This window comes from Nicotiana sylvestris, chromosome 5, assembly GCF_000393655.2.
Source record: "Nicotiana sylvestris chromosome 5, ASM39365v2, whole genome shotgun sequence".
NCBI classification, from domain to species: Eukaryota; Viridiplantae; Streptophyta; class Magnoliopsida; order Solanales; family Solanaceae; genus Nicotiana; species Nicotiana sylvestris.
This window is the reverse complement of record NC_091061.1, coordinates 162,091,877-162,163,965: the sequence shown is the minus strand read 5'-3', so window position 1 is coordinate 162,163,965 and position 72,089 is coordinate 162,091,877. Positions and strand designations below refer to the sequence as shown.

The following is a 72,089-nucleotide window of genomic DNA, read 5'->3' as shown; positions in this document are numbered from 1 at the left end:
TAAAATAGTTTTGATTACAACCACTCATTCTACCAAATTATAAAATTAACATACTCGAAAAGGGAAATTAATAGACTGTGACTCAAAACAAGACCAACAGACTCTAACAGAAAGGTGAAAACAACAGACTCGAAAACCAACTAACAGACTCGCAAACAGACTAACAGACTCCAATGAAAATCATGAATACATTAATGCCTCAAATGCTCCTGGGGCCCACGGGACATCATGCGGTCTCCCCACGAGCCTATGTGCAAGATCCCTTTGAAGCCTCTCCAAATCACTCATTATCTGTCGGAGAAACGTCATCACTGCCGCGAAGAAAGTGGTGCGGGTCATATCGTCGCATGCTTGGCATTTCACAACAATGTAGTCGGCAATGGCTCTGACCCGCTCTCGGATTCTACCCTTTTCCTGAAGCAAATGCCCGACCTGTTGATTCCGGGATTTTAACACTTGAGTATCATGGAGATGTTGATTTTGCAATTGTTGCATTTCTTTCTCCATCCGAGCCATCAAATCATAACAGTGTTCCTTATTAGCTTTAAAGTCTTTGGCCCGCTTGGCTGCCTCATTCTCGAGAGTAACTATTTTTCTTTTCAAGCTAGTGATTGTCCCTTCATACTTTCTTTTCATTTGTTGCACAAACTGTATCCGACCTTTTGCATTTTCCACCAATTGAGCCTGGACTTTTGCTAGACTGGCCTCAAACTTTTCTAGGTCACCTTTATACTCAAGGGCTTTCTTTTTCAGGCTGCTTATAAGCCTTTCATCCGCTCGGATTCTTTTCGGGTTTCTAGCAGCTATTTTCATCTTCCGGATTTGAGCTTTGAGGGCTTCATTTTCCTGGGTTAGCTTCTTCTTCTCACCTTCATCTGCAGCGGCTTGCAACCCATTCTCAAGCTGAAGGTCCATGACTTGCTTTTCCAGCCTGCCTATGGTGGCTCGGTACTCATTTTCTTTGGTCAACCAGTCCCATTGCACCTGTGCTCCATCGGTAAATTGTTGGACATGGGGTTTCTTTGTGGGCCTTTTAGCTCATGATGAATTCAGGATCTTTTACCATACCACGCAGTGTAACCAGGATCCACCTCGCCTCTAGATAGATCTCGTACTTGAGTTCTAGGCTCTAAGAATCTGCACTGATGCCAAATCCGATGCACTCTTTCTTTTGGAAAAGCGGCCTTTGGTTCCAACTCAATAACCTGCCGACTTAAATTCTCATCGTGTGGGATGGTCTGGTATCGGCCTAACTAACGTAGAACTCGGTACAGAGCATAAGGCTGGATACTCCGAAGACCCATTAACTGTAGAAAGCATACCTCAGCCGACATATAAACTACCTCACTGAACGAGAGCCACCCGAATGTCCATTTGTTCTTATTTGCAGTCAAAGATCTCAAATGAGCATGCCATGCTTCTGTATCATCTGGGAACTCATAACCCTCTACCCGCTTTTCATGTTTTTCAATGCACTCGAGGCCATTCATTCCACAATTCAAGTATCCAGGACGATGGCAAAGGTGTTCCTCCATCCATAATTGTAGCAGCATATTGCACCCTTCAAAGAACTTTCCCCCTTCTCGACAAAGGGTCAGATATCAGTAAATTTCTGCCAAAATCATCGGCACTATGGTCCCATTTGCCTTTTTCATCACAAAGTCAGCTATCCCCACGAGTCCCAACTCTATGTTCCCGTCTTTTCTGGGGTAAATCAAAGTACCCAGGAATGCCATTATAAAAGCTAATCCTCTTTGAGCTTCCCACTTGTCTTGGTTTCCAGCGTGAATAAGACCGGTTTCTGGCGTCTTGAAGCCACAGGAATTCCCGTAATGCCAGTATAAAAAGTTGAAGGTAGAGAATCCTTTGGCCAAATTTCTATCTCGGATGTCCTGACTGATGCTTAACAAGTCCAAAGATTTGTGAGGGGTTACTGTTCTTGGTGCTACCGGGTATTAATTTCTAAGATTTCCCTCGAAACCGGCGTAGCCTGCTATCTCTTCCAGTGTAGGAGTTAATTCGAAATCAGCAAAGTGGAATACATTATGTGCTGGGTCCCAAAATGGTATCAAGGCCTCAATTATGTCCTTTCTCGGCTTAACTTTCAAGAGCCCGACAAGACCGCCCAATGCTTTTGTCACAATTTTTCTGTTGTCTTCCCCCAAATCATGCCACCACATATGTAGCTGAGAAAGGTTCATTTTGAGTTGTGCTCATCCTGCACATTTATTAGGGTGATTTTCATTAAAAGAAAATTATAACTCATTTTGACTCAAGAAAAATGATCATTTTTTCAAAATTCTCACAAAAATATTCGGCTTTGCCAATACGGCCTTTCAGCCCTTCGAAAACGAAGATTTTAAGGCTGTGTCGGCTAACCAGCCAAAACCTTTAAAAATGACTAAAGGTGGCTATTCATGCAAAAACGGCCTTTCAGCGCCCTTTTGAGGACATTCGGCTAGGTTAGACAAGAACGACATCATCTTACTTATTTGTAATAAAATTAAAAGTTTTGTTCTTTTTGGGCTATTTTTGCAAAAAGGAAGTTGGACCCGATGAGGGTTGCCTACGTATCTCACACCCTGTGAGAATCAAACTGGCGTAGTTCGGGCAAATAAAATAAAACCAACTATTTTCAAAACAAAACTGTCTTTTTTTCGTTCTCTTTTTTTCATTTTTCTCAAAGAACTTCGGTAGAGTTTTAGTACCATTTGGACATTGGTTTTCCCAAAACAGTTGATTTAACTCATTTAACTCTCACATTGCTATTCTCTTTTTTCTGACTTTTCAACCATTATTCAAAAGCCGGTTAGCATGCAAATCCAAATCGAATAAATGCACAAGTAGCAAGTAAGATGCATCATGATGGTATTTTCATTTTTGGTACACCTGTCCTAGACAGACCCAACCCCTGTGTTGAGTCTCCAAAGTCAAATGCACGTGATAGAAGCAAACGTTCCTACTAGGGATCCGACATGAGGTCATGTTATGCTAGATTTAAACCTGGGTTTATTGTTCTAGACCTGGCTTACCCGAGCGGACAGCTCGAGCCGAGGGGGGCATCTATCCGGGAATACAGAAGCTTCACCGGCTTTGCAACTTGTCCGAACCTCGTTCTAAAATTGGAATGACTCTAACAGAAGAGAAGTCACATGAAGTGCACACTCCTCCATGATTTAGAAGACTCAGAGAGAAGAAGACTTTCGTAGCAGTTTATATACAGTTCACCGAATATCAAAGCGGTAAAAACAAAACTTAACACATTAGGCCCAAACATGCAACAAAATCAGATAATTAATAAAGCCAACTATAGCAATTCATCTAAGCTCGAATTCTTGTACCCTGAACCAGAGATTCTGGGTTCGATCCCCAGTAGAGTCGCCAGAGCTGTTACACCTCCTTTTACCTACCCCTGAAAGGGTATAAGGGAGTTTTTTCGTATTAAAGGACAATCGAAACGAGATTTATTATTAAAAGATTTAGAGTTGCCACTTGGGATAATTTATGGTGTCCCAAGTCACTGGTTCAAATCCTGAATCGAGGAAAAATTTGACTCTATTTTACAATCCGCGAACCAGAAATCCGGGTAAGGAATTCTGTTAACCTAGGAGAAGGTGTTAGACACTCCCGAGTTCCGTGGTTCTAGCACGATCACTCAACTGTTGTAATTGGCCTAATTATCTGATATTAAAATAATTTTGGACCTATGTGCAGTTTAACTTTAAACCGCTTTTAATTATTTTATGGAAAATTTCAACGTCGTTCTAAAATATATTTTTGGATCGCGCCACATGAAATGCACCCGCAATCTGTAACACATTTTATTCAACATTGTTGAGATTTGGATTTGATTCACATGAAATGCACACCCGTGTTTAGGAAGGTAATATTATTAAAATAACATGCCTAAAGCAACTACGCGTTTTTCACTTTATGAGGGCCATGAAAATTTGCTAAATGGTGTGACTCGAACTTTAAGGATTGGGATTGACATAATTAAATGAGGGCCATGCATTTCCTAGATTTTATTTGGCATGGCACGCCTCAATTCTACTTTTAATAGGGATTAACTAAATTAAACTACAAGAAGAATTTCTAACCTATAATGTGCAAATTTCTAACTCAATGATAATAATCAAATGCTAACGGAACACGACACCATACTGAATATATTGAAGAAGCCCAGGTAGGTTATGACCCATCGTCCAACTACCACTTCATCACTAGGCAGAAGGACACAATTGGGCTACAACGTGAAGCTCACACTGAAGTATTCCCAACAAAGGAAATTCGGCACCACTGGACCCATGCTATAGCCCAAGCCGGTGCTTTCAACATTAATAGTTGCAGGAGAAACACATTGTCATGCTAATTCAAACTCAGATAATTAGCTATTAACACCTTGCACAAACTATTTCATCATTTAGACCATCCATTCGAATTTCTAACAAAGAGAGCAATTTTTAAAAGGACTTTGTACATATGCTGAATTCTGATTTCACAATAGCCCACTTAAACAGCCTCATAGTTTCAACTTGTTAAGATAAATATGAGAAGAATTATACTAGGTTGGGACACTCCCAACACAAAACAAAAATTGACTTCCATTTGAAATTCCTTATTGAAACAAAATCATTACACGAACAAAGGGGAAATGTTGGACAACAAACTCCTGAAGTTACTGAACTATACTTCAAACCACAAGAAAACAGGTTTTGCAAACTAAATGGAAAAGTAGAATATGAACCGATTGTGCCGGACCCCAAAAATTCGAATTGATGCCTTTGAACCATGGCCCAACCCCAACAGCTTCAACTAATCAGCTAAGAGCCTTATACCCTAATCAAATAACACATTTAAAAGTCCAAACAGTCCTGAATCATTACACTCAAGCAAGTTCAAATCCAAACCTTAAAATGAAATACAACAGTAATGATATAAATGACTACACATAATGATTAAACTGAAGAACACGTGAAGAAATTATAGTGAGATCCAGCAATCATTCGACAAAGAAACATGTAGCAATTATCAATTCTCTTCAAACATGGTTATATGACCTTCATCTTTGCATTTCATACGCTATTCAGCAGTCAATACATACCTGGAGATTGAAATAGAACAAAAGAGTAAGGAGTCAATCAAGCAGCAACAGTATAGCAGCACCAGCACCAGCAAGACCAGTTCAAACCAGAAAAAATTGATGCCAAGCAGTGAAAAAAAATAGTCTCAATAGAACAGTGACCACATCAACTTCACACCAAACTTTAGAAGACCAAATTCAATCCATTTCCACACTCAGATGACTCAAAATTGTTTCAAAAATTGAAAAGTTAAAAAGTCACTGCAGAAACTCAATGAAATAGTGAAAAATTTCAGCTGCCTGTATTTTGTGTGATTTTGTTTCTCTTCCCCCCTTGAATGGCAAGGAAAATGAGCCTTTATAGGCTAGGGAGTAGGGCAGCAATTAAGTTTGCACTTCTACCCTCTTCCAATTTTTATTTTAGCTTAAAAATCCCTAGCCTAACTGTCAGATTTCATTTAAGTCCCCACGCTAGCTTCCAAGAAGCTTCCTAATTCAGTTATTCAGAGATTCCCCTAACCAATTACCCAGAATACCCCTTTAAACCACTGCTTTTTATTTTCAAGTATCCTAACGGGTCAAATCCCCATTTACTTCAACCCCAAGATGAATGGGCTGTTCTTTTGAACATGGGTCAAAATTTAACTCAAGGCCCAAACAACAATTGATCCAGCTAAATTCTGATTTTACCAAGAGCAGAAAATAAATACTTATTTGAAACCTAATCTTGAACTACGCGACTGACTAAATACAAAAACAAGCAAAGAGTGAATTAGATTATTAAAGTGAGATGACCAAACTATATTAACTTATGAGACTAAATCAAAAGCAAAATCAAAGGTTCAAGCACGTTGTTAACAAAAATCAACAAATGGACCTTTGAGCCTTGACAAGAAAACTGAGCGAAAAAACGAACACAAAATTTAACGCCATTCGGAACCCTGCTCGAATCAGTCTACTTCAAGAAAGATTAGGGAAAAGAAAAAGAAGAGGAGTAGGACATGAATCAGGAGTGGACAAAAGGAAAGGACAAGGAAAGCTTACCGTCTACAACTCGACCCCAACGCTGGACTCCCCGATCTAATACAATCAATGTTAGTTGCTTGTTCTTTGTTAAGAACAAACAACCAACACTGCTTATGCCAAATTAGACTCGAAAATCTTGAGACTTCGGACGCTTGTGGTCATGCAAGCCACATAATCATAGACAAAGGCATTTGGCTTCTTAGGGCCTCAAACTTTGATTCGAGATTCAAATGGATTGAGAAAGATTCGATGGGAGCTGTGCAAAGATTTGGAGAGAGGAAGATGAGAGGGTTCAGGGGTGTGGTTTTAAAGCTGGTTTGAAGCGGCGTCGCTGGCGAGTGAACAGGGCGGCGGATTAGGTTTTTTGAGATGGAGGAGATGAAGTGAAGGAGCATTTTGGATGAACTGACCGGTATCTGAGGTATTTCAGACATTTTTAATTGAATTGGGGGGACATTTGAAATCGTTGGATGAGCCGGGGACTGAGGGCAGGATCATCTTAAATCAAAAGAACTCAAAACGACGTAGTATCTCGACCATACTACGTCATTTCAGGGCTCTTATTTGGACCGGGCATAGGTGGTGGTTTGGGCTTGAATTGGCCGTGTTTTGAAGAATAACTAAGTTGGGCCTGGTGGGGAGATCCAACTAAAACCCAAAAACTCTGATCTATTTCCTCTCATTTTCTTCTTTTCAAATTAATATCTTATTTTCAAACTCTTTTTAATTTCCTTTTCCCTTTTTCCAAAATTAAAAATAAAATCCTAGGTTAAATCATAAAACCAAATTAGACTTCCCCCTAAAGGATACTAATTAATTCTAAATAATAATGATCACAAATAATTAAAAACCAAATTAAAGGAGCTACTATCAAAATTCAGCATTACAACAAAAAGATGCAAAATAAACTATTCTTTGTGATTTTTTTTTTATAAAATAATTAATTACTAATTAATTCTTAAAAATGCAAAGTTAAATCCTAAATGCACATGCAACATCTTTTTTTTCTCATTAATAAAATAAACGTGCACAGACAAATGCAAACAATTGACAGAAAATGCCACAAAATCCACAAAATTGCAAACAATGGAAAAAATTATTTTGTTTTAAATTTGTGGGAGTAATTCATATAGTGCAAAAATCACGTGCTCACAGCTGCCCCTCTTTTCTCTGAAACACGGAGAGTTTTCGTGCAAAGATAAAGTGAGCGGATACGAGTGATTTTTGCCTGCTTGAATACTCCGTGTGAAGCATTTTTGAAAGATCTGACCACACCCTGCTTCTGAGGTTGCCTACATATCCTTGGCTATAAAGGAATCAGGTGAGTGTAGTTCGGAAAGTTTTGGTAGCTGGGATTACCATGAAGCTGTAATTGCGTTGTTGCTGCTACTGCTTACTAAACCCCTTATTACACCATGTCAAAATAAAAGGAAGCTAGAATAGACTGTGATCCATTCATTACAAAAATCCTATCTATATCTTCAAACTACTCTTGTGGTTCTTGTTGCCTTGTATTCTCCCGATGAAATCCCTTTGTTGCCGACTTGAATTGTAATCTAAGATGTTTTCCCTTTCTCCAGGTGGATGCCTGACTGCTGAACTTGAATTATATTCCCGTGCTCTTCAGGTGGGAGCCTGACTGCTGAACTTGAATTGTATTCCCATGCTCTCCAGGTGGGCGCCTGACTGCTGAACTTGAATTGTATTCTCGTGCTCTCCAGGTGGGCGCCTGATTGCTGAACTTGAATTGTATTCCCGTGCTCTCCAGGAGGGCGCATGATTGCTGAACTTGAATTGCTTCTCCCTATTCTCCAAGTGGTTACCCGATTTCAACAAAAATAGACATAACAAAGAAAATTTTCTGCCCCAGTTTGGTAACTGGGCACATATGTGAGTGTTACACTGAATCATATTACCAAATATTACTAAGAATTTGAAAGCTAGATCCTGTTATCCAGGAGGGTCCTGACAGCTCCTAGTTAAACGACAATTTTAAATCTAAATTATATCTCCTAAAGGTATTACTTTCACTACATCTTGTTATCTAAGCCGATCTTAAAACTACACCCCATTATCCAGGAAGGTCCTAACAACTCTTAATTAAACAACAATTTTAAATCTAAGTTATATCTTCTGAAGGTATTACTTCCGCTACATCTTGTTATCTAAGAAAGTATTAAAGCTGCATCCCATTATCCAGGAGGGTCCTGAAAGTCAAAAATCAAGTAGTATCCTAAGGGTGACAATTTTTACAGCTGAATTACACTACCCTACAACAGAGCTTACACTAAATTTTGTTATCTAATTAAAGTCTTAAAGATAAGTCCTATTATCCAGGAGGGTCCTGAAAACTTCTAATCGAATCCTATCTTAAACATGCAAACTTTGAAACCAACTTATGTTCCTTTGGGGTACATTTATGCCAGGTTTTATTACTTATGATTGTTTTGATTTTTAAACTAGGTCCCATTTTTCAAGAGGGTCCTGAAAATTTACAGTCAAACCTGTCTAGAGCTTGCCTTTCCTTATGGTGGGTTTCTCCGAAACAAACGAAATTTTTTGCCCCTGTTTTAATCCAAGAAAAATCTTGTCAGTTTAAAATGTGGTGGTTGGTTTGTGGCCTTGACTTTGAGGGCGATTTCTCCTTCACTTCCCATGATAACTGATTTCCACTTAAAGACCTTGCTTGTTTATGGGCTAACCACTTTCTCTATCGTCCTTATCACAGAAAATACCCCTCCTCCATTCAGACCCAATTCCCTCTATTTGTTGCATTGCTCATGAACTGACATTTACCAACCTTTGTGTTTCACTGAAAATATCTTTGATCCGTCCACCTAACACCCTATATCTGTTGCATCGTGCTCTTGTGTTGACATGTACTGCACCTTTGTATTTCTCATGAATTCCAAAGCACGTTAATTGCCATCCACTTAGTGTGCATGCTGTTCTTTCCTAACTTAAATCACTGGCCTTGGCCTTGAAGTCTATTGTTCCCTCACTTGTCACGATAACTTTGCTTTCTGCTTGAAAGGCCTCTCTTGTCACTGGTTAACCACTTTCTTTGTTGATCTCATCACAGAGAATACCTTTGACCGTTAACCCAACATCCTCTATCTGTTGCATTATTTACAAATTGAAATATACCAGACCTTTGTATTGCTCATGGATCCCAAAACATATTGATCGTTACCAGCTTAGTGCGCTTGTTGTTCTTTCCTGACTTATGACACTGTGACGTGTTGGCCAGATCTCGTTTTGTGCAATTGGAAAGCTGGTGGCAGATTTTGAAGTCATTTCTTACTTGTTCCGACCAAACAGACTCTTGGAGAGAAAGTAAACAAGACAAAAAGGAACAGAGTAAACGATAATGGAAAGAGATGATTCCTAACAAGAAAACTACAAAATAGAAACCTATCAGATGTGGATACCAACTCTAATGACCATGACATGCACCTGAGGCCTATTCTGTTGAGCAAGTCTGATGTTCAACTCTTGTTGTATCCTTAAACAGTGAATCTGGGCTTCAATGCTTCGATTATCCAATCTGAATCACAATCCTTATTCGACTTGTAGTGCCCGAAGGGTTTTCACCATCAAGCCTCTCTCATTTTGTTCTTTCTCAACTTACAGTCGCCTCAAGGACCCATGAAGGTTTTCACCCACAAGACTCTCTCATTTTGCATTTCCCTTGTTTGGATTGGAGTGTTGCCCCTGATATGATTCACCTATACTTGCTCGCCTTAGCATCTCTCGAAGACTGATCGGAAGGTCTTTCTTTGGACCGTAACGTGAGCTTTTGGATGGGGTTAGAAAGAAAGGGTATCAAAAGGCTCAAAACAACTCATTTGGTTTCAAGATTACAACTTTTGGAATCAAATTTCTTACAATAACCACAACTTTTGCCCCAGTTTCTTGCTTGGGGACTTTTGGATTTTTATTTTTGATGAGACCGAACTGTGAGGCTGCCTACGTATCCTTAAAAGGAATCAGGTCGAACGTAGTTCATGTCATAGGAATTACTTTGTTGTTGTGATTTTTTCTTTCCTTTTTCTTCCTCTTTCTCCTCTTTTCTTTTCTTTCTTCTTTCTCTTTTTGTTGTTCTATTATTCTGTTGTTTTTTTCTTTCTTTTTCTTCTTCTTCTTCTTCTTCTTTTTTTTTCTTCCTCTTCTTCTTTTTCTCTCTTTTTCTTCTTTTTATTTTCTCTTTTCCTTTACTTATCTTTTACGCTTGCATTTATGATCTTTGCTACTGATTCCGAAAGATGGGTATGAAAGAAAATAAATAAGGCTCAAAGGGGTAACAAAGGATAAAGTGTTTAGATAGCAGAACAAAATGCCTTCGTCATTTCGATCTCCAAAATATGCCAAATGCAAACTACATAATTAAACAAACCAAGGAAAACATTTGTAACATCTTTTGATTGTACCAGATTTGATAACCATATCCACACATTCGCCTTCTGCATCTGTTAACTACAAAGCACCCCTGGACAACACCCTCACTCTCATTGCCACGAACGGCCTCTGTCAATTTGGGCAAACTTGCCTTTAGCTTCTACCTGATGCGGCATGATGCATTTTAATAAGGTTTCTTTATGTTCTATCTGCTCCAGTTTCACACAATTCGGGCTTGAAGTGATCTCAAAATGCCTTTACTTATTTCCCTTAAATGTCCCTATCATCTTCAAAATTATTTCATTCATTGCTTCATGACTAAACTGACTTTTTAAGACCAGGCTGAGAGTTACGCATGCATGTCATGTTACTAGAGTCAACAGGAAAAGAACTATAAAAGAAAAAGGAACTAAACAAAAATGACTAAAAATAACAGAAAATAGAAAATTGCATTAGACAAATGGTGGAAAGGTTTGAACAACGTTACAAACTAACAAAATTGGGGTTACAAACCTAGAACAAACCTAGACAACACTAAATGGTCTAATATGACTAAACAAACTATGCAAAACAAAAGGATAGAATGGTTTGAGTTACAAGACAATATCCGGATTACAACCCTGAAATAACCCGGACAGCAGAAATGACAACAAAATAAACCACCAAAACTCCTCCCTTGCTAACCAAGAAAAGAGCGTCTTTCAAATCATCAAACTCAACATTTTAGCCACTGACTTCTATATCAACTATACTAGGACCTTCACAAGTCTCCATCACATTGTTCTTAACAAATTGCCTTTGGGTTCCCTTTGCCTGCTCGTTCTTAAGATCAACCTCAGATAGCGCTGAAAGTTTTGGAGCACGTGGACCTCCGAGGATCCCGGAAGAATTCTCACATTCCTTTTCAAAATAAATCATACCCACCATATGCGTCTCATTATGCACAGGCGACGGACTTTGGCTAGTGTCTGCTGCATCTGGATTTTGCACGACAATGTCGCCTACATCAATAAGCTTCTGAATCGCATTTTTCAGATTCCAACACTTCTCTATGTCATGCCCCGAGGTATCTGAGCAATATGCGCACCTTTGAGAAGAATCAAACTTCTTTGGAAGAGGGTTTGGCATCTTTATCTGGACCGGCTTCAACATGTCCAATTTTCTTAGCCTCTGGAACAGACTGGCGTATGACTCTCCCAATGGAGTGAAGGTTTTCTTCTTCCGCAACCTCTCGTTCTTAAATGCTTGATTGGGCCAGAAACCTGATCCAGGGAGTTTTCGGTAGGCTCATAGGGGTAGATAGGCATTTTGTGCAGCTGGGTACTAGGAAAGTGATGTACGACTTTGGGAATTCTGTGGAAAGAAGTAGCATTGGGGAGGGTCATTTGGTGCACAAGGATATCTACGGGGATGATATCGAGCCTGGAAGTGTTGAGCAGGAAGGCCCATCGGATCATCTTTTATGTTTCTCTTTCTTCTACCCAGGCTTACTGGGATGTTCTGAATGTCTTCCGTGGTATATTTCAATGCCGAATAACTCATGATTTTGCCCGACTTGATTTCCTCTTCTACCATCTCCCCTATTTTTAACACATCATTGAAAGGCTTACCCAAGGCCGAGATCAAATGACTAAAGTAGGTGGGCCCCTAGGCTTGTAGGAAAAGCTCAACCATTTCTTCTTCACCAATCGAGGGACTGACTCGAGCAGCTTGCTCCCTCCATCTGAGCCCAAACTCCCTAAAGCTCTCCTTCGGCTTCTTTTCCATTTTATATAGGGAGGAGCGATCTGGGGTAACGCCTAATTTGTATTGAAAGTATCGAACGAAATCTTGAGCCATGTAACCCAATGTGGGCCGCATACCGATATCTTGATGATTATGCCATTCCAAAGCTACCCCAGTCAGGCTCTCACTGAAATACGCTATCAACAAATCATCTTTCTCGCCAACACTTTTCATTTCACTATAATAATCTCTCAAATGGGCTACCAGATCTCCACAACCATCATACAAGTTAAACTTTGGAACTTTAAACCCCGCAGGCAGACAAACGTCGGGGGATATAGACAATACTTTGTAAGACATGCTACCCTGGTCTTACATTCCTTGCTTGTTCTTTAAGGACTGTTCTATGCCTTTCATCCCCTTGGGTATTCTGTCTCGCCCATTTCTTCCTGTGACTTTCTCATGTTCAGCATGAAACTCATCCCGAGGGCTCTTCTTGTATGAGTCACGAACCTTGCGGGCAACCTCTATGGGGTAGTATTGGTCATCATGAGCTTTGAGTGGATATTCATTGTTGGGAATAGTGGATATGACAGGAGGGCAGTTTTGAGAAGAGGTAATTAGAGGAAGAGTGATGGAGCTACTAGGGTGGTTGGGAAAGCTGTGATAAATGGATGGATCTGGAGAGTATGGGGAATCATCCGGCACTACGACCGGAGTTTGGGTAAAGGCAGCATCTAAGAAGCTAGGTAGTGGCGGGGGTGGTGCCTTCCCAGTCATTCAGGCCTGATACATGTCCGTCATGTGTTGTCTCAACATCCTTACCTCATCAGCGAAACTAGTGTCATGTTCAACCAACTGCTTTTGGGCACCGGTATCAACCAACCCAGTTCTATTGTTGTTCGCCATTGCCTTTTATGTTGTGAAGAGGAGTTACTACTTCGGGAACCACAAACCAACTAGCTTTCTATACCGAATTGTCAACAACAAACTTGTTATTGATTAAAGCTTAAAAGATAGGCAACCACTCATTTGGGGAATGAATGCAGCTAAGCAGTTAACCGTTTCTATTATGCATTTGATCGGTTGCTTGTGTCATCCCGACTTTTCCTTATTTCCATTTGCAACTACTCTTTTTCTCTCTCCTTTTTTCTTTTTAATTCTTGCCTTCCTTTGCTTGATTTCTCTTTGTTTTATTCTCTCATTTCCCTCTCTTTGTTTTGCCATTGTTTATTCCTCACGGTTTCTTATTTTATCTCATTTCCATTTCTTTTCGCTCTTATTTTTCCTCTCTTTTTCATTTCCTCATATTTTTATCACTCTTTTTTTTTCTTTTGGTTATGGTTGAATCCCATAGAGATTGCCTACGTATCATCATCCTGCATGAATCAGACCGAGCGTAGTTCCGGAGATAAGTGCATAATATAAATAGCAAAACATTTTGGGATTTTCAAATTTTTTCCATAAAATAAAACAGTTTTGATTACAACCACTCATTCTACCAAATTATAAAATTAACAGACTCGAAAAGGGAAATTAACAGACTCTGACTCAAAATAAGACCAACAGACTCTGACAGAAAGTTGAAAACAACAGACTCGAAAACCAACTAACAGACTCCAATAAAGAAACTACAGACTCGCAAACAGACTAACAGAATCCAATGAAAATCATGAATACATTAATGCCTCAAATACTCCTGGGGCCCGCGGGACATCATTCGGTCTCGCCACGGGCCTATGTGCAAGATCTCTTTGAAACCTCTCCAAATCACTTATTATCTGTCGGACAAACATCATCACTGCCGCGAAGAAAGTGGTGCGGGTCATATCCTCGCATTCTTGGCATTTCACAACAATATAGTCGACAATGGCTCTGACCTACTCTCAGATTCTACCCTTTTCCTGAAGAAAACGCCCGACCTGTTGATTCCGGGCTTCTAACACCTGAGTATCATGGAGATGTTTATTTTTCAACTATTGCATTTCTTCCTCTATCCGAGCCATCAAATCATAACTGTGTCCCTTATCATCTTTAAAGTCCTTGGACCGCTTGACTTCCACATTCTCGACAGTAACTATTTTTCTTTTCAGGCTAGTGATTGTCCCTTCATACTTTCTTTTCATTTGTTGCACAAACTGTGTCCAACCTTTTGCGTTTTCCACCAATTGAGCCCGGACTTTCGCTAGACCGGCCTCAGACTTTTCTAGGTCATCTTGATACTCAAGGGCTTTCTTTTTCAGACTGCTTATAAGCCTTTCATCCGCTCGGCTTCTTTCCGGGTTTCTAGCAGCTATTTTCATCTTCCGAATTTGAGCTTTGAGGCCTTCATTTTCCTGGGTTAGCTTCTTCTTCTCGCCTTCATCTGCAACGGCTTGCAACCCATTCTCAAGCTGAAGGTCCATGACTTGCTTTTCTAGCTTGCCTATAGTGGCTCGGTACTCATTTTCTTTGGTCAACCAGTCCCATTGCACCTGTGCTCCATCGGTAAATTGTTGGACATGGGGTTTCTTTGTGGGCCTTTTAGCTCATGATGAATTCAGGATCTTTTACCATACCACGCAGTGTAACCAGGATCCACCTCGCCTCTAGAGAGATCTCGTACTTGAGTTCTAGGCTCTAAGAATCTGCACTGATGCCAAATCCGATGCACTCTTTCTTTTGGAAAAGCGGCCTTTGGTTCCAACTCAATAACCTGCCGACTTAAATCCTCATCGTGTGGGATGGTCTGGTATCGGCCTAACTAACGTAGAACTCGGTACAGAGCATAAGGCTGGATACTCCGAAGACCCATTAACATCAGAAAACATACCTCAGCCGACATATAAACTACCTCACTGACCGAGAGCCATCCGAATGTCCATTCGATCTTATTTGCAGTCAAAGATCTCAAATGAGCATGCCATATTTCCCTATCATCTGGGAACTCATAACCCTCTACCCGCTTTTCATGTTTTTCAATGCACTCGAGGCCAGTCATTCCATAATTCAAGTATCTAGGATGGTGGCAAAGGTGTTCCTCCATCCATAATTGTAACAGCATATTGCACCCTTCAAAGAAATTTCCCCCTTCTCGACAAAGGGTCAGAGCTTGGTAAATTTCTGCCAAAATCATCGGTACTATGGTCCCATTTGCCTTTTTCATTATAAAGTCAGCTATCCCCACGAGTCCCAACTCTATGTTCCCGTCTTTTCTGGGGCAAGTCAAAGTACCTAGGCCATTATAAAAGCTAATCCTCTCCGAGTTTCCCACTTGTCTTGGTTTCCCACATGAGTAAGACCGGTATCTGGCGTCTCGAAGCCACGGGGATTCCCGTAACGTCGGTACAAAAAGTAGAAGGTATAGAATCCTTTGGCCAAATTTCCGTCTCGGATGTCTCGACTGATGCTTAACAAGTCCAAAAATTTGTGAGGGGTTACTGTTCTCGGTGCTATCGGGTTTTGATTTCTAATATTCCCCTCGAAACCGGCATAGCCTGCTATCTCTTCCAGTGTAGGAGTTAATTCGAAATCAGTAAAGTGGAATACATTATGTGCTGGGTCCCAAAATGGTATCAAGGCCTCAATTATGTCCTTTCTCGGCTTAACTTTCAAGAGCCCGACAAGACCGCCCAATGCTTTTGTCACAAATTTTCTGCTGTCTTCCCCCAAATCATGCCACCACATATGTAGCTGAGAAAGGTTCATTTTGAGTTGTGCTCATCTTGCAAATTTATTAGGGTGATTTTTATTAAAAAAAATTATGACTCATTTTGACTCAAGAAAAATGACCATTTTTTCAAAATTCTCACAAAAATATCCGGCTTTGCCAATACGGCCTTTCCGCACTTCGAAAACGAAGATTTTAAGGCTGTGTCGGCTAACCAACCAAAACCTTTAAAAATGACTAAAGGTGACTATTCATGCAAAAACGGCCTTTCGGCGCCCTTTTGGGGACATTCGGCTATGTTAGACAAGAACAACATCACCTTACTTATTTGTAATAAAATTAAAATTTTGTTCTTTTTGGGCTATTTTTGCAAAAAGGAAATTGGACCCGATGGAGGTTGCCTACGTATATCAAACTCTGTAAGAATCAAACTGGCGTAGTTTGGGCAAATAAAATAAAACCAACTATTTTCAAAACAAAACCATTGTTTTTCGTTCTCTTTTTTTCATTTTTCTCAAAGAAATTCGGTAGAGTTTCAGTACCATTTAGACATTGGTTTTCTAAAAACAGGTAATTTAACTCATTTAACCCTCACATTGCTATTCTCGTTTTTCCTACTTTTCTCCTATTATTCAAAAGCCGATCAGCATGCAAATCCAAATTGAATAAATGCACAAGTAGCAAGTAAGATGCATATCATGATGGTCTTTTCATTTTTGGTAGACCTGTCCTAGACAGACCCAACCCCTGTGTTGAGTCTCCAAAGTCAAATGCACGTGATGCAAGGAAACGTTCTTACTAAGGATCCGGCATGAGGTCTTGCTATGCTAGATTTAAAACCTGGGTTTATTGTTCTAGACCTGGCTTACCCGAACGGACAGATCGAGGCGAGGGGGGCAACGTACCGGGAATACAGAAGCTTCACAGGCTTTGCAACTTGTCCGAACCTTGTTCTAAAATTAGAATGACTCTAACAGAAGAGAAGTCATACGAAGTGCACACTCCTCCATGATTTAGAAGACTCAAAGAGAAGAAGGGTTTCGTAGCAGTTTATATACAGTTCCCAGAATATCAAAGCGGTAAAAGCAACATTTAGCACATTAGGCCCAAACATGCAACAAAATCAGATAATTAATAAAGCCAACTATAACAATTCATCTAAGCTCGAATTCTTGAACCCTGAACCAGAGATTTTGTGTTCGATCCCCAGCAGAGTCACCGGAGCTGTCACACTTCCTTTTACCTACCCCCGAAAGGGTATAAGTGAGTTTTTTCCAATTAAAGGACAATCAAAATGGGATTTATTATTAAAATATTCAGAGTCGCCACTTGGGATAATTTATGGAGTCCCAAGTCACCGGTTCAAATCCCGAATCGAGGAAAATATTGACTCTGTTTTACAGTCCGCGAACCAAAAATCTGGGTAAGGAATTATGTTAACCTGGGAGAAGGTGTTAGGTACTCCCGAGTTTCGTGGTTCTAGCACGGTCGTTCAACTATTGTAATTGGCCTAATTATCTGATTTAAAAATAATTTTGGACCTATGTGCATTTTAACTTTAAACCGCTTTTAATTATTTTAAGGAAAATTTCAACGTCGTTCTAAAATATGTCTTTGGATCGTGCCACATGAAATACACCCGCAATCCGTAACACATTTTATTCAACATTGTTGAGATTTGGATTTGGGTCACATGAAATGCACACCCGAGTTTAGGCAGGTAATATTATTAAAATAACGTGCCTAAAGCAACTACGCGTTTTTAACTTTGTGAGGGCCATGAAAATTTGTTAAATGGCGCGACTCGAACTCTAAGGATTGGGATTGACATAATTAAATGAGGTCCATGCATTTCCTAAATTTTATTTGGCACGACACGCCTCAATTCTACTTTTAATAAGGATTAACTAAATTAAACTACATGAAGAATTTCTAACCAATAATGTCCAAATTTCTAACTCAATGATAATAATCAAATGTTAACGGAACACGACACCATACTGAATATATTGAAGAAGCCTAGGAAGGTTATGATCCATCGTCCAACTTCCACTTCATCACTAGGCAGAAGGACACAATTGGGCTAAAACGTGAAGCCCACACTGAAGTATTCCCAACAAAGGAAATTCGGCACCACTGGACCCATGCTATAGCCCAAGCCGGTGCTTTCAACATTAATAGTTGCAGGAGAAACACATTGTCATGCTAATTCAAACTCAGATAATTAGCTATTAACACCTTGCATAAACTATTTCATCATTTAGACCATCCATTCGAATTTCTAACAAAGAGAGCAATTTTTAAAGGACTTTGTACATATGCTGAATTCTGATTTCACATTAGCCCACTTAAACAACCTCATGATTTCAACTTTGTAAGATAAATATGAGAAGAATTAGACTAGGCTGGGACACTCCCAACACAAAACCAAAATTGACTTCCATTTGAAATTCCTTATTGAAACTAAATCATTACACGAACAAAGGGGAAATGTTGGACAACAAACTCCTGAAGTTACTGAACTATACTTCAAACCACAAGAAAGTAGGTTTTGCAAACTAAATGGAAAACAGAATATGAACCGATTGTGCTGGATCCCAAAAATTCGAATTGATGCCTTTGAACCATGGCCCAACCCCAACAGCTTCAACTAATCAGCTAAGAACCTTATTCCCTAATCAAATAACACATTTAAAAGTCCAAACAGTTCTGAATCATTACACTCAAGCAAGTTCAAATCCAAACCTTAAAATGAAATACAACAGTAATGATATAAATGACTACACATAATGATTAAACAGAAGAACACGTGAAGAAATTATAGTGAGATCCAGCAATAATTCGACAAAGAAACATGTAGCAATTATCAATTCTCTTCAAACTTGGTTATATGACATTCATCTTTGCATTTCATACGCTATTCAGGAGTCAATACATACCTAGAGATTGAAATAGAACAAAAGAGTAAGGAGTCAACCAAGCAGCAACAGTATAGCAGCACCAGCACCAGCAAGACCAGTTCAAACCAGAAAAAATTGATGCCAACCAGTGAAAAAAAATAGTCTCAATAGAACAGTGACCACAACAACTTCACACCAAACTTTAGAAGAACAAATTCAATCCATTTCCACACTCAGATGAATCAAAATTGTTTTAGAAATTGAAAAGTTAAAAAGTCACTGCAGAAACTCAATGAAATAGTGAAAAATTTCAGCCGCCTGTATTTTATCTGATTTTTTTTCTCTTCCCCCCTTGAATGGCAAGGAAAATGAGCCTTTATAGGCAGGGGAGTAGGGCAGCAATTAAATTTGCACTTCTACCCTCTTCCAATTTTCATTTTATCTTAAAAATCCCTAGCCTAACTGTTAGATTTCATGTAAGTCCCCACACCAGCTTCCAAGAAGCTTCCTAATTCAGTTATTCAGAGATTTCCCTAACCAATTACCCAAAATACCCCCTTAAACCCCTGTTTTTTACTTTCAAGTATCCGAACGGGTCAAATCCCCATTTACTTCAACCCCAAAATGAATGGGCTGTTCTTTTGAACATGGGTCGAAATTGAACTCAGGGCCCAAACAACAATTGATCCAGCTAAATTCTGATTTTACCAAGAGCAGAAAATAAATACTTAATTGAAAACTAATCTTGAACTACGCGACTGACTAAATACAAAAACAAGCAAAGAGTTAATTAGATTATTAAAGTGAGACGACCAAACAATATTAACTTATGAGACTAAATCAAAAGCAAAATCAGAGGTTCAAGCACATTGTTAACAAAAAATTAGCAAATGGACCTTTGAGCCTTCACAAGAAAACTGAGCGACAAAACGAACACAAAATTTAACGCCATTCGGAACCCTGCTCGAATTAGTCTACCTCAAGAAAGTTTAGGGAAAAGAGAAAGAAGAGGAGTAGGACATGAATCAGGAGCGGGCAAAAGGAAAGGACAAGGAAAGCTTACCGACTACAACTCGACCCCAACGTTGGACTCCTCGATTTAACACAATCAGTGTTAGTCGCTTGTTCTTTGTTAAGAAAAACAACCAAGACTGCTTATGCCAAATTAGACTTGAAAGTCTTGAGACTTCGGACGCCTGTGGTCATGCAAGCCACAAAATCATAGACAAAGCGATTTGGCTTCTTAGGGCCTCGAACATTGATTCGAGATTCAAAGGGATTGAGAAAGATTCGATGGGAGCTGTGCTGAGATTTGGAGAGAGGAAGATGAGAGGGTTCAGGGGTGTGGTTTTGAAGCTGGTTTTAAGAGGCGCCGCCGATGAGTGAACAGGGTGGCAGATTAAGTTTTTTGAGATGGGGGAGATGAAGTGTAGGAGCGTTTTGGATGAACTAACCAGTATCTTAGGTATTTCGAACATTTTTAATTAAATTAGGGGGGGATGTTTGAAACCATCTGATGAGCCGGTGACTGAGGTCTATGATCAGCTTAAATCAAAAGAACTCGAAACGACGTAGCATCTCGACCATACTACATCGTTTCAGGGGTCTTATTTGGACCGGGCATAGGTGGTGGTTTGGGCTCGAATTGGCCGGGTTTTGAGGAATAAATAACTTGGTCTTGGTGGGAGATCCAATTAAAACTCAAAAACTCTGATCTATTTCTTCTCATTTTCTTCTTTTCAAATTAATATCTTATTTTCAAACTCTTTTTAATTTCCTTTCCCTTTTTCCAAAATTAAAAATAAAATCCTAGGTTAAATCATAAAACCAACTTAGCCTCCCCCCTAAAGGATACTAATTAATTCTAAATAATAATGATCACAAATAATTAAAAACCAATTAAAGGAGCAACTATCAAAATTCAACATTACAACTAAAAGGTGCAAAATAAACTATTCTTTGTGATTTTCCTTTTTTTATAAAATAACTAATTACTAATTAATTCTTAAAAATGCAAAGTTAAATCCTAAATGCACATGCAACATCTTTTTTTTCTTATTAATAAAATAAACTTGCACAGACAAATGCAAATAATTGACAGAAAATGCCACAAAATCCACAAAATTGCAAACAATGGAAAAAATTATTTTGTTTTGAATTTATGGGAGTAATTCATAAAGGGCAAAAATCACGTGCTCACACCGCTTAATTACTCTTTCTCGCTAATATCTGTGTTGTGGTTATGTGATTACGTAAAAGAGCTGTAAATCATGCTAATTATCATGTTAAGGCTTCACGCCGATACTATTGAGACCCGAGAGGTCGTTTCTTGCTGTCATATCATTAGTTTTATTAATATTCTGTACTCAGTCTTGTGCATGCATATTATATCATGTCTCAGTCTCGATTATTGTTATTTCACACATCATGTCATTGTTTCAGGCTAGTATCATGGCATTTGAGCCCGTGTGTGTGAGACTGGAGAGTGATGACTGAGTGACGCCAAGAGCCTGATATTGAGTGACAGTATGGGCCGTATGAGCCATATACAGTACTGAGTGGATGAGTATTTGATATTGTGGGTGCATGATGCACTCAGCATGGTGCATTTCATACAGCATGTGCATTGTCATGTAGACGTAGCAGAGTTACACATCCTTACCTTGTATATACCTGCTCTGGTTTACTGTTCTAGCTATTTATTTAACTAAAAGCATGCCTATGTTTCTGTACGTTATTACGGTTATCTTTGATGAGGTCGTGTTCATCACTACCTATCAGTCCAAAGGTTAGACTTGTTACTTATTGAGTTGGTGTACTCACGTTACCCCCTGCACCTCGTGTGTAGATTCAGGCACTTGGATCCAGTGGCGGTGGTTGATCGAGGCTTTTGACTTAGGAGATTATTGAGGTATCTGCATGGTGTTCGCAAGCCTTGGCTCTCTACCTTACCTTCCAGTTGTATTTCTGTTGCTCCCTTAGACATTATAATAGACTATGTATTTTCCTTAGACGCTCATGCACTCAGTGGCACCCCGGTTTTGGGCTGGATTGTATCTATTCTTGGAATTTCTTATGTTTCAAATCGTTCTTTAATTGTTAAAATCTTCCGTAAATGTTTTCAAACTTATTATTATCGTGTTGATTATTGAGTTGAGGATGGCCTAGTTTTACGATAGGCGCTACCACGACAGGTCGGTTTTTTGGTCGTGATAAGTTGGTATTAAAGCCTAGGTTACATAGGTCTCGTCATGAGCAGGTTTAGTAGAGTCTCGTGGATCAGTATGGAGATGTCTGTACTTATCTTTGGGAGGCTGCAAAACCTTTAGAAAAACTTTACCATTCTTGAATTCTTATCGTGCGACATTGATTCACCTTGAAATGTAACTATTTGAATTCCTTCCATGCATTCGTGTATGCACATAAGCGCTCGGTCAGCTGTGCATTGGCGATTTATGATTCCCTGAACGAGAGGCAAGATATGATTTCTGTGTGTTGATGTTGGGCCACTCTAGAGGACTTGAGGCCGAGCTTTGCTTGTAGCTTGAGCACTGAGGTGTTGATTGTGTGGGCACGTTCTTTTGGAGTTATATGTTCGGTGGTGTCCTTATTAGTGGAAGTGATTGTTGGATGGCTACGTGATGAGCATGATGTGACTGTGAGATGTGTTCATATGATTTGAATGTAATGAGAAGGGTCTGCTTGAAGGTAGAAAGAACTAATTGGTGCATGATATCCATCTTGATTTGATATATAGCCCCGAGTTAGGGGTGTGTTGAAGGATCTTTTTATGTTGTTTAGTTGGGGAGTGACGTAGATTTTATGTCATGATATGAGTTTAGACTCAGGAAGATTAGGCGATTGCGTGATGTTTATAGCAGTGGAAGGGTATAAAGAGAAGTTAGTTTGAAGCGGAGCAGGAGGGTTATCTCCTACGGAGTGTTTTGAAGTTTGTGTGATCCTTATATTGTTTGTTGAAAGTCCTCTTTTACTAGTGAATTATATGTGCTGCAGTTTGAGTTTGGATTGCGTATGAGAGTTGTCTTGACTGTTGTGAGGGTGAATGCAAGATTTGCAGATGATTTGAAGTACTAGATGGTTTGTGTTATGTGAGCTTATGAAGGATTTAGTTAAACCTCACTATGGTATTATGGCAGTAATAGAGTGTGGACATTGCGAGTTTTTGTGTGTTTTGACCTATGGCTTTGAGCCAAGTGGGGGAGTCGGCTATTGATAAGTTGAATGCGCGGCTAAGTGTCGTATTAGTTTCAGTTTGTGGCATACCGACAAATCAGTCGTGGCTTACAGAGGTCAAGACCGAGGATGACTTGAGTAAAGGAAAATTTGGATAATGGTGTGTTATGTTTTATGGATACATGAGAAATCATTGGATATCACTCGGCTGCTTAGAAGGAGGGGTTATTTCCTTAGGAGTTATTGTACTAATGGAGCACAGGTCGTTCGGTTCATTTGATCAGTCTAATTGAGGTTTGAGCAGAGTGGAAGACTCCCGCGAATGGTTCTAATGGATTCGAGATGTATATGTAACAATTGGGGGATTGTCAAGATGTGCATTTGGATAGAAACTGAGGTTTACATTGGAGGGTGTCAAGACTTGTGGCATTTCTATAACATTATGGATTCTACATATCAGTATCAGGAAGGTGAAGGTAATAGCTTTAGATTCGCATGAAGTCTCTTCAGGGTAAGTATTTTGAATGCGGTACTTTTGGGAATATTAAAGAGAGTATTCAGCGGCTTATGAGCCTTAGATGGTGCGGTTTCATGCTTGCATCTCGTGTGGTGAGTCTGGGTTGAGGATTGCGATATTATGGCAAGGGGAAATATCAATTTGAAGGAAATTTAGAAGTAACTTGGATAAATAGGACAGCTTGGTAGTAGGTCGGATCGGTCTGGTAAGGGATATGATTAGTTCTTTGGGTGCTTATAAGGTAATTAGTTTCTACAGGTGTTTCGTGGCAATGCTCTTGGGTTTTTGGTAACTCGCGTAGCTGGTTGAGTTAGAAGGATTCAGTCCCGACGGTTGGTTTTGTGCAAATGGAATTCAGAGAGTTCTTGATAGTTTCTACCATGGTTAGAGATGTATATTTTCTACTAGCGTGAGGAGTATGTGATAGTGATTTTCTTCTAGATGGGATCAAATGGAAAGTTCTTGGCTAGTTGATAAGTAGTTGCTTGTGGATCAGAATGGATTAGGAAGTTCTTATATTTGTCATAGGATGGCATGGTATATGCGGTATGTTGTGTAGGATTGAGATTTGCACGTGTAAGGTCTCCGTTGAGTTCTGAAAGGAAGGTCATAAATTCTTAGGCAACACGAGCAATTTCAAATGATTAGGTAAATGATATTATGAATTGGTGCGCCTTGATGAGGGTAAACATTTCAGAAAGGGCAATGTATTTGAGTTAAGGGTACTTCCTTGGTATTGCGGTCTCTTGTTGGATCAACTGCTGATATTCAAGTTTGCTTGGTGGCACAGAAGAATTATGGGAATATCCCTCATGGAATAATCGAGTATTAGAGGTGTGTTGGATATCCAAGCGGTAGAGTTGAGATCAGAGGGGGTGATTCATGTGCTTCATGGATTTGGAGACTGGGAATTCTTATAAACAGGTTATTTCGTGATGGTGGACTGTAAAGATGTGGGAAAAGCTAGTCAGATGATAGTATGTGCCAGGATTCAGTCATTGTGAACTTTCGGAGAGTTATTTATCTATTGTGGACCGGAGTTGATTTGGGGTTCATTGGTAGGCCTATATGGAGGTGTTCTGTACCGAGTCCGATATGTTGACTCTAAATTGCTATTGTTGAGGGATATGTTTTTCGTTGTTATTGAGATTATTTGTGTTTTGGAGAAATCAATAAGTTACCTTTCCGTGTTTCGAGGAGTTATGATTTGTGGGTTATATGCACATATGGTGTGATTCTGTTGGGGTCTCATAGAGAAATTTGAGCAGGAAGAGTATTGGGTATTGCTCGGTATATTGTGTATTGGTTATGTTCTTTTGGGTTTTGTGTGGTGTTATGTCATTTGCTTCTCCGTGGTTATGGTGATTTACTTTTGGTACTAGACATCAAATTGCGCGTGGTTGATAATTTTGAGCATGGTGACTTGAGGTGTCTCATGTGGACCAGTATTTGGATAGGGTCGCACATTGGAGCAAAGTTATGGGGAGGTATGATCCTTCGAGTTAGATTCGTGTGTTTTAGTTCTATGATGTGTGATGGGTTCTAAGCATTGCATTGTGGTGGTATTGGTGCACTTGCGGTACAGCTCTCTCATTTGAGTCATTTTACATTATTTGAGTACATGGGTTGTTGTTGTTTGGTACATGGATTGCACGGATTGTGGCTTTAGATCTTATTGATGTGTCATATCACCCGAGTAGTCGTGTTGGATGAGATGAGGTCATTGAACCTAGAATGAATACTATCAAATTCGATTTCAGCATGTTGGAAGGATAATATTGGATTTTGACTTAGAAATTTACTATGGTCATTGTCAAAGGAGAGGGAGCTCCATAACTGGTCGATCTGAGGGATGGTTCCGACTTTTTATGTGTTTCATTCATCATTGGCAGTATACGAAAGTGTTGGAATGAGGCTTTGGTTTGATAAGAGGCTTATTACCGGAATTGGGTTTGGGCAGCTGTTGTGATTAGAAGTTATCGCTATGAGTGTTTGAGTTGTGTGGTATATCATGTGATTTCCATCTTGAATTGTGGTTATGCCTTGATACATCATGTTCAGATTATTCGGTGTGTAGATGTGAGATTCTGATCTTATAGATAATTTCGGAAGTGGAAATTTGGTTCTAAGGTTTATGGGCTATGTTGGATTGTGAAATTTCAGTTACATTGTGCTATCAGACCTATATGAGATAGGGTGATGTAGGATCACTCCCGGGTATGTGCATGGTAAGGTTATACAATGATTTTATGGTTTTCGGAACAACTTTGGGCATGTTCGAGGACGAATGTATGTTTAATTGGGGGAGGATGTAACGACCTGATCGGTCATTTTGAGCATTTGCACTTCGCTTTCCAGTTCTCGGGCATGAGTAGCCCAATATGATGTATTATGACTTATGTAAATCGTCGGTTTTGATTTTCAGGTTAATCGGGAACAGATATGGGAGAATGATGCTCAGCTTGAAGCTTTAAATTTTAAAGCTTTGACCAAGTTTTGACTTTTAGTATTCGATCTCGGATTTGTATTTTTATGATTTGGTTAGCTCTGTTAGGTGATTTTGGACTTGGGGGCGCTCCGGAATGTGATTTGGAGGTCTGTGGTAGAATTAGGCTTGAATTAGCGAAATTAGAAATTTGGCATTTCTTAGTCTGCAGTGAAAATTTGATATCGGGGTCGGAATGGAATTTCCAGAAGTTAGAGTAGGTTCGTAGTGTCATTTGTGATGTGTGTGCTAAATTTCAGGTCATTCGGATGAGGTTTGATAGGTTTCAGTGTTGTTTGTGAAATTTGAAAATTCAGATATTCTTAAGCTTGAATCCAAGGTAATTTGGTTTTTCAATGTTGTTTTGAGTGTTCCAAAGGTTGGAATAAGTTTGAATAGTGGTATATGACTTGTTGGTATTTTTGATGGATGCCTCGAGGGCCTGGTGATGAATTCAAATGGTTAATGGAAGGATTGGGATTTGGTTTGAGCAGCTTAACTTTGTTGCTTCTGTTATTTCCGCACTTGCAGATTGGGGACCAAAAGTGCGAGCCTCGTAGAAGCGAGATTGGACAGCATATGCAGTGAATTTGGAGCTGGGGAAAAATCGCAGGGGCGCACAAGGACCACACCTGCGAGATCGCAGGAATGAAAGGCTGATCGCAGAAGCGGGATTTCCAGGGTTAAGTGAAAACTGCACCTGCGATGGTTTTTCCGCAGGTGCGGCGTCGCAGATGCGGAAAACACTAGGCAGAAAGTATGTATTTTTCACGAATGTTGCTAAATTTCTCCATTTTTGAAGACGGGAGTTGAGCTTGGGCAGTGATTTCTCAAGAGGGATCAATGGTTATCAGTAGGGTAAGCTAATTAAGCTTTATTATTTGTGTCTATGACCATTTTTCCATTGTTTAATCATGATATTAGTGGAAATTAGGGAAGCAAGTTTGGTGATTAAGGCTTGAAATTGGAGAGTTTAAATTGGGGATTTGAGAGACCATTTGAGGTCCGATTTTGATGATTTTGGTATGTATGGACTCGGGAGTGAAAGGAGTTTCTAGCTTCGCGACTTTTGTTGGATTCCAAGACATGGGCACGGGGGTCAAGTTTGGCCAATATTGGGATTTTTGAGTTAATCACGAGCTAGAGTTTTGGCTTGGTTTGAGGTAAGTAATGCTTCCAAACTTGGTTTTGAGGGTTCGAAACCCCGAACTATGCGTTCTATGATTTCTATTGAGGTGATGCAAATGCCAAGTGACGGGCATGTAGGCGTGCACCGTGAGAATTGTGGCCTGGATCATTCCGTGGCACCGCTTAATGACTCTTTCTCGCTAATATCTGTGTTATGGCTATGTGATTAAGTAAAAGAGCTATAAATCATGCTAATTATCATGTTAAGGCTTCACGTCGATACTGTTGAGACATGAGAGGTTGTTTCTTGTTGTCATATCATTAGTTTTGTTGATATTTTGTACCTAGTCCTGTGCATGCATAATATATCATGTCTTAGTCTCGATTATTGTTATTCGGCACATCATATCATTGTTTCAGGCTAGTATCATGGCATTTGAGCCTGTGTGTGTGAGACTGGAGAGTGATGACTCAGTGAGGCTGAGATACTGATATTGAGTGACAGTATGGGATCGGGCTGCACGCCGCAACGGGATATTGATTATGCCTTCGTTGGCTTGTTATAGCGCTTGGGCTGAAAGGAGCCCCTCCGGAGTCTTTACACCCCCAATGAGCGCAGTTGATATTATTGAGGAATGGATCTTCCCTGGACATGGATCTTGTCCGAAGTATTTATACCTGGAGATGGATCTTCTGAATTGGCTGGAATGGCCTTCCTCAGTACTGGATGACTATTGTTAATGATGTGTATATATTCCGGGATGGATCTTCCCTGGGTCTTGTGAGCCATATACAGTACCGAATGGTTATGAGGTTGTTATTGTTATTATTTGGAGATGGATCTTCTCTATAGGCTGGAATGACCTTCCTCAGTACTAAGTGACTGCTGACAGAGATGTATACATTCTGGGATGGATCTTCCCTGGGCCGTATGAGCCATATACAGTACTGGGTGGACAAGTATTTGAGATTGTGGGCACATGAGGCACTGAGCATGGTGTATTTCATACAACATGTGCATTGGCATGTAGACGTAGCAGAGTTACACATCCTTGCCCTGTATATAAATGCTCTATTTTACTGTTCGAGCTATTTATTTAATTGAAAACATGCCTACATTTCTGTATGTTATTACGGTTATCTTTGATGAGGTTGAGTTCGTCACTACCTATCAGTCTAAAGGTTAGACTTGTTACTTACTAAGTTGGTGTACCCATGTGTCACGACCCAAACTGAAGGGCCATGACTAGCACCCGACCACACTTGCCGAGCACCAACGTACATTTCATCTAACCTTCATTATTATCTTTTAAGGCTGACAAGATCAATATAAATGGTAGACCTAGATCATGGACAACCAGCAATAAAATATGATGGCATGCATATACATAGCAGGGGATGACCAGACAATCAAGAAACTACATATAAGGTATGAGCTACCACGCTACTATGAAAGACTATACAACAAAAACTAGCCGACAAGGCATACCAAACTATACATGAGCCGACACCTGTCTATGAGCCTCTAAAAGAACATAAGTGTTGCAACATAGCCGGAACAGGGCCCCGACATACCCATAATGTCTATAACAAAAATTGCATACCAAGACCAAGGCAAGTCCGGAGAAGGGATCTCGCCAATCACCGCTGAACTGGACAGTCTACTGTGGTGGGGGAGCTGCACCTGCCTGTCTATCAGGACCTGCAGCACGACATGCAGCGTCCACAAATAAAAGGACGTCAGTACGAATAAAGTACTGAGTATGTAAGGCAAGGAACCATAAATACGATCAGTAATGTAAGCAAGGATAGAGAATATACAACCTGTAACATCTTAGTACCTCTGAGGGCTACTTACATGAAATGCATGATACATATGTATAAATACATAAACCTTTAAAGCATTCGCCTCTGTGGGCATCATCATCATCATATCGTACCCGGCCATAATAGGCTCGGTAGAATCGTACCCGGCCACGTGGAGCTCGGTAAAACCCAACTGATCAGTGGTTGCACAATAGGTGCCGTACCCGGCCAACTATAGCGTGGCTCGGTAGAGTAAAATAGATACATATATATAATGCATGCTCGACTCATGGAATCACATTCTAAACCTTTCGGAGTGACGTAAGGTCGGTATCCTCTGTACACGTTATTAGGACTAAGTCTTCACTATGAACCTTATAAGATTCAGGAAGTATGAACAACATTGATAACATAAGAATAAGAGAAGCAACATTAACATCAATCGTTCCATAAGAGGGAAAACAATGTAAGTACTGCTAGCTTCTAAGAGTAGAGTATCTTGGAAGATCGTTCATTACATTATGTACAATCGGAGTCGTGCAAAAGAAGGAAAGGGATAGCCTCACATACCTTGTATATACTTCCCCAATCTCAAGCTATGCAATTGTCAAAACTCCTTAGTCTACAATAAGAGAAACGATACTATCGTTATCATTTAAGCGTCATAACTATTATGTATCGACCACAACCTATTTTACGATGAAACGGACAGCACCTCCCCTATATATATGACCTCACACCATTCAAAACAATCACCAAACAGCCCAAACATCATCAATAATAAACATATTGAGCCTCCCAATATAGTCCACACACAGCCTAATCACTCCATACATACGACGACCACCATAGTCGTGTCAAACAATCTGGAAATGTTACGAATAACTATCAGCCCATAACCCTACATATATATGGTGTTTCCCCACACCCTTCCTCCTCCAAAACTCCACAAGATAGTAGTAAAATACGCAGCCCAACAACAACGCAAAACAGTCCACAAAACAATAACATTACTACCAAACCTTTCGATATATATCTCACAAGTTCTAGCTTCAATGGCTTAGCCGCAACTTGGATAATCTTAAATACATATAGAGTAAGAGGTTCCTTACCTTTATACAGAAATAACAACTCCAATTTGACCTTAAATTTCCAAGAAATATCCCTCCAATGCTGCCACAACAACAAAAAAATGAAACTAGCGATCAATTAGTGTTTTTCGGCACTAGAATCACTTTAGAAGGCTTGAAATCACCTAGGATTAATATTAAGAACATTAGGGAGTATTTACAGAACATATACCCTTTAAAACAACCTCCCACACGAGTTGGAACGACACAAAAATGAGCAACAACAAGAAGAACAAGAGACTTACTAGCGCCACGGAATTCCCGACACTTGATTTGTGTTGTTTGCCCTTTTTTGGGTCTTGAATCTTGAGAGAACCTTGAGAGGATGTTCCTAGGGTTCTAAGGTCTGAAAATAGTGAAAAGAAATGACTAAAAACGGGTTGTGGTCATCCTATATAAGTCCAAATATCTTAAACCGACTTAGTGGGCCCCATAGAGAGGTGCTTGGCGCAGTCTCGCGAAAACGCGAATATCTCTCTACTCCGAGATCGTATCGATGAACGGTTTAATGCGTTGGAAACTAGACTCATAGATCTTTAATTTGGTGGGTAGATCACCCCGTAATTCCTTGTAAATTATGAGAAAATATTAGAAACATTTGACCTAATGTTTAAGTAAAATTATGAACCTAAGTTGCGACAACTTTTGTCGACTTTTGTTTCATAACTCGTTTGACTTCAAGACTTATGATACGGATATTATATGATTAAAATACCTTAATAAATGACCTCTTGAGTGTATTAAGCACCGCTAGATTACCTGAAAATACGAGTTACAACATCCTTGATTCGTTTAACTTCTAATATTGGTTAATCACCCTTATACACTCTTGTATCACTTAAGACCAATAGGATTGACTTCTTATCATCTCAAAGATAATTCCTTCTTGGATTTATGTTAACTAATATATGGCATGAACTAACACATGTGGATATGGGTTGTAACACCCTCCCCCCTTAGGAACATTCGTCCTCGAATGTAAGGGTTTAGGGGGAGTTTAAATCACCGTGGATTCCAATGGAAATTTCCGATCAATTTTCCCCTATAAAATGGTCACTAGCAAAACTTGCATGTAATTAAGCCCAACATATGGCTTCACAAGGCTACACAAAGCATTATGCGTATTTACATTATCTACATATCACCATTTTGTATTAAGGAGGAGTATTCTCAAATTATTGCTTACCTCATAAAGCCGTTTCTTCTTCCAATGTATCCTGTCTTCCACCAGCATCCTTGTTATCTTCATTCTGGAATAAGTAAGGGTATTTAGACTTCATCTCCTCTTCTGCTTCCCATGTCATTTCTTCCATATTTTTGTTCCTCCACAATACTTTGACGGAAGCTACATCTTTTGTTCTCAGCTTGCGGACTTGCCGATCTAATATCGCCACTGGCACTTCTTCATATGATAGGTCCTCTGTAACTTGTACATCTTTGATAGGGACGACTCGAGAAGGGTCTCCAATACATTTTCTCAACATAGATACATGGAATACCGGGTGGACAAATTCCAATTCGGATGGCAATTCTAACTCATAAGCAACCTGTCCAATCCGTCGAAGAATTTTATACGGCCCGATATACCTTGGACTCAGCTTACCTTTCTTCCCAAAATGCATAATACCCTTCATTGGTGAGATCCTCAGGAAAACCCAATCACCAACCTCAAACTCTAGATCACGACGTCGGACATCAGAATAAGATTTTTGCCTGCTTTGTGCCGTCCTCAATCGCTCCTGTATCACTTTCACCTTCTCAATAGCTTGGTGAATCAAATCTGGCCCATATAATTCTGTTTCACCGACTTCGAACCATCCAACTGGTGATCTACATCTCCTCCCGTATAGTGCCTCGTATGGGGCCATTTTAATACTGGAATGGTAGCTATTGTTATAGGCGAATTCTATGAGTGGAAGATGATCATCCCAATTCCCCTTAAAATCTAGAACACATGCTCGTAGCATATCTTCCAGTGTCTGAATGGTACGTTCAGCCTGTCCGTCAGTCTGCGGATGAAATGCAGTGCTGAGATTTACTTGTGTGCCTAAACCCTTCTGGAAAGACCTCCAAAAGTTAGCCGTAAATTGAGCTCCTCGGTCTGATATAATAGATATGGGCACACCATGAAGCCTAACAATCTCCTTGATATACAACTTCGCATAATCTTCAGCCGTGTAAGTTGTCTTCACTGGCAGAAAATGGGCACATTTTGTAAGTCGATCAATTATCACCCAGATGGAGTCAAACTTATGATAAGAGCGAGGTAATCCAATAATGAAGTCCATATTAATCACCTCCCACTTCCAGGTCGGAATCTCTATATTTTGAAGCAATCCACCGGGTTTCTGATGTTCTATCTTTACTTGTTGACAATTGGGACACTGGGCCACAAATTCTGCAATAGACTTCTTCATATTATCCCACCAATACTGCTCCTTGACATCATGATACATCTTTGTCGAGCCGGGATGGATGGAATATCGGGATTGATGAATCTCATTCATAATCTTCTCTCGCAACCCTGCCACATTAGGCACACACAATCGGCTCTGGTATCTCAGTGCCCCATCTTTTCCGATCCCAAAAGCCATACTTTTACACTGTTGAATGCTTTCTCTTAATCGTACTAAGATAGGATCTTCATATTGTCGTGCTTTTACCTCGGCTACCAAAGATGATTCTGATGTATTCTGTACAGTAACACCTCCGTCATCAGAGTCTAACAATCTGATTCTCATATTGGCTAGCTGATGAAGCTCTTTAATCAACCCCCATCTACCCGCCTCAATATGTACTAAGCTTCCCATTGATTTACGGCTGAGAGCATCTGCCACAACATTGGCTTTACCGGGATGATACAATATCTCGACGTCGTAGTCTTTCAATAATTCAAGCCACCTACGCTGCCTCAAATTCAACTCTTTCTGCTTGAAGATGTATTGTAAACTCTTGTGATCTGTGTAGATGTCAACATGGACGCCGTATAAGTAGTGCCGCCATATCTTCAAAGCATATATTACTGCAGCCAATTCCAAATCATGGGTTGGATAATTCTTTTCATGCTTCTTCAATTGTCTTGATGCATAAGCAATCACATTCCCACGCTGCATCAATACGCACCCCAAACCTATACCTGAGGCATCACAATATACCACATAATCTTCTGTTCCTTCAGGAAGAGTGAGCACTGGTGCAGATGTCAATCGATTCTTCAGCTCCTGAAAACTACGTTCACAAGTGTCAGACCACTGGAATTTGGTAGCTTTTTGTGTTAACTTAGTCAATGGTGATGATATAGAGGAAAATCCTTCTACAAACCGCCTATAATATCCTGCTAGCCCTAGGAAGCTGCGGACTTCTGATGGTGTTGTAGGTCTCGGCCAATTCTTTACTGCATCGATCTTCTGAGTGTCGACACTAATACCCTCATCAGATATCACATGGCCAAGGAATGCTACTGAGTTCAGCCAGAATTCACATTTGGAGAGCTTAGCATATAACTTACGATCCTGAAGCGTCTGTAATACTATCCGCAAGTGGCCCGCGTGTTCCGCCTCCGAACGAGAATACACTAGAATGTCATCAATGAATACAATCACGAACACATCAAGATAGGGCCTGAATATAGTATTCATGAGATCCATAAAAGCTGCTGGGGCATTTGTTAGCCCGAACGACATCACCAAGAACTCAAAGTGCCCATATCTTGTCCGGAAGGCCGTCTTTGGAATATCTTTCTCCCTAACCCTTACCTGATGATACCCTGAACGTAAATCAATCTTGGAGAAATACTTGGCACCCTGGAGTTGGTCAAACAGGTCATCAATTCTTGGAAGTGGATACTTGTTCTTTATAGTAGACTTATTCAACTGTCGATAGTCGATACACATCCGTAACGACCCGTCTTTCTTCCGCACGAATAGGACTGGTGCACCCCAAGGTGAAGTGCTAGGCCTAATAAAGCCCTTATCCAGCAAGTCCTTCAACTGCACCTTCAACTCTCGCAACTCTGCCGGGGCCATTCTGTATGGAGGAATAGAGATCGGTTGAGTGTCAGGTAACACATCAATGCTAAACTCAATCTCCCTTTCAGGAGGAAGGCCTGGGAGTTCATCTGGGAAAACATCTGGGAATTCGTTGACCACAGGGATTGATTGTAAAGTAGGCGGTTTCGCCTCCACATCCCTAACGCGAACGAGATGATAAATGTAACCTTTTGAGATCATTTTCCTTGCCTTAAGATAGGAAATAAACCTACCTTTCGGTGTAGCAATGTTCCCTTTCCATTCAATGACGGGTTCACCCGGAAATTGGAACCTAACCATCTTCGTACGACAGTCAACATTTGCATAGCATGAGGCCAACCAGTCCATTCCCATTATCACATCAAAATCAACCATTTCTAACTCAAATAAATTTGCCGAGGTTTGACGACTACAAATCATCACAGTGCAACCTCTATATACCCTTCTAGCAATCACAGAATCTCCTATCGGAGTAGATACCGCGAGGGGTTTACTTATCAATTCAGGTTCAATGCCAAACTTATTAGCCACAAAGGGTGTAACATATGATAATGTAGATCCCGGATCAATCAACGCATATACATCATAAGAAAACACAGATATAATACCTGTAACAACATCTGGAGACGACTCGAGATCCTGTCGACCTACTAGAGCATAGGTTCGATTTTGAGCACCACTCGAACTCGGCACTGCACCTCTACCCCTACCACGACCTGTCGACTGCTGAAAACCCCGTGCTGGAGGTCGAACTGATGAGGAAGAACCAGACACAGATCCAGTCGGCTGAGCCATACCATCACCTCCTCTATTAGGACAATCCCGCATCATATGGCCAGGCTGCCCGCACGAATAGCATGCATCAGAACCTCGACGACACAGTCCAAAGTGGGCCTTGCCGCACTGATCACAATGTGGTGTTGGGGGTCTCATCTGACTAGTATCCCTGTGATGTTGCGAGCCAGATGCCCGCGAACTCTGACCTGGACCAGAATAGGATCGATCATATCGAGGCCTCTGAAACTGTGGAGGAGCACTAGCTACAGGTGGCGCCGAACTCCTCGAAAACTGTGGCCTGATGCGGCCTCTGAAGTCATCAGAATACCCTGCAAATCTCGCCCTCTTATGCTGGCCTCTATCCTGCTCCCTAACTGCCCTCTGCTGGCGCTTACGATCCTCTAGGGTCTGGGCATAAGCTTGAATACGGGAAATATCCATGCCCTCCACCAAGGAGGCTGTCGTACACTCATTTATCAGATGTGGTCCCAACCCATTCACGAACATATGCACCCTATCACTCATCTCGGCCACCATATGGGGAGCATACCTTGCCAAAGAATCAAACTGCATACTGTACTCTCGTACACTCATATTACCTTGTCTAAGGTTCAAGAACTTATCAGCTCTAGCTCGTCGTATCTCAACTGGCAAGTAGTGACGAAGAAAGGCCTCAGAAAATTCCTTCCACACAGCTGGAGGAGGGTTCGGACCCCTGGATCTCTCCCAACTATCATACCAGAGAACCGCTAAATCCCGTAGCCGATAAGAAGCCAACTCTACTGTCTCTGTATCACTAACATGCATAACACGAAGTGTACGATGAACCTGGTCAATAAACGTCTGTGGGTCCTCCTTGGGGTCTGATCCGGTAAACACTGGAGGGTCTAAATTAATAAAATCACGAACTCTTGTACTAACTGGTTTCTCAGCAGCACCTGTATTCTGCCTCTGAGCCTGAGCAGCTACCAAGCTAGTCAATAACTGCAAAGCACTCCGCATATCCTGGTCTGGAGTGTCAGACGAAGGAACTGGAGGCGCTGGGTGCCTTCTAATATCCTCTGGAGGAGATGGAGTAGATGAGGTATGAGAGGGCATCTCACTTTGAGCCTCACTTTGTCCTGCTCTAACTTGGGGCACCTGACTGGTACCCTCTCCCGCTGCTGTATCAAGCCGCCTACTAATCGTTTGCTTCCTAGTCGAAGGCATCACTGAAAAAAAACAAGGTGAATATTAGAGACAAACACTTACGACTCAACTCTACGCACGATCTAGATTCAGGAAGAAGGTAACAACCCTAGATGTCATGTAGCCTCCTGATTATAAATGTGGCGCGCTACACATCCATAATCAAGACTCTACTAGACACGGCTCATAGACAACCCCTAGGACAGACTTGCTCTGATACCAAGTTTGTCACGACCCAAACTGAAGGGCCATGACTAGCACCCGACCACACTTGCCGAGCACCAACGTACATTTCATCTAACCTTCATTATTATCTTTTAAGGCTGACGAGATCAATATAAATGGTAGACCTAGATCATGGACAACCAGCAATAAAATATGATGGCATGCATATACATAGCAGGGGATGACCAGACAATCAAGAAACTACATATAAGGTATGAGCTACCACGCTACTATGAAAGACTATACAACAAAAACTAGCCGACAAGGCATACCAAACTATACATGAGCCGACACCTGTCTATGAGCCTCTAAAAGAACATAAGTGTTGCAACATAGCCGGAACAGGGCCCCGACATACCCATAATGTCTATAACAAAAATTGCATACCAAGACCAAGGCAAGTCCGGAGAAGGGATCTCGCCAATCACCGCTGAACTGGACAGTCTACTGTGGTGGGGGAGCTGCACCTGCCTGTCTATCAGGACCTGCAGCACGACATGCAGCGTCCACAAATAAAAGGACGTCAGTACGAATAAAGTACTGAGTATGTAAGGCAAGGAACCATAAATACGATCAGTAATGTAAGCAAGGATAGAGAATATACAACCTGTAACATCTTAGTACCTCTGAGGGCTACTTACATGAAATGCATGATACATATGTATAAATACATAAACCTTTAAAGCATTCGCCTCTGTGGGCATCATCATCATCATATCGTACCCGGCCATAATAGGCTCGGTAGAATCGTACCCGGCCACGTGGAGCTCGGTAAAACCCAACTGATCAGTGGTTGCACAATAGGTGCCGTACCCGGCCAACTATAGCGTGGCTCGGTAGAGTAAAATAGATACATATATATAATGCATGCTCGACTCATGGAATCACATTCTAAACCTTTCGGAGTGACGTAAGGTCGGTATCCTCTGTACACGTTATTAGGACTAAGTCTTCACTATGAACCTTATAAGATTCAGGAAGTACCAACAACATTGATAACATAAGACTAAGAGAAGCAACATTAACATCAATCGTTCCATAAGAGGGAAAACAATGTAAGTACTGCTAGCTTCTAAGAGTAGAGTATCTTGGAAGATCGTTCATTACATTATGTACAATCGGAGTCGTGCAAAAGAAGGAAAGGGATAGCCTCACATACCTTGTATATACTTCCCCAATCTCAAGCTATGCAATTGTCAAAACTCCTTAGTCTACAATAAGAGAAACGATACTATCGTTATCATTTAAGCGTCATAACTATTATGTATCGACCACAACCTATTTTACGATGAAACGGACAGCACCTCCCCTATATATATGACCTCACACCATTCAAAACAATCACCAAACAGCCCAAACATCATCAATAATAAACATATTGAGCCTCCCAATATAGTCCACACACAGCCTAATCACTCCATACATACGACGACCACCATAGTCGTGTCAAACAATCTGGAAATGTTACGAATAACTATCAGCCCATAACCCTACATATATATGGTGTTTCCCCACACCCTTCCTCCTCCAAAACTCCACAAGATAGTAGTAAAATACGCAGCCCAACAACAACGCAAAACAGTCCACAAAACAATAACATTACTACCAAACCTTTCGATATATATCTCACAAGTTCTAGCTTCAATGGCTTAGCCGCAACTTGGATAATCTTAAATACATATAGAGTAAGAGGTTCCTTACCTTTATACAGAAAGAACAACTCCAATTTGACCTTAAATTTCCAAGAAATATCCCTCCAATGCTGCCACAACAACAAAAAAATGAAACTAGCGATCAATTAGTGTTTTTCGGCACTAGAATCACTTTAGAAGGCTTGAAATCACCTAGGATTAATATTAAGAACATTAGGGAGTATTTACAGAACATATACCCTTTAAAACAACCTCCCACACGAGTTGGAACGACACAAAAATGAGCAACAACAAGAAGAACAAGAGACTTACTAGCGCCACGGAATTCCCGACACTTGATTTGTGTTGTTTGCCCTTTTTTTGGGTCTTGAATCTTGAGAGAACCTTGAGAGGATGTTCCTAGGGTTCTAAGTTCTGAAAATAGTGAAAAGAAATGACTAAAAACGGGTTGTGGTCATCCTATATAAGTCCAAATATCTTAAACCGACTTAGTGGGCCCCATAGAGAGGTGCTTGGCGCAGTCTCGCGAAAACGCGAATATCTCTCTACTCCGAGATCGTATCGATGAACGGTTTAATGCGTTGGAAACTAGACTCATAGATCTTTAATTTGGTTGGTAGATCACCCCGTAATTCCTTGAAAATTATGAGAAAATATTAGAAACATTTGACCTAATGTTTAAGTAAAATTATGAACCTAAGTTGCGACAACTTTTGTCGACTTTTGTTTCATAACTCGTTTGACTTCAAGACTTATGATACGGATATTATATGATTAAAATACCTTAATAAATGACCTCTTGAGTGTATTAAGCACCGCTAGATTACCTGAAAATACGAGTTACAACATCCTTGATTCGTTTAACTTCTAATATTGGTTAATCACCCTTATACACTCTTGTATCACTTAAGACCAATAGGATTGACTTCTTATCATCTCAAAGATAATTCCTTCTTGGATTTATGTTAACTAATATATGGCATGAACTAACACATGTGGATATGGGTTGTAACACCATGTTACCCCCTACACCTCATATGCAGATTCAGGCACTTGGATCCAGTGGCAGTGGTTGATTGAGGCTTCTGACTTAGGTATTATTGAGGTATTTGCACGACATTCGCAGGCCTTGGATCTCCACCTTACCTTCCAGTTGTATTTTAGTTGCTCCCTTAGACATTATAATAGACTATGTATTTTCCTTAGATGCGCATGCACTCAGTGACACCCCAGTTTTGGGCTGGATTGTATCTATTCTTGGAATTTCTTATGTTTCAAATTGTTCTTTAACTGTTAAAAGCTTCCGTAAATATTTTCAAACTTATTATTATCGTGTTGATTGTTAAGTTGAGGCTGGCCTAGTTTCACGATAGGTGCCATCACGACGAGTCGGGTTTTGTGTCGTGACAGAGATGCATCACAGTACACCGTATAAGATCCTGAACCTATGAGCAACACCAACACTGGCATCGTTGTCAAAGTAGTCTTGAGCTTCTTAAAGCTTGCCTCACACTCGTCTGACCATCTGAACGGAGCACCCTTCTGGGTCAACCTAGTCAGTGGGGCTGCTATAGCTTAAAACCCCTCCACAAAGAGACGGTAATAACCTGCCAAACCCAAGAAACTCTGGATCTCCGTAGCGAAAGTGGGTTTAGGCCAGTTTTGAACTGTCTCAATATTCTTAGGATCCACCTGAATGCCCTTTCCTGATACTACGTGCCTCAAGAAAGTGACTGAGTCCAACCAAAACGTGCATTTTGAAAACTTAGCATATAACTGCCTGTCTCTTAAAGTCTGAAGTACGATCCGAAGTTGCTGCTCATTCTCCTCTCGACTGCAGGAGTAGATCAAGATATCATCAATAAGCACAATCACAAAGGAATCCAAATAGGGCTTGAACACTTGGTTCATCAAATCCATAAATGTTGTTGGGGTATTTGTCAACCCAAATGACATCACTAGAAACACATAATGCCCATACCGAGTCCATAAAGCTGTCTTAGGAACATCGGATGCCCTAGTCCTCAGCTGATGGTATCTAGACCTCAAATCAATATTTGAAAACACCTTGGCACCCTACAACTGATCAAATAAGTCATCAATCATCGACAACGGACACTTGTTCTTGATGATGACTTTGTTCAATTTCCTGTAATCTATGCACATCCTCATCGATCCATCCTTCTTCTTCACAAACAATACAGGCGCACCCCAGGGTGAGACACTAGGTTTATTGAAGTCCTTATCAAGTAAATCTTGCAACTTCTCTTTCAATTCTTTCAACTCTAGCAGCACCATATGGTATGGTGGAATAGAAATGGGCTGAGTGCCCGGAGCTAAATCAATACAAAAGTCAATATCCCTGCCGGGTGGCATCCCCTGCAGGTCTGCAGGAAACAACTCTGGAAATGCACAAAAAACTGGTACTGAATCCATGGAAGGAACCTCCATACTAGAATCACGGACATAAGCCAAATAAGCTAGACACCCCTTCTTTACCATATTATGAGCCTTCACATAAGAGATAACCCTACTGGTAGAATGGCCAGAAGTCCCTCTCCACCCTAATAGAGGCAACCCCAGCAAGGCTAAGGTCACATTCTTGGCGTGACAATCCAAAATAGCATGATAAGGTGACATCCAATCCATACCCAAAGTGACATAAAAATCAACCATATCGAGAAGTAGGAGATCTATGCTAGTCTCAAGACTCATAATTGTAACCACACAGGAATGATAAACACGATCTACAATAATAGAATCTCCCATTAGTGTGGACACATACACAGGAGCACTCAAAGAATAATGTGGTAGAACCAGATATGAAGCAAAATAGGATGACATGTAGGAATAAGTAGAGCCCGAATCAAATAGAACTGAAGCATCTTTATGGCAAACTGAAACAATACCTGTGATAACAACGTCAGATGACTCAACTTCAGGCCTAGCTGGGAAATCATAACATCGGGGCTAGGGCCCACCACTCTGAACTACATCCCTAGGATGACCTCTAGCTTATTGGCCTCTACCTCTTGCGGCCTGACCTCCACCTCTAATGGCCTGACCTCCAGCTCTGGCTGCCTGGCCCCTACCTCTAGCTGGATAAGCGGGTGGTGGTGAAACCGGTGTCGGAATCATGGCACAAGAACTTTGCTGTGGTGTGGCACCCAATAATTTTTGACAGGTCCTCCTGATATGCCCAAAACCACCACACTCAAAACATCCATCTCGGTGCTATGGCTGCTAAAACTGAGACTAACCCGAACAAGCCGGATAACCATGGTGATAACTCTAAAGAGGAGGTGCACTGATAGAAGTTGATGATGCACTGTAGGCTAGCTGCCCAGAAGGAGGCACACAAGGACAACGACTCCCTGAAGCACTATGAGATTCCTGAAGCGCTGACTGAGATGGCTTGGGAGGATGGCCCCTACCAAAAGTACCCCTACCTCCAGATGAGGCACCACTAAAACCACTGGAATGTCGAGGCCTCTTATTAGACCCCTACCCTCTCTCCTATTCAAGAACATCCTCGATCCGCCTGGCGATATTAGCAGCCGTCTGAAACAAAATCTCACCCCCGATATCCTTGGCCATATGTAGCTTGATAGGGTGAGATTGTCCCTTAATAAACCTCCTCACCCTCTCTCGGTAGGAAGCAGAAGAATAGCATGACAAGCTAGATCCACAAAACGGGTCTCATACTGAATGAATGACATACTACCCTGCTGGAGACGCTCAAACTACTTGCGGTAACTCTCTCTCTCAATGTGATAGGAAGGAACATCTCAAGAAATAGCTGAGAGAACTGGTCCCAAGTAAGACCAAGCGACCCAGATAGTCTAGTAGATACATAATCCTTCCACCATCTCTTGGTGGAACCCGTTATCTAAAACATAGCAAAATCGACCCCATTGGTCTCAACTATACTCATGTTCCACAGCACCTCATGGCAGCGGTCATGATAATCCTATGGGTCCTCAGAAGGTGCTCCACTGAACTGATCTAGGAAGAGCTTGGTAAACTTGTCCAATATCAATAAATACTCAGAAGACATGGCATGTCCATTATCGGCATGTACCGCAACAACTGGCTGAACTACCCCAACTAGCGGGGCCTCTGGAGTCTGAATTAGGGATGCATCTGCTCTAGAGTGTGAGTAGCGGGAGTTTGTGCTCCTTTACTAGCCTGAGAGACGGCTGGTGCCATAGGAAATGGACTAGCTTGGGCCACACACTCCATAAGGCCCACCAAACGGACTAGAGCGTCCTGAAGAACTAGGGTGGCGACGAACCCCTCCGGGACTTGAGCTGGTCCAACAGGTGCAATCTGAGCTGGAACCTCCTCAACAAAATCTACTTGAGGCTCCATTACGGGTGCTACTGCTCAAGCTCTAGGTTTAGCTCTGCCTCTGCTTCGGCCTCTAGCACGACCCCAGCCTCGATCTCTGCCCCTCGTAGGATCTTCCATAGGGGGCTCCTACTGTTGTCCAGCTGAAGATGCAGTACGTGTTCTCGCCATAGATGAGAGAACAAGAATAGAAGGGTTTAATCATCAATGATAGAATAAAATCGTACGATAGAGAAGAATAGAAGTAAATTGTTCCTAACTCCACAGCCTCCAGAAGATAAGTACATACATCTCCATACCGATCCTCCAAACTCTACTAAGCGTGCTCGTGACTAGTGAGACCTATGCAACCTAGTGCTCTGATACCAACTTATCACGACCCGAAATTTCCACCATCGGGACCGTGATGGCACCTAACATTCCACTTGCTAGGAAAGCTAATGTTAGAACATTTTATCAATTTTTAACAGTTTAAAAAATAATCCAAAGTAAAAATGCGAAAGCTAAAATAGCCAAACGTCTGATACAACCCTGGACCCAGTGTCACGATCGCACAAGCTATAAGAATAGTACAAATAAGGGACTGAAATACACATAAAGCTATCTGAAAAGAAAGTACACAGCCAAATAAAAAGGAAGGGGATTCCAGGAGTTGCGGGCGCTGAGCAGCTGTACCTCAAGTCTCCACAAGTTGTTTGGTCCGAGAATGCTAATAATCGCCGCTAGGACCTAATCCAAAATCTGCACAAGAAGTGTAGAGTGTATTGTGAGTACAATCGGTCCCATATACTCTGTAAGTGCAGAGCTTAACCTCGACGAAGTAGTGACGAGGCTAAGGCAGGTCACTCACACTACAACCTGTACGCAGTATATAATGAAGACCAAAAAGGAAATAAGGTACGAAATAAGACAGTAAACTGAAGATAATAGCTACAGCCTCAAGAAATAAGCCAGTGACGTTAAGAATTACCATTCCTTAGAGTTTCAAATGAAAGAACCAAAAACCAATACAGCTCAAGGAAATAGAAACACATAGGTTGTTGTGGCGTGCAACCCGATCCCACCGAACAAGACATAATCCTCCCATATTTCACCGCAATAACATCAACAACAATAAATAATATATATATATATATATATATATATATATATATATGTTGCGGCGTGCAACCTGATCCTACCATATAATAATATCAGTATCATAATTCACCCTTATTTCACCATATCAATCCACTCTTATTCCACCTGTTGCAGTGTGCAACCCGATCCTACTGTATCGATACAAGTTCACCCTTATTCCACCATATCAATCCACCCTTATTTCACATGTTGAAGCGTGCAACTCGATCCTACCATATCAGAACAAGTTCACCCTTATTCTACCATATCAATCCAACCTTATTTCACTTGTTGCAGTGTGCAACTCGATTCTACCATATCAGTACCAAATATTCAATGAGTACAGTTAAATCTATAATTCAAATCTCAAGAACCTCTACAATCAATGAATACAATGTTGAACCAGAATGGAAACCTTGTACAACATAGGAATTCATATAAGTAAAACTCACAGCAAGACGGGTCCAGTAAATGACTATTAAAAGGTGCAAGTAAGTCAATTAAAGCAAATAGCATGGAATCATGAAACTATGAAAAGATCTAAAATCATTAACATGAGAGAACACTGATTAGCAAGTAGCAAGCATGGAAGGCATTTAGAGCATATAACAATTAATACAGGGAAGGAGTAATTAAGGAAAGTGGAAAAACATGGAACACAAATAATTCAGCGGTGTATAAGCACACGTCACCTCGCATATACGCCGCAACACATGAAATTCACATAGCACATAATCTGAGGGTCCCTAACTACCTCAAGTCAAGGTTAAACTCAACACATACCTCGCTCCAAAGATCAACTCAAAGCTCAACCACAGCTTTGCCTTTCAAACAAGCTCCGAACCTACAAAATCTTGCAAATTACCAACCAAACAATTCAAAATAAGCCTTAGAAACTACTCACGATTTCAAAAGATTCAATTTAGGTAATTATTAAAAATTCATGAAACGTCAACTCCCGGGTCGGCTTGGCCCAAATCCGAAATTCGGGCCCATTCACTCCCGAGCCCGATTATGTAATTTGTTTTGAAATCCGACCTCAATTTGAGGTCTAAATCCCAATTTTACAAAAATCTCTAATTCTACCCAAACCCCTAATTTTCACCATGAAAATACTAGATTTTAGGTTGAACTCTTATGAAACGTAATGAAAGATCGAAAGAAAATAGGTTGGGATCACTTACCAATGGATTGGGGAAGAAGGGCTCGTGGGAAAATCGCCTCTAAGGTTTTCTTGTTTGAAACTTTGAAGAATGAGAGAAAATCCCATTTAACTCATATTTGTTCAGTTGCAGATGTCGCAATTGCGACCAAGGGTTTCTCAATTGCGAACCTCACAAATGCAAAAAATACCTCGCAATTGCGAATTCTTCGCACCTCTGCTTTCATCGCATTTGCAATGAAATGTTTGCAAATGCGAACTCTGGTCTCCCCGCAAATGCAACCTCCTTATCGCAATTGCGATCCTTGATGACTCAGGCATTATTCGCAAATACGAAGAAGTTGTTCGCAAATGCGAAACTAACAGAATTTTGGAATGTTCGCAATTGTGAACACTTACCTCGCGATTGCGAGATCAGAGACCAGCACTAGAACCAGATACACCAACTATTTTCCTAAGTCCAAAACTCACTCTGTAGCCTATCTAATACTCACCCGAGCCCTCGGGGCTCTAAACCAAACATGCACACAACTCCAACAACATCATACAAACTAGCTCGTGCGATTAAATCACCAAAATAACACCTAAAACTACGAATTGGACACCAAATCAAATGTAATTTTCAAGAAAACTAATGAACTTCTATTTTAACAACCGGACGTCCGAAGCACGTCAAACCAACTCCGTTTCTCACCAAATTTGACAGACAAGTCATAAATAGAGTAATGGACCCATAACGGGTTCCGGACCAAAATATAGACAGATATCAATAAACTCAAATATTGGTCAAACCTTTAGAATCATTAAGCCTTTAAATATTCAATTTTCAATAAAAAGGGATAACTGTAGCCAGGGACCTCCGAATTCGATTTCGAGCATACGCCCAAGTCCTAAATCACGATACAGACTCACCGAGACCATAAAAAACATTGACCAAAGTCAACTCAAATGGATTTTTAAGGAAAAATTTTATATTTTACCAATTTTAACACAAGAGCTTTCTAGGAAAATACCCAGACTGCGCATGTAAATCGAGAAAGGCTAAAATGAGGTACTTGAGGTTTCAAAACATAGAATTAGGTTCATCTATCGGGTCATCACATTTTGAAATTTGAAAGCTTAAAGGCTTAATAAATGTAAAGGTTTGACCAATGTTTGACTTTATTGATATCGTGTACGTTTGCTCAAAACGTTGACCGAAGTCAACACAAATGGATTGTAAAGGAAAGATTTCATATTTTATCAGTTTTTAACACAAGAGCCTTTCAAGAAAATACCTGGATTGCGCACACAAATCGAGGAAGGCTAAAAGGAGGTATTTGAGGCTTTCGCACAAATTTAGGTTCTAAAACTCTAGATGACCTATCGGGTCATCACATGAGCCGTTCTGTCGCACCCAAGGTCTCTCTTTTGCACTTAGTTTTTTGTCTACTTTATTTCAGACAGCAGTTAGAGTTTTGAATATTCTACTAATTTTTCATACACTTGTGATACCAGGTCTTTAAACACATACTAGTAGACTTTATGGTTTTGGAGTATTTATTTCACTGCATCCGTTCATTCATTAGTCTTCGTATTACTTAAAAATTTTCTACTTCTTATTCCATAACAAAAATGAAATTTAAACTACTTGAAAAATTATTAAAAAGGGAAATTGCAATGATTAATTCACTATTGGCTTGCCAAGCGGCAACGTTAAATTCCATCATGGCCTATAGGAGAAATTAGGTCGTGACAATATGGTATTAGAGCACTAGGTTCATGTAACAATCACAAGTTATGAGCAGGCCTGAAAGCATCTTGCGAATCGATACGGAGATGTCCGTACTTATCTTCGAGAGGCTATAGGGTGTTAGTAAACTAGTTTTTCTTCATCTCCTATCGTGTAGTTGATGTTGTACTAAATATCTTTTTCTTATTCTCTCACAGATGGTGAGAAGCGCGCAACAGATGTTCTCAACATGAAGAAGCTGCTCCCCCTATTGCTAGAGGCCGAGGCAGAGGCTGAGGGAGGGCTCCAGCCCAAGGTAGAGGATGAGGGTGTCCTAGAGTTGCTACCATTGAGGAGCAGGGCAAGGTGCCTGCAACGGGGTCGGACTAGTAGACTACATGTCCGAACCAGGATTCCAGGAGGTCATGGGCCTATGCTGCGGTTCATGGATTCTATGACTCAAACTGGTTTATTTCTAGCAGATCCATCCACATCTCAGGCGGGAGGGGGAGCATACCCCTACCACTCAGGCTCCTAGGTATGCAACTGCCGATTATCAAACCCAGGCGCACTACATGTGGGCGGAGCCCAGCCATGAGCCCAGACCAGTTGCGACCGGCGAGCCGCAAAAGCTCTTGGATAGATGGACCAAGATACATCCTCCTATATTCGGAGGTGATCCCCTAGGACTTTATCAATTGGTGAAGAAAAAGACTGCACAATATTAGATTCCTACGGGGTGGACTTTACCGCCTTCCAGCTGGAGGGCAGGGCTCGTAGATGGTGGCAGTCCTATCTTCTTGGCAGACCAGCAGGCTCTCCTCCCTTGACTTGGGACCAATTCACACATATCTTTCTGGATAGGTATATTCCACCCTTCTAGAGGAAGAGTTGTGGTTTCAATTCGAGCATCTCCAATAGGGTTTGATGTTAGTGACGGACTATGAGGCGAGATTCTCTAAGTTGTCTTGCCATGCACTTATGATACTTTCTACTAATGTAGAGATAGTGTAGAGGTTTGTTGCATGTCTGCATTTGGGGATCCAGGCCACTATGACCCGAGAGGTTGAGATGGGGACTTTTTACGAGTTGGTTGTGGAAATAGCTCTGAGGATCGAGGGTGTTCATCAGTGGAGCCGAGAGTCGATGTCGTGGGAGACGTAGTTTCATTATTCTGGAGGGTTCACTGGTGCTCCGTATGGGGGCAGAGATTAGTTCGTGAGGGGCCAGTCTTGCAGGACTACATATCTAGCACCGCCACCTCCTTGGGGTGCTCCAGTATGGCCCTATTTTAGTGCCATTCCAGAGAGCTCCTATCGTCTACTAGCTATTCAGGGTTCCTCCAATGGGTATTCGGGACATTATGGTCATACTTCAGGTTAGCAGTCTGTCGTCCCGAGAGGTTGTTTTGAGTGCGGGGATCTTGGTCAGTAGTTGGTATTCTCATCCTATGATTACAGTGCCAGCTGCTGCACCAGTCGTCCGGTCGCCCAGAAGCGGAGGGCAGGTGGTTAGGGGTCGTCCTAGAGGTGGAGGCCAGTATGGTGGAGTCCAGACAGGTGGAGGCCAGCCAGGTGAAGGCCATTCAGGTGGGTTCTAGCCAGTCGGTGCTCCAGCTAGGTTCTATGCTTTCCCAGCCAGGCTAGATGCAGTGGCCTCAGATACCATGATCACATGTATTATTTCTGTCTGCTGTAAGGATTCTTAAGTTCCATTTGATCCGGGGTCTACATATTCATATGTATCATCTCTGTTTGCTTGTTTCTGGGTGTTCCTCATGAGTCCTTGGGTACTCCTATATATGTGTCCACGCTAGTAGGCGATTCCGTTATTGTGGATCGGATCTATCAGTCCTGTATCATGACTTTCTATGGTGATGATACTAGAGCAGATCTTCTATTGCTTGATATGACCGACTTTGAGGTCATCCTGGGCATGGATTGGTTGTCTCCATATCACGCCATCCTTGATTGCCATGCCAAGAATGTTACTTAGGCAATGCCAGAGTTGCCTAGATTGGAGTAGAAGGGTTCATCTATCAGGGCACCTAGTCAAATTATCTCTTTTATGAAGGCTCGACACACTATCAAGAAGGGTTATTTGGCTTATCTAGATTATGTTTGGGATACGGCTGCAGAGACTCCAACAATTGATTCAGTGCCCGTGGTCTGGAAGTTCTCCGGTATGTTTCCTTCTAATCTTCTTGGCATACCCCCCGATCGTGATATTGATTTTTGTATTGATTTGACTCCACGTACCCAGCTTATCTCTATTCCACCATACCGCATGGCTCCGAAAGAGTTGCAGGAATTGAAAGAACAGCTTGGGGAGTTGCTAGCAATGGGGTTTGTTAGACCGAGTGAGTCACATTGGGGTGCATCGGTGTTGTTCGTGAAGAAGAAATATGGGACTACTCGGATGTGCATTGATTACCGCCAGCTAAATAAAGTTACCATTAAGAATAAGTACCCGTTGCCGAGTATTGATGATTTGTTCGACTAGTTGTAGGGTGCTAGAGTTTTCTCTAAGATAGACTTGAGATCAGGGTACCATCTGTTAAAGATTCATGATTCGGATGTTCCAAAGACGGCTTTCCGGACTAGATATGGCCACTATGAGTTTCTAGTGATTTGCTTTAGTTTTACTAACTCCCCGACGACGTTTATGGATTTGATGAACAATGTGTTCAAGCCATATATTGATTTGTTTTTCATTGTCTTCATTGATTACATTTGATCTACTCGCGCAGCATGGAGGAGCACGAGCAATATTTGAGAGTGGTGCTTCAGACCTTGTGGGAATAGAAGCTATATGCTAAGTTCTCCAAGTATGAGTTCTGATTAGATTATGTGGCATTCTTGGGGCATGTTGTATCAGTTGAGGGTATTAAGGTAGATCCAGGAAGAAAGGCAGTTCAGAGTTGGCCTCGTCCTACCACGACGACTGAGATCAGGAGTTTCTCTGGTTAGTAGGTTATTATCGTTGATTTGTGGAGGACCTCTCATCTATAGTAGCTCCTTTGACTAGATTGACCCAGAAGGGTGCTCCGTTCCGATGGTCTGATGATTGTGAGGCGAGCTTTCAGAAGTTGAAAACCGCATTAACTTCAACACCAGTTCTAGTATTGCCTTCAGGGTCAGGGATGTATACTGTGTATTGCGACGCTTCACACGTTGGCCTGGGTTTTGTATTGATACAGGAGGGGCGAGTTATTGCATATGCTTCACGTGAATTGAAGCCCCATAAGAAGAATTACCCCATGCACGATTTGGAGTTGGCCGCGATAGTTCATGCTCTTAAGATCTGGAGGCATTATCTTTATGGGGTGTTTTGTGAAGTTTACACCGATCATCGCAGCTTGCAATATTTGTTCAAGTAGAGGGATCTCAATTTGAGATAGCGCAGGTGGCTTAAGTTACTAAAAGACTATGATATTATCATCTTTTATCATTCGGGCAAGGCGAATGTAGTTGCGGATGCCTTGAGCAGAAAGACATAGAGTATGAGTAGTTTGGCATTCATTGCAGTAGAGGAGAGGTCGTTAGCTTTGGTGATTTAGTCCATGACTAATAATTGTGAGGTTGTATATTTCAGAGCCCAGCCGAGTTCTTGCATGCATCTTTGCTCAGTCTTCATTATCCGAGCAGATCAAGTCTTGTTCGTTTGATGATCCACACTTGTTGGTTCTTAGGGAGACGGTACTACAGGGCGGTGCCAAGGAGGTTAATATTGGCAAGGATGGTATTCTGCGACTCTAGGGCCGCCTATGTGTTCCTAATGTTGATGGCTTGATGGAGAAGATTCTAGAGGAGGCACACAGTTCTCGATATTCTATTCATCCGGGTGCTACGAAGATGTATCGCGACCTGAGGTAGCATTATTGGTGGAAGGGAATGAATAAGGACATATTTGAGTATGTAGCGAGGTGTCTAAATTGCCAACAGGTTAAGTATGAGCACCAGAGAGATTGTCGCAGACCTTGAGTGGAAATGGGAGCACATTACTATGGACGTCGTAGTTGGATTGCCGCAGACCTTGAGGAAGTTTGATGCAGGTTGGGTCATTGTCAACAGGGTTACCAAGTCGGCACACTTCATTCCGATTGTGACCACGTATTCTTCAGAGAGATTGGCCCAGATTTACATTCAGGAGATTGTTCGGTTGCACGTTGTGCCTGTTTCCATCATATCAGATAGAGGAGCTTAATTTACATTGCATTTCTGGAGAGAAGTATAGAGTGAGTTGGGGACCTGAGCAAAGCTCAGCACAGCCTTTCATCCATAGACCGACGGGCAATCAGAGCAGACACTTCAGATCTTGGAGGATATGCTCAAAGAATGTGTGATTGACTTCGGAGGGCAATGAGATCAATTCTTGCCTTTAGCCGATTTGCTTACAACAACAGTTATCAGTCCAACATCAAGATGGCTCCATTTGAGGCTTTATATGGTCCACGATGTCGTTTTCCCATCAGATGGTTTGAGCCCGATGAGGCCAAGTTATATGGTAATGATTTAGTGAAGGATGCCTTGAAAAAGGTAAAGTTGATATAGGAGCGACTTCGCGCAGCACAGTCCAGATAGAAGAGTTACGCAAATCATAAGGCACGTAATTTATCATTTATGGTTGGCGAGAAGGTTCACTTGAAAGTCTCGCCGATAAAGGGAATCATGAGGTTTGGGAAGAAAGACAAGTTGAGCCCAAGGTTTATAGGTCCATTTGAGGTGTTGAGACGAGTTGAGAGGTTGCTTATGAGCTTGCTTTGCCTCTCAATCTATAGGGAGTTCATCCGGTCTTCCACATGTCTATGCTCTAGAGGTATCATGTAGACATGTCACATATGTTAGGCTACAACACGGTTTAGTTAGATGAGAGCCTGGGTTATAAGGAGGAGTCATTTGCCATTGTTGACAGACAGGTTCGCCAGTTGAGGTCCAAGAAGATTTTTGCAGTAATAGTTTCGTGGAGGGGTCAGCCAATCGAGTAGGCAACTTGGGAGACCGAGGAGGACATGCAAAGCATATATCTACACTAATTCGGCACTCCATGTATGATTCTAGACCCGTTCGAGGACGAACGTTTGTTTAATAGGGGGAGAATGTAACAACTTGACCGGTAGTTTTTCTTTATAGATCCTTGTTCCCCTAAATAAGACTCCCTGTATGTGCCTTTACTGTTTTATGACTTGCAGGAATGGTTAGTCCGGGATTGGAATGGTTTGGGTTGAAATTGGAACACTTGGTTCCTTAATGTTGGCTAAAAAGGGGCTAAATTTGACTTGAGTAAACGACCTCGAAACCCAGATTCAACGGTCCCAATAGGTTCATATGATGATTTTGGACTTGAGAATGTGTTCGGATCGGATTTTGGATGACCCGGGAGCGTTTCGACGCTTAATATTGAAAGTTGGCACATTGAAGGTTTTAAAGTTCTTTAAATCTGGTTTGGAGTAGGTTTCAGTATTATCGAGGTTTGTTTGGGATTCCGGTCTTGGGAATAGTTCCGTATGGTTATTTATGACTTGCACGCAAAATTTGGTGTTATTCCGAGTTGTTAAAGTATAATTCGGCGCGTTTGGAGTAAGTTAGAAGAATTTGAAGTTCATAAGTTTATTCTATTGATTTTGGATTGTGGATCTTAGTTTTAATGTTGTTTTCCGTGTTCCAAGGGTGAGAGAGAGTCTGTTTTATGTTTACAATCTTGGGCAAGGCCCCGAGAGTCTCGGGTGCTATTCGGACGAGGTGCAGATCAAGTTTGAACTTGAAAGGGGCTGCTAGTGCACTAGTTCTGGTGCGTCCGCACCTGCAAGATTTGAGCCATAGGTGCGAGCTCGTAGGTGCCACAGATGCGGTTATGGACGAGTGGGAGTGGCCCGTAGAAGCGGACCTAACGCAGATGCGACATCACTTTTGCGATGGGAGGGCCACAGATGCGAGATAAGGTTGGCCAGGTCTTGACCGTAGATGCGTCGCATTGTCCGCAGAAGTGGGTCCACAGAAGAGTGAGCCCATCCGCAGAAGCGAGATCGGGATTCCTAGTCCAGGACCGCACCTGCGATGGATTTTTCGCAAGTGCGGCTTTGTAGAAGTAGAAATCGCTGGAGGCAGAAGCTTCATTTAAGTCAGGACTTAGGTCATTTTGGTTCATTTATTGCATTCTTTTGGCGATCTTTGGAGCCCTCAGAGAGGGTTTTCACCTAGATATTGGAGGTAAGTAATTTCTATCCGATGTAAGTTGAATACGTAGATTATGGGTAGACTTTAACATGTAAAATAGTGAAACTTATGGGTTAGTTGAAAAACCTAGGTTTTGATAAAAATGGGATTTAACCACGAAAGCGATTATGGAATTGGGTAAAATTATATATTTGAGTTTGTGAGGTTATCGGTAACATTTATCTGCAAAATTTTTGGAATCCGGATACGTGGGCCCCGGGGTAAATTTTAGGAATCTTCTAATTTGGGTTGGGTAATTGCTATAATAGTTAATTATGAACTTTTGAACATGTATTGATTAATTTATGTAATATTTGACTAGTTTCAGATTGTTCGGATTCGAGTTGAGGCTTTAGAACGAATTTGCAGGTCGTAAAGTGAGCTTTGAGACGAGGTACGTCTCTTACCTAACCTTGTAAGAGGGAATTTACCCCATAGGTGATTTAAACTACTATTTGCTTCTAATTGTGGGGGCTACACATGCACGAGGTGACGAGAGTCCGTGCGTAGCTACTAATTATGCTTATGTCCAGGTAGTTTAGGACCCAAATCATAAAATACTTGTAATGTTTGCACCCTACTTTTTGATTAAAGTGCCTAACTTTTATTGGAACTTGATAAAGAATTCGTAAAGACCAAACTTCACTTACTTTGAGTTTTGGCGGGTTACTTGACCATTAATGGAGAATGTGCTCCCTTGTGTATAAACTTTGTGATAGCTTTTATATTGGTTATTCTTAGAATACCTTCTCTTCTTGTGGAGCAGGCCGAACGCCTCTACATTAGAGTAGATGCATCTATGGTTCGTGCCGCTCGACCCTCGGCAATGTACACATTATTCTAGATCGGGTTGTACGACCTCGGCATAAATCGTGCGTGATAATGTTTGGAGACCGAATACACTTAATATTGCTTTTATGATTTAAGAGATTATAATTTACTTAAGGGCCTGAAATTATTGAAATTATTATTATTTGTTGTTATTCATGTACCCAATGCCTATTAGAATTTCTGTATTTTATTATTGGCCCGCATTAAGTATCGAAGTCGACCCCTCGTTACTGCTTCTTCGTGGTTAGACTTTGGGTACATGTTGTTTATGTACTCACACTATACTTCTGCACAAATCGTGCAGGATTTGAGGCAGGTGCATCTGGCAGTCATACCGACGCGTACCACCGATACCCTGAGGCCTAGTGGTGAGCTGCTTCTTGAGCCGTTCTACAGCACCCAGAGTCTCTTTTTTGCATTTACTTTTCTGTCTACTTTATTTCAAACAGTAGTTAGAGTTTTGTATATTCTACTAATTGCTCATACACTTGTAACACCAGGCCTTGGAACACATACTAGTAGACTTTATGGTTTTGGAATAATTATTTCACTGCATCTGTTCACTCATTAGTCTTTGTCTTACTTATTAAATTTTCTACTTCTTATTCCTTAATAAAATAGAATTTAAACTACTTGAAAATTTATTAAAAAGGAAAAATGCAATGATTAATTCACTATTGGCTTCTGTAGCGGGAACGTTGGGCATTATCACAACCAATAGGACAAATTGGGTCGTGTCAAAGGATATTTTGAACAAGAATAGTTTGTCAAACGCAAGGGTAAAGGTATGTCCTTTAGCAGATGGGATAGTTGAAACGTGCTTGCCACGGATAACAATAAGACTTTTCAATAGTTGTGTAAGCTATATTTTCAGATTAAGTAGTCTCTCTATTCAGTTTTACTTGTCCTCTTTAGTAAATTAAGAAAGTACATTTTTATCCTTTTTCACCCTTATCATTTATTACTCATTTCTCAAATTATTTTTTCTGAAAATGCTATTATTATTGTGAATGAAATTATTCAATATAAACTTCATTTATTTTTTCTTAAATAGAGTACAAAGTAAAAATCGATAACTAAAAAGTGAAAGGAGGTAGTACTATTTTAAAGTTAGTTTTCTTATTTAGACGGTGTTGTAGACATATGATTTTTGACCCTCCCCAAGATTTTTCATATTTTAGCACGTAAATATTTAATTTAGGTCTAATATAACTATTTCAACTATTTTTGACTTCTTTACTTTATTTTCGTCATAAAAATAAAAAATTACAAAAAAATATTTTAGCTTACGTATCTTTCATAAATTTAAATAAAAAAAATATACAAAAATAGTACCTTATTTTTATCTTTACATAATCTTGAAAATACAAAAAATATATAATAGTTTCATCTTAGCTTTTGGATTGTGTAGTATTTTTATCTTATTTTTAAAAGGAGTCAATTAAGGTGTTGGATCATAATTTTAAGAGTTTTAGAGCCCAATTCTTGGCCCAATTGAGATTACTCCATTAAGCCTAGAGACCCTTCTAGACTCTGCTTTGGAACAAAAACAAATAAAAAAGACCCTAAGGACTTAACACAAAAAGACCTAGGGACTAATTGACAAAATACACAAAAATACACCTAAACCTAGACTCTACATATAAAGTAATGCTTAAAATCTAAAAAAAGGAGGAGAAGGCTGAAAAAGATAAAAGCTGCGCAGCTTTTTCACAAAAAATAACGACCCCCACCCCTTGAAGATCATCGTCTTCTTCAGCCCATCCACCCCCCGTTTTGATTTCTTCTTCTTTAAAATACATCTAGCCCCAGCCTTACCACTAACCAACAACCCCTGAACGCTAATACACCCAAACCCACCGGCAAGACCTATCTCCAGCCACCTCCACTGAACCAATAGCCCGCTGGAGAACAGACGCACAAGCACGGAGAACCAGCGAACTCGAAACCGCCGTAGAACTCCACCAAATCGCCGGACCTCCACTCCAAGAACCCCATCTCCCAGCGAAAAACACCCGAACTCAAAAGCTCCAGCTCTTCAAAACAGTTTTTCGCTTTCAATTTTTGGTCATGGAGATTTACGTTTGAGTCCGTTGTTCTTCATTTCCGTTTGAGGTCCGTTCGTCGTCTCGATTTTGGTTCTAAATGTTGATGTTTACTTAATACATTCAAGCTGTGATGAGTGGAATATAATTCTGATAATTGCATGATTTTCGTGGATCTGTGTTGATTAATTGACCTTAATGTTTGTTAAATATCTTGTTATTTGTCCATTTTCTTTTACTTTTTCCCTTACTATTAGTTCTCTTATTCACTGTTCCTAAATGCTAGGACGTTGTGCTTAATTTGGAAGATTATTGTATTTAGTTTAAATTTTCTATGATGAATATGAGGTCATGGAAAAGGGGGTAGGATAGAGTTCGTACTAATTTTTTATGTTCAAGAATTCGAGCTTAGAATAATTGTTATATTTGGCTTTATTTATTATCTGGTTTTATTCACATGTTTGGGCCTAATGTGCTAAATGTCACTTTTTACCGCTTTGATACTATTTGAACTGTATATAAATTATTACGAAACTCTCCTCTCTCTGAGTCTTCTAAATCATCTTGGAAGTGTGCACTTCATGTGACTTATTTTCTGTTAGAGTCATATTCTAATTTTAGAACGAGGTTCGGACAAGTTGCAAAGCCGGTGAAGCTTCTCTATTCCCGGTACGCTGCCCCCCCTCGGCCCCCCCGGCTAGAGCTTTCCGCTCGGGTCAGCCAGGTCTAGAACAAATAAACCCAGGTTTTTAAACCTAGAATAACATAGCCTCATGCTGGATCCCTAGTAGGAACGCTTGTTTGCATCACGTGCATCTGACTTTGGGACTCAACACAAGGGTTGGGTCCGTCTAGGACAGGTGTACCCAAAATAACATACCATCTTGATGCATCATATGTGCTACATGTTGCATTTCTTCAAGGGTGAAAGAGTCATTTGGCGGACCAATGATAGTTGAGGGCAAATGGAAAAAGAAAAAAATGCGAAAGAAAAGAGGTTGAAGTATAAAAATGAAGCAAGTGGGGGCCCAGTTATAATTTTCTTGCACACCTTTTCAAAAAAAAACCAAAAAAAATTGAAAATAAAGAAAATCCAAAAAAAGAGTTTGCATTTTCCCCGTCATTTTTTTAAAAAAAATAAAAAAAATAGAAAAGAAAATCCAAAAGATGTTTACATGTTTCATCATTTTTTTCAAAACAAAAGACAAAAAATATTTTTTTCTCTGAATTAGTTGTTATTTTTATTTCTTGCCTGTATCTAGTCTGCCCGAACTATGCATACCTGATTCTCGTCTTTCGGGGCGTGATACGTAGGCAACCCACATAGGGTCCGGTCTTCCTAGTAAATCTTAGGTTCTTGGCTTTGCGGGGTCTTAGCCAAATTTTGCATTTTTAGCTACTTTTGGCCACATAGTCATTTTGCAAAAATAGTCTCAATTATGTCTTGTATGTAGACGTCTAATAGGGAGTGTTATTATCTCACATAGTGTTGGTTAAAATTTTCTCATACAGGTGTGAGTCTATTTACCGGAGTTTGAGCATGGCAGACACTCCGGGACCATCCAGTCAGGATCGCTCATTCAGGAGTAGATTAAAAGAAGATTTTCTTTTCTTTTTATACGTTTTGAGTCTGTTTTCCATTTTATGTCGTCTTTTACCTTCTAGTTTTGTATAGTAATGTCGAGTTTTTCTATTATTATTGTACTTTCTGTTATGCATTTGAAAAGGTGTGTTATAAATAAAAAATCCAAAAAAAAAGAGATATTGCATTTTATATTTCCGTTAGAAGTTTTCTTTAGAATACTAATTCTAGGAATAAAAAACCATTTGAGGTGGTTTTCCTTTATTGAATTAATATTGCTTTTATATTTTCTTTTAGTACATTAAGACCAAAAATTCAAAAAAAAAAAAAGAAGAAAAAAACGAGAATTTTATTTAGTACCTCTTTAAAAGTTTTATTTTAAGATATTAATTCCAAAAACTCAAAAAGATTTTTTTTACCATCAAATGAAAATTCAAATATTTTTTTTTGGTTTATTCTTTAGATTTTCTTCCTAAAAAAGAATCAAATTTTTTTCTCTTGTAGGAGTTTTTTCCTTAATAATTTCCCATAGAGTGTTTGTTTCAAAAAAAAAAAGACATGCTCGTTAAGCTTGAGTTTAGAGTAGGTTATAGAACATTCAGTCTAGAAAAAAGAGATTTGCTTATTTTGTTTCTCTTTTCTCATTAGAGTTGTCATCATGGAAAAAAAAGAAAATAGAATGTCAGTTTATTTTCTTTATTCCTGATCTTCCCGAACTACGCAAAGATCTGATTCATGTGGGGTCATGATACGTAGGCAACCTACATAGGGTTCGATCGAATTATTTTTTTATTTTATTTTATTAAAAGAAAAGGAAAAGAAAAAGAAAAAGGAAAAAAAAAAGAGAAAAAAAGAGATGAAATTGAGGGATGTGAGAAATGAGAGGTAAGAAAAGAGTGAAATTAGAAAAAGAGGAAGGAAAATGATCAAGCAAGTGCTAGAAAAGTGAAGAAAAGAGAGGATTGAAATGAATAAATTGGGATGACGCCAACTGACCTTCGTACCCTCGAAGTCATTTTAGAACCGATAATTGTGGCTAGGTGAAAGTGAGATTATCTTATGTTAAATGCCCTAACGCTAACGTGATGGCTTCATTTTGTTATATTCATAGCAGAAGGGTGGTTGGTTTGTGGTTTTTAAAGTGGTAACTCTTCTCTACAACATAAAGTCAAAAGGCAATGACAGACAACAACAGAACTGAGTTGGTTGATACCGGTGCCCGAAAGCAGTTGTTTGAACATGACAATGGGTTGGTTAAAAAGGTAAAGATGTTAAGACAACACATGACGGACATGTATCAGGCTTGGATGACTGGGAAGGCACCACCCCCACCACCACCTAGCTTCCTAGATGCTGCCCTTACCCAAACTCCGGACCCAAAGCTAGATGATCCTCCATACTCTCCAGATCCACCCGCTTATCATAGCTTTTCCAACCACCCTAGTAGCTCCATCACGCGTCCTCCAACTATCTTTTCCCATAAGTGCCCTCATGTCACATCCACTATCCCCGACAATGAACACTCACTCAAAGCTCATGATGCCCAACATTACCCCTTAGAGGTTGCCCACAATGTCCCCAACTTATACAAGCAGGGCTCGCGGGATGAGCCTCATGTTGAAAATGAAAAGTTCACAGGAAGAGAAGGACAAGATGGGATACCAGGAGGCTAAAAGGCATAGAACAGTCCTTAGAGAACAAGCAAGGAATGGGAGACCAGGGTAGCATGGCTTACAAGGAACTGTCTGTGTCCCCTGACGTTCGCCTTTCTGAGGGATTTAAAGTGCCAAAATTTAACTTGTATGATGGGCGTGGGGATCCGGTAGCCTATTTGAGGGTCTTTTGCAGTAAAATGAGAAGTGTTGGCGAGAAAGATGATTTGTTGATGGCGTATTTTGGTGAGAGCTTGACTGGGGCAGCTTTGGAATGGCATAATCGTCAAGATGTTGGTAAGTGGCCTACAATGGGTGACATGGATCAAGATTTTGTTCGATACTTTCAATACAAATACGGTGTTACCCCAGACCGCTCTTACCTATCTAGAATGGAAAAGAAGTCGGAGGAAAGCTTTAGGGAGTTTGGGCTTAGATGGAGGGAGAAAGTTTCTCAAGTCAGTACCCCGATTGGTGAAAAAGAAGTGGTTGAGCTTTTCCTACAAGCCCAGGCACCAACCTACTTCACTCATTTGATCCCGACCTTGGGTAAGCCTTTCAATGATGTGTTAAAAATGGGGGAGATGGTAGAAGAGGGAATCAAGTCAGGCAAAATCATGAGTTATTCGGCATTGAAAGATACTACGAAAGACATTCAGAACATCCTAGCTAGTTTGGGTGGAAGATAGAGAAATAGAAAAGATGATCTGATGGGCCTTCCTGCTCAACACTTCCAGCCTCGACATCGTCCCCGTGGATATCCTTGTGCACCAGATGACCCTCCCCAATGCTACTTCTCTCCACAGAACTCCCAAAGTCATACATCACTTTCCCAGTACCCTGTCCACAATGGACCACCATATGCTCCACACCCACAAGGCCCGCGATGGCCCACACCACTTCCCCAAATGTCTTACCCGCCCCCACGAGCCTATCGAAACCCTCCTGGATCAGGTTTCCGGCCCAATCAAGCATTTAATAATGAGAGATTGTAGAGAAAGAAAACCCTCACTTCATTGGGAGAGTCATATGCCAGTCTGTTCTAGAGGCTAAGGAAATTGGACATGTTGAAGCCGATTCAAATAAAAATGTCAAACCCTCTTCTAAAGAAGTTTGATTTTTCTCAAAGGTGCGCATATTGCTCAGATGCCCCGGGGCATGACATAGAGAAGTGTTGACATATGAAGAAAGCAATTCAGAAGCTTATTGATACAAGTGACATTGTCGTGCAAAATCCAGATGCAGCAGACACTAGCCAAGGGCCATCGCCTGTGTGTAATGAGACGCATATGGTAGGTATGATTTATATTGAAAAGGAATATGAGAATTCTTCTGAGTTCCTTGGAGGTCCACGCGCTATGAAGCTTTCAGCGCTATCAGAGGTTGATCCTAAAAACGAGCAGGCATAGGGAACCCAAAAGCAATTTGTTAAGAACAATGCGATGGAGACTTGTGAAGATCCTAGTATTGTTGATGCAGAAGTCAGTAGCTAAGATGCTGAGTTTGGTGATTGGAATGACGATTTTTTCTTGGTTAGCCAGGGAGGAGTTTTGGTGGTTTATTTTGTTGTCATTTCTATTGTTCGGGTTATTTGCAGGGTTGTAATTTGGATATTGTCTTGTGATTCAAACCCTTCTATCCTTTTATTTTGCCTAGTTGTTTAGTCGTAGCAGCTCGTTTAGTGTTGTCTAAGTTTGTTCTAGGTTTGTAACCCCAGTTTAGTTTGCTTGTTTTGTTGTTCAAATCCTTTCACCAACTGTCTAATGTAATTTTCTGTTTTCTGTAACTGCTAGTCATTTTTTGTTTAGTTCTCTTTTCTTTTATAGTTCTTTTCCTGTTGACTCTAGTGACATGACATGCACACATAATTCTCAGCCTAGTTTTAAAAGTCAATTTAGTTATGAAGGAATGAAGCAATTTTGAAAATGTAAGGACATGCGAGGGGAAATAAGCAAAGGCATTTTGAGATCACTTCAAGCTCGAATTGTGTGAAACTGGGTAGATAGAACATAAAGAAACCCTATTGAAATGCATCATGCCGCATCGGGTCGAAGCTAAAGGCAAGTTCTCCCCAAATTTGCAGGGGGGCATTCATGGTAATGAGAGTGAGAGTGTTGTCCAATGGTGCTTTATATTTAATGGATGTAGAAGGCAAATGTGTAGAAATGGCTATCAATTCTGATGCGGTCAAAAGATATCATGTATGATTCCTTTGGTTAAGTTGTGTTTGTTTGTACTTGGCATGTTTTGAAGATTGGAATGACGAAGGTATTTTGTTCTGCTATCTAAACACTTTATCCTTTGTTACTCTTTTTGAGCCTTATTTATTTCTTTTTCATACCCCTCTTTAGGAATCAGTAGTAAAGTTCAGAAACGCATGTGCAAAATGTAAGTAAAGGACAAAGAGAAAAAGAGAAAGAAAAGAATGAAGAGAGAAAGAAAAGAATGAAGAGAAGAAAAAAAAAGAGAGGAAAAAACAACAAAAAGAAAAACAAAAGGAAGAAAAGAAGAGAAAGAAAAAGAAAAGAAAAATCACAACAAACAAAGTAATTCCTATGGCATGAACTACGTTCGACCTGATTCCTTTTAAGGATACGTAGGCAGGCTCACGGTTTGGTCCCATCAAAATAAAAATCCAAAAGTCCCCAAGCAATGAAACTGGGGCAGAAGTTGTGGTTGTTGTGAGAAAATCTGGTTCCAAAAGTTGTAATTTTGAACCCGGCTGAGTTTGTTTTGAGCCTTTTGATACCCTTTCTTTCTAGCCCCATCCAAAAGCCCACATTACGGTCCAGAGAAAGACCTTCCGATTAGTCTTCGAGAGATGTCGAGGCGAGCAAGTAGAGGTAAATCATATCAGGGGTAACATTCCAGCAAAATGAGAGAGTCTTATTGGTGAGAACCTTCACGAGCATCTTGAGGCGACTGTAAGTTGAGAGAAAGAAAAAAAATGAGAGTGGCTTGATGGTGAAAACCCTTCGGGCACTACAAGTCGAGATTGTGAATCAGATTGGATAATCAGAGCATTGAAGCCCAGTTTCGCAGCTTGGAGGTATAACAGGAGTTGAACATCATACTTGCTTGACAGAATATCCATAGGTGCATGTCATGGTTATTAGAGTTGGTATCCACATTTGATAGGTTTCTACTTTGTAGTTTTCTTGTTAGGAATCATCTCTTTCCATTGTCCTTTACTTTGTTCCTTTTGTCTTGTTTACTTCCTCTTCTTAAGTCTATTTGGTCAGAACAAGTGAGAAATGACTTCAAAATTTGCCACCAACTTTCCAATTGCACAAAACGGGATCTGGCTAGCACATCAAAGTGTCATAAGTTAAGAAAGAACAACAAGCGCACTGAGTTGATAACAATCAACATGCTTTGGGATCCATGTGAAATACAAATGTTTGGTATATATCAATTCATGAACAGTGCAACAGATGGAGAGTGTTAGGTGAATGGATCAAAGGTATTTTCTGTGATAAGATTGACAAAGAAAGTGATTAGTCAATGAACAAGCAAGGTTTTCGAGTAGAAATCAAAGATATCATGGGAAGTGAAGGAGCAATCGCCCTCAAAGTCAAGGCCACAAACCAACCACCATATTTTTAAACTGACAAGATTTTTCTTTGATTGGAACAGGGGCAGAAATTTCATTTGTTTCAGAGAAACCCTCCGTAAGGAAAGGCAAGCACCAGACAAATTTGACCGTAAATTCTCAGGACCTTCCTGAAAAATGGGACCTAGTTTAAAATTCAAAACAATCATGAGTAGTAAAATCTAGCATAAATATACCCCAAAGAATATAATATGTTTTCAAAGTTTGCATGTTTGAGATAGGAATCAATTAGGAGTTTTCAGGACCCTCCTGAATAATGGGATCTAGCTTTAAGATTTCCATTAGATAACAAGATGTAGCGGAAGTAATACCTTTAGAAGATATAATTTAAATTTAAAACTGTCATTTAACTAGGAGTTATCAGGACCTTCCTTGATAATGGAATTTAGCTTTCAGATTCTTAGAATATTTGGTAACATTATTCAGTTTAACCCTCACAGATGTGCCCAACTACCAAACTGGGACAGAAAATGTTCTTTGTTATGTCTATTTTGTTGAAATCAGGTGCCCAATACAGTTCAAGTTTAGCAGTTAGGCGCCCACCTAGAGAGCATGGGAATACAGTTCAAATTCAGCAATCAGGCGCCCACCTGGAGAGCACGGGAATACAGTTCAAGTTCAGCAATAAGGTGCACACCTGGAGAGCACGGGAATACAGTTCAAGTTTAGAAATCAGGCGCCTACCTGGAGAGCATGGGAATACAATTCAAGTTCAGCAATCAGGTGCCCACCTGGAGAGCACGGGAATACAGTTCAAGTTCAGCAATCAGGCGCCCACCTGGAGAGCACGGGAATACGGTTCAAGTTCAGCAATCAGGTGCCCACCTGGAGAGCACGGCAATACAGTTCAAGTTCAGCAATCAGGCGCCCAACTGGAGAGCACGGGAATACAGTTCAAGTTCAGCAATCAGGCGCCCACCTAGAGAGCACGGGAATATAGTTCAAGTTCAGCAATCAGGCGCCGACCTGGAGAGCACGGGAATACAGTTTAAGTTCAGCAATCAGACGTCCACCTGGAGAGCACGGGAATACAGTTCATATTTTGGCAATCAGGCGTCCATCTGGAGAAAAGGAAAGCATCTCAGATTATAATTCTAGTTCAGCAATCAGGCATCCAACTGAAGAAAAGGGAAAGTGTTTCAGATCACAATTCAAGTCGGCAACAAAGGGACTTCATCTAGAAAATACAAGTCAACAAGGCAATAGGAATTACAAGATCAAGTTTGAAGATATAGATAGGATCCTTGTAATGCATAGATCATAGTTTAGTCTAGCTTCTTTTATTTTGTCATGGTGTAATAAGGAAGTCAGTAAGCAGTAGCACCTGTAGCTAGCAAGCATCAAGGTTCAAATCCAAAGTCTGCATGAAGATCCATTCAAGACTCAAGATCAAGCTTCAGAAGATTTATAGATAGGAATCTTGTAACTCGTAGTTGACAGGCTTAGCTAGTCTTTTTCATGATTTGATTTTTGATGTAACATCAGGACCGTGGAATCGGAACCTTGACAGAACGGCACCTCGACCGGCTCTCCACCTGGGTATACTCCATCATCTCACTCACTTCTGAATTACACGTGGCCTGATTCCTTTATAGCCAAGGATATTTATGCAGCCCAGATACCAGGGCTCGGTCACATTCCCCTCTCTCTTAGTTTTAGTCTCTCCAAATAAGGGTCAGGTCAAAAACCTATCTAGTCGTTCTATTTCTAAAAACTCTTCGTGTTTCCAATCAAAGAGGGGCAGCTGTAGACATGTGATTTTTGACCCTCCCCGTGATTTTTCATATTTTAGCACGTAAATATTTAATTTAGGCCTAATATAGCTATTTCAACTATTTTTGACTTCTTTACTTTATTTTCGTCATAAAAATGAAAAATTACAAAATAATATTTTAGCTTACGTATCTTTCATAAATTTAAATAAAAAAATATACAAAAATAGTACCTTATTTTTATCTTTACATAATCTTGAAAATACAAAAAATATATAATAGTTTCATCTTAGCTTTTGGATTGTGTAGTATTTTTATCTAATTTTTAAAAGGAGTCAATTAAGATGTTGGATCACAATTTAAAGAGTTTTAGAGCCCAATTCTTGGCCCAAATCGGATTAGTCCATTAAGCCTAGGGGCCCTTCTAGACTCTTCTTTGGAACAAAAATAAATAAAAAAGACCCCAAGGACTTAACACAAAAAGTCCTAGAGACTAATTGACAAAATACACAAAAATACACCTAAACCTAGACTCTACATATAAAGTAATGCTTAAAATCTAAAAAAAAAAGGAGGAGAAGGCTGAAAAAGACAAAAACTGCACAGCTTTTTCACAAAAAATAACGACCCCCACCCCCTGAAGATCATCGTCTTCTTCAGCCCACCCACCCCCCTTTTTTGATTTCTTCTTCTTTAAAAAACATCTAGCCCCAGCCTTACCTCTAACCAACGACCCCTGAATGCTAATACACCCAAATCCGTCGGCAAGACCTATCTCCAGCCACCTCCACTGAACCAATAGCCTGTCGGAGAACAGACGCACATGCATGGAGAACCAGCGAACTCGGAACCGCCGTAGACCTCCACCAAATCACCGGACCTCCACTCCAAGAACCCCATCTCCCAGCGAAAAACACCCGAACTCAAAAGCTCCAGCTCTTCAAAACAGGTTTTCGCTTTCAATTTCTGGTCATGGAGATTTACGTTTGAGGCCGTCGTTCTTCATTTCCGTTTGAGGTCCGTTCGTCGTCCCGATTTGGGTTCTAAATGTTGATGTTTTCTTAATACATTCAAGCTGTGATGAGTGGAATATGATTCTGATAATTGCATGATTTTCGTGGATCTGTGTTGATTAATTGACCTTAATGTTTGTTAAATGTCTTGTTATTTGTCCATTTTCTTTTACTTTTTCCCTTACTATTAGTTCTCTTATTCACTGTTCCTAAATGCTAGGACGTTATGTTTATTTTGGAAGATTATTGTATTTAGTTTAAATTTGCTATGATGAATATGAGGTCATGGAAAAGGGGTAGGATAGAGTTCGTACTAATTTTTTATAGTTAGGATTGGACTTGCTCAAATGTGTGAAAATCCGGTGTAACTTCAGTGGCTATACAAGTAATAGTTTCAAATTGTGTTTGTTTTAAAATAATTCTTTACTTAAGTGAAGGGTGCCATATTAAATAACGCCAATAGTTTATGGCCCTCAAAAGATTAGTGCGAATATTCTTTAAAATTAAAATTGAGGTGTGCCATAGTACAAAAATTAGATAACCCATGGCCCTCAAATAATTAATTGGAACTCTTTAAATCGGGGTGTGCCATTAGTTGAATTCTCCATGGCCCTCGCAAACTTGAAAGTGAGTAGTTGCTTTAGGCACGCAATTTAAATTAATTTCCTTAAACTCGGGTGTGCATTTCATGTGACCCAAATCAAAATCTCAACAACGTTAAATAAAATGTTTTGTGGACCACGGGTGCATTTCATGTGGTGTGGTCCAAGACGTGTTCTAGATAACGTTGAATCTTCCTAAAACTAATTAAAGGCGGCTAATAAGTTAAAATGTACCATAGGCTAAAACATGTATTCAAATCAGATAATAGGCCAATTATAACAGTTGAGCGACCGTGCTAGAACCACGAAACTCGGGAATGCCTAACACATTCTCCCAGGTTAACAGAATTCCTTTCCCGGATTCCTGTGTCCGTAGACCGTAAACAGAGTCAATCTTTTCTTCGATTTGGGATTTGAACCGATGACTTGGGACACCATAAATTATCCCAAGTTGCGACTCTGAATTTTAAATATAATAATCTCGTTTCGATTGTCACTTAAATTGGAAAAAATTCTCTTACACCCTTTCGAGGTGTAGGAATAAGGAGGTTTGACAGCTCTGGCGACTCCACTGGGGATCAAGAACCCAGAATCTCTGGTTCAGGGTTCAAGAATTCGAGCTTAGAATAATTGTTATATTTGACCTTATTTATTATCTGGTTTTATTCATATGTTTGGGCCTAATGTGTTAAATGTCACCTTTTACCGTTTTGATACTATTTGAACTGTATATAAATTATTACGAAACCCTCCTCTCTCTGAGTATTCTAAATCATCTGGAAAGTGTGCACTTCGTGTGACTTATTTTCTGTTAGAGTCATATTCCAATTTTAGAACGAGGTTCGGACAAGTTGCAAAGCCGGTGAAGCTTCTGTATTCCCGGTACGCTGCCCCCTCCCCCCGGCTCGAGCTCGAGCTGTCCGCTCGGGTAAACCAGGTCTAGAACAAATAAACTCAGGTTTTTAAACCTAGAATAACATAGTCTCATGTCGGATCCATAGTAGGAACGCTTTTTTTTCATCACGTGCATCTGATTTTGGGGAATCAACACAGGGGTTGGGTCTGTCTAGGACAGGTGTACCCAAAATAACAGACCATCTTGATGCATCCTATGTGCTACATGTTGCATTTCTTCAAGGATAAAAGGGTCATTTAGCAGACCAATGATAGTTGAGGGCAAATGGAAAAAGAATAAAATGCAAAAGAAAAGAGGTTGAAGTATAAAAATGAAGCAAGTGGGGCCCAGTTATAATTTTCTTGCACACCTTTTCAAAAAAAACCAAAAAAATTGAAAATAAAGAAAAATCCAAAAAAAGAGTTTGCATTTTCCCCGTCATTTTTTTTTTAAAAAAAAAGGAAAAAATCAAAAAAAAGTAGAAAAGAACATCCAAAAGATGCTTACATGTTTCATCATTTTTTTCAAAATAAAAGACAAAAAATATTTATTTCTCTGAATTAGTTGTTATTTTTATTTCTTGCCCGTATCCAATCTGCCCGAACTATGCATACCTGATTCTCCTCTTTCGGGGTGTGATACGTAGGCAACCCACATAGGGTCTGGTCTTCCTAGTAAATCTTAGGTTCTTGGCTTTGCGGGGTCTTAGCCAAATTTTGCATTTTTAGCCACTTTTGGCCACATAGTCATTTTGCAAAAATAGTCTCAATCATGTCTTGCATGTGTCTAATAAGGAGTAATATTATCTCACATAGTGTTGGTTAAAATTTTCTCATACAGGTGTGGGTCTATTTACCGGAGTTTGAGCATGGCAGACACTCCGAGACCATCCAGTCAGGATCGCTCATTCAGGAGTGGATTAAAAGAAGATTTTCTTTTATTTTTATACGTTTGAGTCTGTTTTCCTTTTTATGTCGTCTTTTACCTTCTAGTTTTGTATAGTAATGTCGATTTTTTCTATTATTATTGTACTTTCTGTTTTGCATTTGAAAAAGTGTGTTATAAATCAAAAATCTCAAAAAAAAAAAGATATTGCATTTTATATATCCGTTAAAAGTTTTCTTTTGAATAATAATTCTAGGAATAAAAAAACCATTTGAGGTGGTTTTCCTTTATTGAATTAATATTGCTTTTATATTTTCTTTTAGTACATTAAGACCAAAAATTCAAAAGAAAAAAAGAAAAAAAAAGAGAATTTTATTTAGTACCTCTTTAAAAGTTTTCTTTTAAAATATTAATTCCAAAAATTCAAAAAGATTTTTTTTACCATCAAATGAAAATTCAAATATTTTTCTTTGGTTTATTCTTTAGATTTCCTTCCTAAAAAAGAATCAAAATTTTTTCTCTTGTAGGGGTTTTTTCCTTAATAATTTCTCACAGAGTATTTGTTTCAAAAAAAAAGAGAGAAAAGCACATGCTCATTAAGCTTGAGTTTAGAGTAGGTTATAGAACATTCAGTCTAGAAAAAAAAAAGATTTGCTTCTTTTATTTCTCTTTTCTCATTAGAGTAGTCATCATGGTAAAAGAGGAAGGAAAAGAGTGAAATTAGAAAAAGAGGAAGGAAAATGATCAAGCAAGGGCTAGAAAAGCGAAGAAAAGAGAGGATTGAAATGAACAAATTGGGATGATGCCAACTGACCTTCGTACCCTCGAAGTCATTTTACAACCAATAACTGTGGCTAGGTGCATTGCACATAAAGTGAGATTATCTTATGTTAAATGCCCTAATGCTAACGTGATGACTTCATTTTGTTATATTCATAGAAGAAGGGTGGTTGGTTTGTGGTTTTTAAAGTGGTAACTCTTCTATACAACATAAAGTCAAAAGGTAATGGTAGACAACAACGGAACTGAGTTGGTTGATATCGGTTTCCGGAAGCAGGTGTTTGAACATGACATTGGGTTAGTTAAAGAGGTAAAGATGTTAAGACAATACATGGTGGACATGTATCAGGCTTGGATGACTGGAAAGGCACCACCCCCACTACCACCTAGCTTCTTAGATGCTGCCCTTACCCAAACTCCGGACCCAATGCTAGATGATCCTCCATACTCTCCAGATCCACCCGTTTATCATAGCTTTTCCAACCATCCTAGTAGCTCCATCACTCGTACTCCAACTATCTTTTCCCAAAAGTGCCCTCATGTCACATCCACTATACCTGACAATGACCACCCACTCAAAGCTCATGATGCCCAACATTACCCCTCAGAGGTTGCCCACAAGGTCCCCAACTCATACAAGCATGGCCCGCGGGATGAGCCTCATGTTGAAAATGAAAAGTTCACAGGAAGAGAAGGGTGAGATGGGATACCCAGGAGGCTAAAAGGCATAAAACAGTCCTTAGAGAACAAGCAAGGAATGGGAGACCAGGGTAGCATGGCTTACAAAGAACTGTCTGTGTCCCCTGATGTTCGCCTTTTCACAGGATTTAAAGTGCCAAAATTTAACTTGTATGATGGGCGTGGGGATCTGGTAGCCCATTTGAGAGTCTTTTGCAGTAAAATGAGAAGTGTTGGCGAGAAAGATGATTTGTTAATGACGTATTTTGGTGAGAGCTTGAATGGGGCAGCTTTGGAATGGCATAATCGTCAAGATGTTGGTAAGTGTCCTATATTAGGTGACATCGCTCAAGATTTTGTTCGATACTTTCAATACAAATCAGGCGTTACCCCAGACCGCTCTTCCCTATCTAGAATGGAAAAGAAGCCAAAAGAAAGCTTTAGGGAGTTTGGGCTCAGATGGAGGGAGCAAGCTGCTCAAGTCAGTAATAAAAAAGAAATGGTTGAGCTTTTCCTACAAGCCCAGGGGCCCACCTACTTCAGTAATTTGATCCCGGCCTTGGGTAAGCCTTTCAATGATGTGTTAAAAATGGGGGAGATGGTAGAAGAGGGAATCAAGTTAGGCAAAATCATGAGTTATTCGGCATTTAAAGATACTTTGAAAGACATTCAGAACATCCCAGTAAGTTTGGGTGGAAGAAAGAGAAATAGAAAAGATGATCTGATGGGCCTTCCTGCTCAACACTTCCAGCCTCGACATCGTCCCCGTAGATATCCTTGTGCACCAGATGACCCTCCCCAATTCTACTTCTCTCCACAGAACTCCCAAAGTCGTACATCACTTTCCCAGTACCCTGTCCACAATGCACCACCATATGCTCCACCCCCACAAGGCCCGCGATGGCCCACACCACTTCCCCAAATGTCTTACCCGCCCCCACGAGCCTATCGAAACCCTCCTGGATCAGGTTTCCGGCCCAATCAAGCATTTAATAATGAGAGATTGTAGAGAAAGAAAACCCTCACTTCATTGGGAGAGTCATATGCCAGTCTGTTCTAGAGGCTAAGGAAATTGGACATGTTGAAGCCGATTCAAATAAAAATGTCAAACCCTCTTCTAAAGAAGTTTGATTTTTCTCAAAGGTGCGCATATTGCTCAGATGCCCCGGGGCATGACATAGAGAAGTGTTGACATATGAAGAAAGCAATTCAGAAGCTTATTGATACAAGTGACATTGTCGTGCAAAATCCAGATGCAGCAGACACTAGCCAAGGGCCATCGCCTATGCGTAATGAGACGCATATGATGGGTATGATTTATTTTGAAAAGGAATATGAGAATTCTTCTGAGATCCTCGGAGGTCCACGTGCTACGAAGCTTTCAGCGCTATCAGAGGTTGATCCTAAGAATGAGCAGGCACAGGGAATCCAAAAGCAATTTGTTAAAACAATGTGATGGAGACTTGTGAAAATCCTATTATTGTTGATGCATAAGTCAGTGGCTAAGATGCTGAGTTTTGTAATTGGAAAGACGCTCTTTTCTTGGTTAGCCAGGGAGGAGTTTTGGTTGTTTATTTTATTGTCATTTCCTTTGTCTGGGTTATTTTCAGGGTTGTAATCTGGATATTGTCTTGTGATTCAAACCCTTCTATCCTTTTATTTTGCCTAGTTGTTTAGTCGTAGCAGCTTGTTTAGTGTTGTCTAGGTTTGTTCTAGGTTTGTAACTCCAGTTTAGTTTGCTTGTTTTGTTGTTCAAATCCTTTCACCAGCTGTCTAATGCAATTTTTTGTTTTCTGTAACTGCTAGTCATTTTTGTTTAGTTCTCTTTTCTTTTATAGTTCTTTTCCTGTTGACTCTAGTGACATGACATGCACGCATAATTCTCAGCCTGGTTTTAAAAGTCAATTTAGTCATGAAGCAATGAAGCAATTTTGAAGATGTAAGGACATGCGAGGGAAAATAAGCAAAGGCATTTTGAGATCACTTCAAGCTCGAATTGTGTGAAACTGGGGCAGATAGAACATAAAGAAACCCTATTGAAATGCATCCTGCCGCATCGGTCGAAGCTAAAGGCAAGTTCACCCCAAATTTGCAGGGGGCCGTTCGTGGTAATGAGAGTGAGAGTGTTGTCCAATGGTGCTTTGTATTTTCAGATGCAGAAGACAAATGTGTAGAAATGACTATCAATTCTGATGCGGTCAAAAGATATTTTGTATGATTTCTTTGGTTAAGTTGTGTTTGTTTGTACTTGGCATGTTTTGAAGATTTGAATGACGAAGGTATTTTGCTCTGCTATTTAAACACTTTATCCTTTGTTACCCGTTTTGAGCCTTATTTATTTCTTTTTCATACCCCTTTTTTGGAATCAGTAGTAAAGTTCAAAAACCCAAGTGCAAAATGTAAGTAAAGGACAAAGAGAAAAAGAGAAAGAAAAGAATGAAAAGAGAAAGAAAAGAATGAAGATAGAAAGAAAAGAATGAAAAGAAGAAAAAAAAAGAGGAAAAAATAACAAAAAGAAAAACAAAAAGAAGAAAAGAAAAGAAAGAAAAAGAAAAGAAAAATCACAACAAACAAAGTAATTCCTATGGCATGAACTACGTTCGACCTGATTCCTTTTAAGGATATGTAGGTAGCCTCACGGTTCGGCCTCATCAAAATAAAAATCCAAAAGTCCCCAAGCAAAGAAACTGGGGCAGAAGTTGCGGTTGTTATGAGAAAATTTGGTTCCAAAAGTTATAATTTTGAACTCGGTTGAGTTTGTTTTAAGCCTTTTGATACTCTTTCTTTCTAACCCCATCCAAAAGCCCACATTACGGTCCAGAAAAAGACCTTCCGATCAGTCTTTGAGAGATGCCGAGGCGAGCAAGTAGAGGTGAATCATATCAAGGGCAACATTCCGGCAAAATGAGAGAGTCTTATTGGTGAGAAACTTCACGAGCATCTTGAGGCGACTGTAAGTTGAGAGAATGAACAAAATGAGAGAGGCTTGATGGTAAAAACCCTTCAGGCACTACAAGTCGAATAGGGATTGAAGCCCAGTTTCACAGTTTGGGGGTATAACAGGAGTTGAACATCAGACTTGCTTGACAAAATATCCATAGGTGCATGTCATGGTTATTAGAGTTGGTATCCACATCTGATAGGTTTCTACTTTGTAGTTTTCTTGTTAGGAATCATCTCTTTGCATTGTCCTTTACTCTGTTCCTTTTGTCTTGTTTACTTCCTCTTCTTGAGTCTGTTTGATCAGAATAAGTGAGAAATGACTTCAAAATTTGCGACCAGCTCTCCAATTGCACAAAACGGGATCTGGCTAGCACATCAAAGTATCATAAG

General features: G+C 40.3%; 2 protein-coding genes across 2 annotated transcripts; one reads left to right on the top strand and one right to left on the bottom strand.

Annotated features, from left to right (window-relative positions):
* Positions 1 to 39,987: 39,987 nt before the first annotated feature.
* Positions 39,988 to 41,049, bottom strand: LOC138869590 (uncharacterized). The gene is made up of 2 exons (XM_070147220.1): positions 40,941 to 41,049; positions 39,988 to 40,820 (listed from the first exon to the last, which is right to left on the bottom strand). Exons 1-2 carry the CDS (start codon positions 41,047 to 41,049, stop codon positions 39,988 to 39,990), a joined length of 942 nt encoding a protein of 313 aa, XP_070003321.1.
* Positions 41,050 to 58,634: 17,585 nt separating this feature from the next.
* LOC138869589 (uncharacterized) lies at positions 58,635 to 59,987 on the top strand. The gene is made up of 2 exons (XM_070147219.1): positions 58,635 to 59,187; positions 59,818 to 59,987. The coding sequence occupies exons 1-2, from the start codon at positions 58,635 to 58,637 to the stop codon at positions 59,985 to 59,987; spliced, it is 723 nt and encodes a 240-aa protein (XP_070003320.1).
* The last annotated feature ends 12,102 nt before the right edge of the window (positions 59,988 to 72,089 follow it).

What these genes read in the sequence shown, in the direction of transcription:
- LOC138869589 (XM_070147219.1), top strand. Translation starts at nt 58,635, where the DNA reads ATGGGAGACCAGGGTAGCATGGCTTACAAGGAACTGTCTGTGTCCCCT. An exon ending in AGAAGAGGGAATCAAGTCAG is followed by an intron (nt 59,188 to 59,817) that starts GCAAAATCATGA and finishes TGCAAAATCCAG; the next exon opens with ATGCAGCAGACACTAGCCAA.
- LOC138869590 (XM_070147220.1), bottom strand. Translation starts at nt 41,049, where the DNA reads ATGATTCCGACACCGGTTTCACCACCACCCGCTTATCCAGCTAGAGGT. An exon ending in TGGAGGTCAGGCCGCAAGAG is followed by an intron (nt 40,821 to 40,940) that starts GTAGAGGCCAAT and finishes TTGTTATCACAG; the next exon opens with GTATTGTTTCAGTTTGCCAT.